The sequence below is a fragment of the Erinaceus europaeus genome, chromosome 19, assembly GCF_950295315.1.
Source record: "Erinaceus europaeus chromosome 19, mEriEur2.1, whole genome shotgun sequence".
Taxonomy (NCBI): Eukaryota; Metazoa; Chordata; class Mammalia; order Eulipotyphla; family Erinaceidae; genus Erinaceus; species Erinaceus europaeus.
Window position 1 is genome coordinate 12,491,513 of NC_080180.1, and position 72,089 is coordinate 12,563,601.

The 72,089-nt window shown below is 38.3% G+C and overlaps 1 protein-coding gene across 1 annotated transcript; it reads left to right on the plus strand.

Moving 5' to 3' along the window:
* Positions 1-2,391: 2,391 nt before the first annotated feature.
* Positions 2,392-37,866, plus strand: RGS13 (regulator of G protein signaling 13). Its single transcript, XM_007539747.2, has 5 exons — positions 2,392-2,551; positions 11,952-12,021; positions 16,303-16,364; positions 32,938-33,104; positions 34,802-37,866. Exons 2-5 carry the CDS (start codon positions 11,957-11,959, stop codon positions 34,985-34,987), a joined length of 480 nt encoding a protein of 159 aa, XP_007539809.1. The 5' UTR covers positions 2,392-2,551; positions 11,952-11,956; the 3' UTR covers positions 34,988-37,866.
* Positions 37,867-72,089: the final 34,223 nt, after the last annotated feature.

Consider the following 72,089-nt stretch of genomic DNA (forward strand, 5'->3'; position numbering starts at 1 on the left):
TGCAGATACCGAGCCCCAGAGATAACCCCAGTGGGAAAATTTTTTTTCACTGCATTCTGCATTTATCAGTCCTTATCTGGAATACTGAATGCAGTTCAGATTCTAAGTACTTAAAAATTTCAGATTTTAGCTATAAAGCTAAAACAATTATTTCTTTAAAATTCTTCTGTTAAAAAACTAAGAAGTCTTTTACTTTTGAATATATTCATATCATCAAATATTATCTTTGACAGCTCTTCCCAATATTCCTTTCTTTTTGTTTTAAGGAGTTACTGTTTTTGTATAGAACATGAGCACCATAGCAAGTATTTTCATAACCTGGACTATGTGAGCTTGACCTGGTGCACCATGGCCAGACCCCGTCATAATTTCTAATCTACTAAATTTTCAGTTTAGATGAAACAAAATGAAACAATTCTAAATTAGTTTATTCAAGTATCAGATTACACTGCTCAAAATAGCTGCTGGATATAATTTAAATTTTGTTTAGAAAAGAAATGCATTTATTCAGGTAAGTAGAAAATAGAACTATAGACTCATGCTTCTATTTAAGCTGAAAATGTAGTAATTACTTCAGAGTCTCAACTGGGTGAGTATATTTACAGACATATTAGGTAGTCTATTTTATGACAATGAAAACATTGCCACAAAGTGATGTCCATTGAGTACATTTAGATACAGAATTAACTACATGGGAATTCACCAGGATTTTATTTTGCTTCTAATAGTATATTAAAAATTGCTAATGAGTACTGACCACCACAGGATATAAACAGGTTGCATTATAAGTAGCAGGTTTGATTCTTGGACTGCCAAAAACAATAACCAATTTCTAATATTCCATCATTCTGTGCATACAAAGAATATCATTTGAGATTTTAATAATACAAAAATATTGAATTTTTTCATTGTTTACAACTGAACTTGTGTTACATTGTTTGAACAAACAAGAATTAAAATTAAACTTGCCCAAGAGAAAATATTGCAGTTAATTAAAAAGAAACTACTCTTCAAAGAAAAGGGTCTTCCTAACTGCACCAAGGAAAGAAAGCACAATGTTCCTAGCATCTGTCCTGACCTGACATCTCGGAATGAGCCTGATTCAGTGGTGTTCCAAGGACTACACTGTTCTGACCTCATTAACTGTACTTGACCTACCCTTTCCAGAGGAACTAAAATTGCTTAGAAAACGCACAAGCAACTACTCATCAAACTGGAATTCTTCCAAGACTGTCTTCCACCTGCCCATTCGTAGTCCCTTATAACAGCCAAATTGTCCTCCACAGCAAGATACTCAGGTTTATGCTAAACAGGCTTAAAGCCGACATTTTTGTAATGACACTACTCTCTGAATTTCGTTGCCTTCTCCTTGCTCCCAAACCCTAAAAATTAAAGACGTAGCAATTCCTAAATCACAGACACAAGTCTTGTCAGATTCCCAAATGTGTGTGGTTGGGAAGCATCGGACAACCGGAAACCAATGAACACAAGTGCTATCAGCGAACAGGACAGACCTCACCCATTACTTCCTATACACTGCAGTATCTGCTCAGCTCTTGACATTCTGAAGTCTGTCTGCATTTGTAGCCCCAAGCTTTTGCCTTAGATTTGACAGATTTAATTGCTCTGGGCTTGAACGTCAAAATCATAAAATGTAAGGTACTCTTCTGCAGCATTAAGCTCTCACATACTGCAAGAAACCACACGTGGATCCTCTTTTCCACTGTTTCATTCTAGCGCTCCTCAATCCCTGCCTCTGCTTTATTAACACACACACACACACACACACACACACACACACACACACTTGGATTAGACATAGGACAAAGGCAGTAACTATCTCACCAGTACTATGCATTCATGAGTCCTCATCTGGGAAATTGCTCAGTTCCTATTTGTCAGGTATATTAGCACACTGGAAATTGACATGAAGCCCAGACACTGCCCTGTGAGGACCAGTTGAAAGAACTAAAAAATTTTAAATAGAAAAGAGACCTCTTTACACCCACTAATTGTTACAAATTCTTAGCAATTTGACTACTGGAAACAGACTAAATTTAGTAATCTCAGTATTTTGAGAAAAGGTGCTTGCAGAAGTAGTCGAATGACTGCTCTTTATCTTATCCACTTAAAGTAGAATTTTACTTTCAACTATGCGATTTCTAAGACTAGAGGAATGTATTATTACAGAAAAACAGTTTGAATTTTATATTAAAGGTTTCATCGAGCTACAACTTCCGGTCATCTGATCATTCCAGATGAGCTGATAATGTCTGATTAAACCTCTTTATCAGTAATGCACTGGAGTCATACCAAACTGCTTTCCATATTCAACAAAACCTCTCTTTGCATAGATACATGTGCAAAAAAACCAGAACAGTCATACAGAAACAGAACCCCCTAGAAGGTGATTACAGAGATAGTAGATTTCTTTCATGCCAGGAAAAGTAAAATGCTGGAAGTCTAATGGAATTTCAGAGCCTAATTTCAAAAGGATCATACAAAGAGGAAATAATATTTAGGATGGTGAACTGCTCAGTGGAGTATATCTGTAAGTATGAAATTCTATACAATCACTGAAAATATAATGTTGATTTGGTAGAAAATGATTAGTAAATATTTCAGCAGACAGAAGTATTAGCAGGCTTATTCTAAGGAAAATAATCATGCTAATAAACATGTATGTTTGCCTGTGGTCTAGGTTTTCTATATTTAAAAAGAACCTGATCACCCATCTATTAATAAAGCTTCTCAACACGGCAGTGAAGGAAATATCAATTTTATAGTGGAGTATTGGCTTTTATTTCATATGTTGTCTATGTATATATTTGCACATATGTTTGGTGAAGATATAAAATCAGATATTACAGAATGGTTTGTTTTTTGCCTCCAGGGTTATTGCTGGGGCTTGATACCTGCACTATGAATCCACTGCTCCTGGAGCCCATTTTTCCCATTTTGTTGCTGTTGTTATTGTTGTCAATGCTACTGTTGTTGCTGGATAGGACAGAGAAAAATCAAGAGAGGGGAAGACAGCGAGGGGGAGAGAAAGATAGACACCTGCAGACCTGCTTCACCACCTGTGAAGTGACCCCCCTGCAGGTAGGGAGCCAGGGGCTCCAAGCAGGATCCTTATGCCAGTCCTTCATGCCAGTGCACTTGCCGCTGCGCTACCACCCAGCCCCCAGTATTTGCTTTTTTAAAAAAGCAGAGACTTAATACATTGAAGCAGTTTCACTAAAACGTAAATTGCTCCAGGTCTTACTAAATGTTGCATGATAAGCTACATCATAAAATAAATAAATTTAAATGTGAATTCTTGTTTATGGAGAGAAATAATTTACCGGTTGTCTATCAGAAGGATCTATCAGTAAAATATGTAAAGAGAGTAAATTTAGTTTATTTTCAAATCACTGTGAAAAAATTATATTTGAATTCTGGAGGAAACATGAATCTAGGTCTAGCATTCATAACTCATGTGCTTATAACCTCTTGAAGAAGTACATTCTTAATTAGAATTAATGAATGAAGCATATTCTCTCTTTAATATACTAAGGAGAAAACTGAATTAAAAACCATTATGGAAACCTGAAATTTTTCTAAATACACTATACTTAAATTGTAAAAGTACACAATAGTTTTACCAGGAGGGTATTTCAACTAAAAAACACAGGCAGACAAATAACTAGTGTCGTATAACAGACACAAAATAGCAAAAAAAAAAAAAAAAAAAAAAAGGCAATGGAAGTTAAAAACAAATCATGAGGATTTTTTCATTATCAGTTTATGAAACTGACAAAATCCTACATAAGGAGTTAATACACCAAATATTGAGATAACCATAATTCTACACTCATGAAGGGAATAAAATATTTACTTAAAATGCTAGGTCACCCATTTACAAAAACCTTTGCCAAATATTCGTTATCTAAGGAGCACACACTAATATTTTGGGTTTATTTTGTTGTTATGTTATCTTTAGGTCAATAAAATTTCCCATAGATCACACTACCAACCTGAAATAAAGTGATTAAGTTGAACTGGTTAATTTATCCAAAATAATAATTCTATATTATATCAGTTTAGGCCATTCCATTCACAGAGATTCCCTTTCTTGCCAAAATAAAACTGAAGTTCAAGTTTATTTGTTGTTCAAATAAAATTTAAATGAAATATTCAAGACTAAGTTTTTAAAGTAAATGGCCATGTGTTCTAATTTGTAGGGTGTAATTTAACTGAGGATGTTCTTAATTGGACTTAACTATAAATCACATAAATTTCAGTTTATTAGTAATACATCTTAATTAAATTCTAATCTTATATAAGTATATAATTTAAATGCTTTTTAAAATCACAAGTCTTTAAAGTTCTCAATTATAAATGGGAAAATGTTTCACTCTGCTACTTTAATCTGATATTATTAACTATTGATTCAAATATATCATTAAATATTATTGAATACATTGTTTCAGATATTTCCTTCTTTTTCTTCTTTTTTTTATTTGCCACCAGGATTACTGCTGGGACTCAGTGACAGCTCTATGAATCCACCATTTGCAGTGGCCACTACCACCCCCCCCTTTTTTTTTTCTTTTTTCTACTTTACTGGCTAGGACAGAATGAAATTGAGAGGGAAGGGGAGGTAGAGAGGAGAAAAAGATAGACACCTGCAGACCTTCTTCATGTCTTGTGAAGTGTCCCCTGCAGATGGGGAGCCGGGGCTTGAGCCCAGATCCTTGCACATGGTTATAAGTGCACTTAATTGGATATGCTACTACCTGGCCCCAGGTTATTTCTTTTAAAACACTAGTCATTTTGAAAATTCTTCGTCCTCAGCCTGTAAGTAATATTCTCTTTATTTTGCCAAATAAAATTTCAAAGGTTACCTTTTCTCATCTTAAAAGTATGAAGTGGTAGCGCAGCGGCTTAAGCGCACATGGCATAAGAATCCCAGTTTGAGCCCCCCATCTCCACACCTGCAGGGGGGTTGCTTCACAAAGTTAAGCAGGTCTGCAGGTGTCTACCTTTCTCCCCCCTTCTCTGTCTTCCCTTCCTCTCTCAATTTCTCTCTCTCCTATCCAACAGCAATAACAATACAACAACAATAACAAGGGCAACAAAAGGGAATAAATGGCTTCCAGTTGCAGTGGATTCGTAGTGCCAGCACGGAGCCCCAGTGATAACCCTGGAGGCAAAAAAAAAAAAAAAATTATGAGTTTTAATTTTCATTCCTTCATCCATTTCTATCTTCTGAAATTAATTTGAAATATTTTTTCTTCTTTCACCATATTCAGTCCCTCCTTTCCTTCATGTTTAAGCTGTATGTATCACTTGAGTTCTAGCAATATTCTTTGTAGGAGGTAGTAAATGCAGGTGATAGATTTGTTCTGTTACAAAAGTGCAGTTAAATATTTGAGGCTTTGTCACTTAGTTTCAATGTGAAATGTATTATGAAAACATGGAGGGTGTTCTGTGATAGCCTAGTGAAGGAGTCTGCACAGCAATATTGAGTTTGATGGCAATCCAAAGACGGAAGTGGATGGAGATTTGCAAGTTGACACTCAGTCACAGACATTTCAGAAGATAGGCAAAAGTGTTGGCTGGTAACTAGGAACAAAATTTCATGAACCTAGCAAGTCCCATTCCTTAAGACACTAGAAAAACCAGAGACGCCATGAAATCAAGCCTGTTTTGCAATTTATTCTGCTCATAACGCATCTTGTACATAGCTCTATCACGATGTATTATCTAATTCTTTATGCTTATATAGTACTATATTCTACTGGTAGTTCGTCATTTAATGAATATGGAGAGAGTAGAAATTTAAAAAATATATAGACTGTTTATTCAAGATTATATGATCGCATATGCATCGTTTATGAACAAATGACATCTGGGCACAGGCCAGGCAGTGGTGTATCCAGCGGAGTCCTCATGTAACCATGTGTAACAGCCTGAGTTTGAGCCCCACGTTCCTAACTGCAGGGGGAAGCTTCACAAGTGGTGAAGCAGAGCTACAAGTTTCTTTCTTTCTCCTTCTGTACCTCCACATTCCCTCTCAATTTCTCTCTGCACTATCAAATAATCATTTTTTTAAAGGAGGTAAGTCAGGCAGCCAGGTGGTGGCACAGCTGGTTAAGTGCACATGTTACAGTGTGCAAAGACCCAGGTTCAAGCCCCCGGTCCCCATCTGCAGGAGGAAAGCTTCACAAGTGGTGATGCTGGGCTGATGGTGTCTCTCTGTCTCTCTATTTCCCCTCCCCTCTCAATTTCTCTCTGTCTCTATCCAATAATAAATAAATATAATAAAAACATTTTTAAAAAATAAGTCAGAAGTATAAATGCCATTTATTGTTTTACATATTCTAATATATTTATGTATTCAAATCCATTCCTTTTTCAATGGCACCTAACTATTAAGCCAATTGGGCCAGAAAACCTTCCTCTTGAAATCAATCACAAAGGATTCCTTTTATTGTGTCTGTTCCGTACAGAGCCATTGCTGGAATTTTTAAATCACAAGAATGAAGCCCCATCTGTGGACCCTTAGCATAGCAAGGGAGTGTGGGTGACATCAGTCTCCTCTCCTTATCAGACATCTCTGTGGAATGGACAGTTTTCATAATTGTACATTAAGGAGATGCCGTGGCTAAGTTCTCCGCTTGCCCATTTCCCTTCTACCATTCAATCATGCCCCAGCTTTGACTGGACATATTCTTTCTGGTAGCTCCATTCCTTCAATAGAACACACTGACCTAAGTATGTCTTTTAAACCCTTTAGCAAAACCAGTTAATTGTAAAAACAAAATCTCAGATTTTTTTAAATATACTTTTTATATATTTTAATGAGAGAGATAGAAAGAGAGAGAGATACCAGAGCACTGCACAGCTCTGGCTTATGGTGGTGCTGAGGAATGACCCTGGGACCTCAGAACCTCAGGCATGAAAACCTTTCTGCATAACCATCATGCTGTCTCTCCAGCCCTCCCAGTTTCTAAATATGAGCAATAGGAATAAAAAATAAATAATAAAAAAGCAGAAGAATGGATCACCATTAAAGGCAAGAGGACTTCTGGAGAGCAGGCTGGCATGCAGAAGAATGAATAAGGTTGACTAGGAAAACCCACTTTCGTAAAGTGCAAGGACCAGCATAAGGATCTCGGTTCGAGCCCCCAGCTTTCCACCTGCAAGGGAGTCACTTCACAAGCAGTGAAGCAGGTCAGCAGGTGTCTATCTTTCTCTCCCCCTCTCTGTCTTCCCCTCCTCTCTCCATTTCTCTCTGTCCTATCCAACAATGATGACATCAATAACAACAACAATAAAACAAGGGCAACAAAAGGGAATAAATAAATAAAAATACGTTTAAAATTTTTTTTTAATCTTTCTCATATTAAAAAAAAAAGAAGAAGAAAACCCACTTTAGGGGCCAAGTGTTGGCGCACCAGCTTGAGCACAAGTTACAATGCTCAAGGACCTGGGTTCGAGCCCTAGGTCCACACCTGCAGGGGGAAAGCTTCACAATTGTTGAAGCATTGCTGCAGGTGTCTCTCTGTCTCTCTCCCTCTCTATCTCCCACTTCCCTCTTGATTTCTGGCTGTCTCTATCCAATAAATAAAGATGATGAAAAAAATTTGAAAGAAGGAAAATCCACTCAGTATGAGCCGAAATTTAAAGAGGAAGGAATGTAGGCTGACAGAGTCCGTGTTTCCTGCATATAAAATCGAGCTTACAAAAGATTTCCTGAGTGACCAAGTGCAAGAAAGAAGATCAGATTTACCGGAAGAGAGAGTTACTGCATACATGCATTTGTCTAATCTTTACAGTTCCGTTTTAGAGAAAAGGAAATTGAAAGTCTAATTAAGATGCCCAAGATCACATAACTATGAAAAGCCTGAACTCTAATACAACTCTGTGTAGCTCCAGTGTTCATAAGCATTTTAATATCTACTTTGTAACCTCTCAGGGGAGTTGGAAACTCCCTAAACCTTAGCGCATCTATAAATTGCCTTTCACTGTTTCTGATCTCAGTGAATGTTGTACACTAAGACTATTGTGCTTTTGCCAAACAATTCCACTAAATTAATAAAATAAAGTATGATATCATGGCAGTAGACACAATTTCAGATATAAAAATCAACATTGCAGGCAACATTCATACAGTTCAAGTGAAAGAGACAATAAAACGGGATTAAAGTGAAAGACACGAGATAAGCAGAGAACCATTTAGTAATCTGTACCTAGAGGTAATCACAGAGAAAAATTCTTAAAATCTGAAATGCACCCATGCAGTTCAGGAGTCCATTATACACAAGATCAGTTACGGGCAGCCGATTAATGCGACTGCTTTATTCTCAATTGAGTGCTCTAGGATTTCCACTCAAGACCCTGGTCCCCATCTGTAAGTTAGCAGTGGAACAGCTCGTAGGTAACTCTCTTCCTCTCTTGCTCTACTTCTTTCTATCTCTATTATAATTTAAGATTAAATAAATAAATAAATATTATTTTAAAAAGAAAGACAAAGGAAGGGGAGAGGAAATGAGGGAAAGGAAAGGAAAGGAGGAAGGAGAAAGTGAAAATAGTGTCCCTGTTACCTGAAACTTGTCTGAATTTCTTTTGTTGTTGTCTGTTCTATTTACTTTTGGTTTCTTTCTTATGTTGTCATAAGGGTTATTGCTAAATCTTGGTACCTACATGACAACTCCACCATTCCCAGTGCCCCCCCCCATCTTTTGTCAAAGAGAAAATGGACGGGGAGAGAGGGAGAGAGAAAGAGAGACACGTGGAGCACTGCTCCACCACTTGTGAAGTTTTCCCCATGCAGGACTGAATTCTTGAACACAGGTCTTCGCACATGGTAATATGTTCTCTGTACTGGGTGCACTAGCTGGCCCCATTTGTCCAGGCTTCTTTTTTCAGTTATTTTCTTCCCTCTGTGTTTCTACCCTCTAGACATACTCACCAAGTTACTAATGCTCTTCCTCTTTACAAATAAGACAGACAGTTTTCAATCCTTGACTTTTAATCTATCCCCAGCTGTTTTGTTGTGTTTTTCTGCTAGGGTTTCACTGGGGCTGTGTGCCTGCCTGCTCTTCTGTCGGTTTCTGTGCTATCATATCATTTTGATTTTCCTCCCCTTGGTTCCTCTTTTTAAGTCTCTTAAATTATTTTTTTCAGTCATCCATGTTGACTATATGAACTTGAATTTTGTCCTCTCTTCTTGTGCATTTTATTAAAACTAGTCCAAACTGACTTCCACTATTATTCTTTCCTTCTATATTTAATACATAAGGAACTTCTGATGGCCCATTTTGCAAAATATCTAAAGTAGATTCCCTTCTCTCTATTTCCACAATTACTTTACTAATCTTAAGTCTGTAGTATCCCTGGTCTGCTCACCTCTGAACCAATATTTCTAACTTTACCTTTGCTATACCATGATATACCCAATCAAAAAACTCATTTCAATATATGGGCCCTGGATAAGATTGCAGTGATAAACAGTCAAATGTATGTATATATTTTCTTCACGTTTGGGTGCTATTTTATGCCTTACTCCAGGTTTCTAGCCCTATTTTTACTTTGACACCATCTTCCCATACAATATTTTACTTCACCTGCATGTTAGCTATCAAACTCCAGCAAAAATTACTAAAGTCATGGGCCCTATTATCATCTGCTCTATTCCTACCTTTTGGCTCCTGTTTATTAGCCAGTTTGTCCTCCTTTAAATCTTACTGCCTTTCAGTCACCAAGAAGAGAAAAAGAGGAATGATATTCAAAAAGTAATAGGTGTGACTTAGAAAGAAAGAGAAAGCAGGACCATAGAAAAGATGGGCAAATATATAACTATACATAGATTTTTATAGAAATAGTAGTCAACCCATACCCATGACTTAGGGAGAACTACTGCAGTTTCCAGTGGAGGGAATGGGGACACAGAACTCTGGTGGTAGAAAATGGTGTGGAATTATACCCCTGTTATCTCATAATTTTGTAAAGCAATATTAAATCACTAATACAGTTTAAAAAATAGGACTGTAATGAACATTAAAAAACAAAAAAAACCATTTCAAATATTAAAAAAACCTATTCTGCATTTTAGAACTCTCAGTGATGTGCCACCTCCTAGTTAAGAATTTGATGCTATGTGAGATCTAACGTACTCAGCATCTGCTTCTCCTTCAACTGCATCTCCAGTTGCTGTCTTCCTACAATGGATGTTTTTGCACATGATTACTAGTTCAATTTTAGCTCTCTGACCTTTTCTCTGAGCGTTCTCCCTGCTGTACCCTAGATTCATGTGGTGACTACTTTTCTCTGATTTCCTCACTAGGACATGGCCCATTCATTGCCTGCTGACTGACCTCTGTCCACGCCGCCCTTCCCCTTCACTCTGCACATCCCTGCACATCCTGTGGGTTTCAGCTCTGCTATGACTTGGCTGGATGCTCAAGTCAGATTAGGTTCTCCCCCTGTGTGAACTTACAGGACCCTCAACTTCCTATAACAAAATCTCCAACAGTTAGTTTTATTTATTTACCTCTTAATTTATAATTTTCTTAAAGATTTATTTTTTTAAGAGAGAGAGAGATCAGAGTACTACTCATCTCTGGCATATAGTGGTGTCAGGGACTGAATAGGAGTCTTTGGGGCCCCAAGCATATAAATCCTGTGCTCTTAACACTGGCAATCTCCCAGGCCCCTGATGAATTTTTACTGCTTGTTAGTGAGGATGGGAAGAGGAAAGACAGAGTTTGTGGAGATCAGTGGCACACAGGATTTGATACATAACAAGTGGTTTGAAAAAGAAAAAAAAATGATGTAAAAAAAACCCTCACCTTTGGGGCCAGGTGATGGCACACTTGGTAGAGTGCACATGTTACAGTGCACAAGGACCCAGGTTCAAGTCCCTGCAGGGGGAAAGTTTTGCGAGTAGCAAAGCAGTGCTGCAGGTGTCTCTCTGTCTCTCTCCCTCTCTATCTCCCCTTCCTCTCAAAATCTGGATGTCTCTTCCCAATAAATATTAATAAAGATCTTTTTTTAAACTCACCTTTTTAGCCTCAGTAATTTATTATATATAAATGCATAGACTTGTTCAGCAATCTATTTCCAGCACTCATTGTAAAGAGTGCTTACAATGCTGAAAAAAAAAAAAAAAACTTGTGAGTTGTCTTCTCAAAATCCTGAACTGAAAGCCTCCCTTGACACATCCTGCTATGTGGACACTGCCTGAGAAAAGCCTGACTGAGGTTCACAATCAAAGTCATGCTGCCTCTGCCAGGAGTAGGAAAAAGCACTCGAGCTCCACCCTCTCTCAGGTTTTACTCTTTAAAAACTTAATTTTTATTTTGCTACTGATATTACTTTATTCAGCTGAGTACAAAGAGACACGTTTCCATTAAATATATTGACCTTGGGTCCATACTCCCAGAGGGATAAGAGGAAAGCTATCAGAGGAGGGGATGGGATATGGAGATCTGGTGGTGGGAATTGTGTGGAGTTGTACCCCTCTTATCCTATGGTTTTGTCAATGTTTCCTTTTTATAAATAATATATATTGAGGGACCTTTCCAAAAATAAGAATTACCCAAAAAGGAAAGTGTGGAAGTTGGAGAATTCACTGTCAGAAGAACTTACATGGAAAGATCTTTTTGCACAAAGCTGTATTTCTTTCAACAACATTATTTGATTACTCGGTGCTTAGGCCATCGGGTTCTAAAGTCATAATCCTAAGCACCTACATTCCTATCAGATATTTATGAGATGACTCATTCCAGCCTTTTCTCTCCTTCTTACTCCCACCAGTGCTTGCATCCCATTAACACCAAGGAGTCATCCTTATTTTCCTCACGATTTATAACTTGGAATGTGCTCTAAAAATTGACTTTAATTTGTACTCATCTTCACTGACTAAATTATTCTAAGCACATATTGTATTTTTTTTTTTTTAGAAAAAATGAGCAGGCAGAATTGCTGGCTATGTAAAGTATGCCGAAATAAATTGAAGCGACCCCCTTCAAAGTAAGTAGTATTTAAATTCTATGCCCGTTATGAAGCCTACTGATCACATGGTAAATACCTCGATGTTTATTCAACTGCTACCTTAGTGTATTTTGTTCAGAAAGTGAAATTTGCACTTACATTCATGCATGAGTAATCCTACCAGAAGAAGAGCAATCCTGTATTACACGTGAGTTCTGCTTTCAGTATTCATGGTTTACACATGAGAATTCAGCAAGTTAAATGTTTTTAGAGTCTGTTATAGTCTTAGATTTTGAAAAGTTTTAGACTTTTTATATTAAAATGAGATATTTTCCTTTTTTCTGAACTACTCTCACGGTTCAAATCCTCCATCTACAAAACATAAAACTTCTTCACCCTTTGTTGGAGGAGGTGAGATTGGAGGGATAACCAAATACTTGTCAACTTTCCTATCTTCTTTCCATTTTGTCATAGCTAGAAGGATGTAATTGGGATGGGAACAATGACGGTATTAACATAGAAAATATGAAGCTTACCAGACTATTTGGTTGCACTTGCTCGCTTCAAATTATTCTCAGGGAGCAAGAGTCCTGTTTGGTTGAACAGGCTACCTGTGCTAGTTTGTGTGGAGTCCTCAGCTCTGGCTTCATCTCCCTACTATTGTCAGAGTTCCTGATAGATATCCTCTTCTGAAATACTGCCATGTCCCAAAGGTGCCTACAACTTACTGTGTTTAAGAAAAGAGCCAGACTGGCAGTGACATGTTACCATGCCCAAAGGACCTGAGCTCAAGACTCTGGTCCCCACCTGCAGGGGGAAGTTTCACTAGCGCCGAAGCAATGCTGCAGATATATTTCTTTCTAGGGCCCAGGGGTGGTGCACCTGGTTGAGTGAACATGTTACAATGCACAAGGTTTCAAACCCCTGATCCCCATCCAAGGCGGAGGAAGCTTCGTGAGTCGTGAGCAATGTGGTCATATTCTCATATTCTCATATTCTCATATTCTCTCTCTCTCTCTCTCTCTTTTTCCCCTCCTCCTCCTCCTTCACTTCCTCTTCCCTCTCTCTTCTTTCCCTCTCTGTCTCTATCTAATAAATAATTAAATGAGAGAGAGAGAGAGAGAGAGGAAGAAAGTCTACTTGATGAATGGATAGGACGGTAAACACCCAAAGTGCACCATTTTGCATGACTAGATGAGGTCGTTGGGCTCTAGAAGGAAAGGAAACAGATTAATTCAGAAACAACTTCCCTCTCTTCTACTGATACTATCAGAGACTGTCACTACCAGGACTGACATTTCCTTCTTCCTATGTGATAGACTAGTCACCAGGGAAGGAGGAAGTCAAGAAAAGAGGATTCACAGTCATTCACTCCAAACTGCTAGAGATTACTCACTTTATAAAGCATTTATATTCACAGTCTAATTTAATTTTGTTTACTTTGTGAGCTAGTCATTATTATCCTTTTTTATAGACATTAAAATGAGACCTAGAGATAAAAAAAAAAAGACTAAGGTTATAAATTACAGTGACAGAACTAGAATCCAAGGTTATGAGGTTCCAAACATTTCATTCCTCCTTCCACAGTCACATGGCATTTTAGGAAGTGTCCTTAGCTGTCTGCTATCCACTGCCTGCATACTCAGAATTTAAAAAAGGAGGCACAAAACTGAAGGTTTCCTGGGAAATCCAGCAGGTGAAGGACAAATGTATTTAGAGAGGTTCTGATAAAGATCCCCGAATAGTGAAGGAGCAGCATGAAACTTCTGAAATACTTGAAAGCTACAGCAAGCAGCACTTACGTAAGCCAGAAGCAAATTTTATTTCATAATCCTTCCCTCACTTGTAATGACTCCAATCATGGTCTAGCTTCAGAAATCTCATGAATCTTAGAGGCAAAGGAATTCTCTTTGCCATACTGATCCAGACAGCAGTGGTATCTTCACCCATATTATAGATTTGTTTCTCTACAGATCATGGAAATGAGTAGGAAAAAAGCATACACTACACCTTTCTGACCACTTTCCATTTCACTGGACTAAAAAAAGTTATTTTAGATTACTGTTATCAAAGTTCTAATAAGAGACTCGAACCATTTCATGGAAATGGTGTCTGAAAGCTATCTTAACAGCAGTACACGACTAAGCTTCAGTCCTCATCCAAACAAGCCATCTGGAAAAAGCCATCTGAATTTGTAGAAAACAGAAGCTATTTGATATTCTTAGGGCTTCCAATATTTTCCATGGTCTAGATTATTTTCTCGCATCTTTAGTCTTACTTCATTGTATTAAGTACCTGCTAATACCCATGGCCATTGCTGCTATTACACTAATTATTGGACCACCATAACAGAGGTTTCCAGTGGGCAGAGGTATTTTGTGTTATCAGTAGCTAACTTTTATACATATAGTTATAAAAACATGAAAATTAAGAAATTATTATAAACTTAGTGTAGATGAACATATAGAGTATTTTAACGGGATGGACATCAAATAATTTATCTGTAAGACCACACAGTAACTTTACAATTCACTTCTTTTTTTTAATTTGGTGTTATTTTGTCTTTTATTTATTTTTTTATTCTTTCTTTATTTGATAGAGACAGCCATAAATTGAGAGGAAGAGAGAGACAGAGATGGAGAGACAGAGAGACACCTGCAGCACTGCTTCACCACTTATGAAGCTTTCCCCCTGCAGGTGGGGCCTAGGGGCTCGAACTCGGGTCCTTGCACACTGTAACCTGTGCACTCAACCAGGTGCACCACCACCTGGCCCCCCAATTCACTTCTTAAAGCTCCCAAAATGAATAGACATGAGGTCTCAAAACCTAAATATTTCACCAAAAAAATTCCAAAAGGTAAACGTATTTCTTATGTAATTTAGGTAAAAGGCAATTTGTCATTTTATTTACATCAACAGAAATTAAACTCCCCAAGCATATGAATAAAATGATAACCTAAACAGACTGAGAAACTATGTCTGACAGATACTGGGGTTGCTAACATTACTAACATGTATGAATGCAAACAAACAGGTTTTATAGACAGACTCAAAGATTCAAATAGGCAAACTGGCAAACACACTGCTATTGGATGAAGCACACAATGGCTAATACGTTTAAAAACAATTTGGCAAATTTGTACCAAAAACTTCTCAAGTGTCCCTCTTTTGGTTTACTTTGAGTCTGCTTCTGGTAATCTCCTGAGGAATCCCCCAACTATGTGGGCACAACTAACTTTAATCCCAGTTGTACTACATTTTTTTTTATTTTTAAAGAAACTTTATTTTTTATTTGTTTTTCCCTTTTGTTGCCCTCGTTGTTTATAATAGTTGTTGTTGTTATTATTGTTGTTGTTGTTACTGCTGTCATTGTTGTTGGATAGGGCAGAGAGAAATGGAGAGAGGAAGGGACGACAGAGAGAGGGAGAGAAAGACAGACACCTGCTGACCTGCTTCACTACCTAGGAAACGAACCCCCTGCAGGTGGGGAGCCAGAGGCTCGAACTAGGATTCTTACACTGGCCCTTGCACTTCGTACCATATGTGCTTAACCCACTGCACCACCACCCAGCTCCCCCACTACATTTGGTTTTAATGGTAAAAAATGTGAAATAACGGAGAGTCTCACTTAGAATAGTTATGTAAATTGTAGTCTACAGTCTCTAGTTTATACTGATAACACTAACATTAAGACAATAGCAAAGGCATATAAAAATCTGCTATGTGGGGGCCAGGCAGTGGTCCATCTGGTTAAGTGCACGTGTTACAATGTGCAAGCATCTGGGCTCAAGCTCCTGGTCGCCATCTGCAGGGTTGAAGTGTCAAGAGTGGTGAAGCAGTGCTGCAGGTGACTCTCTTTTTCTCCCTGTCTACCTCTCCTTCCCCTCTCTATCCTATCAAATAATAAATAAATCTTTTAAAAATCATATATGCATGTGTTACACACATAATTTATGTGCATATACAGCAGAGTATGACTATTTTTGTTTAAAATCACACAAACATGCCCACACCAAAAAGACTAACAAAAAATAGTAGCAGTAGTAATTTTAGAGGGAGGAAATAATAAGACTATAATTATATTTTCAGCATGAATCTAATTCTATTTTGAGTTTTATTATATTTAAATAATTCTAATAATTTAGAAAGTAAAGATGAAATGTAAAAGATCACAGGAAGACAAACTTCCATCCAAAGTCACACACAAATAGAGTTGAATTATTGTCTGACACTATTTTCAAGACAGTCCACCTCTATTTTAGTTCAGAAAGACCTTGAGAGTATTTTAGGTCAATGAGTCCTGTTTGTTTCTTTTCAAAGCCTTACTTTGGAGGAAGTGTTACAGTGGGCCCAGTCTTTTGAAAAGCTGATGGCTACAAAATGTGAGTATTATGTGTGCATCTATTTCTTCCCTGAAAATAACCACTAGATCACAAATGTGTGCTACTCAGCAACTGTCACATTAAAAAAAAAAAAAGCAAACTGAAAATAGTTTACATTGCTAGACATCATTAGTTATTTTGGTGTTGATTAAGCAAGGTTAGTCACTGTGAAAATCTGTTTTCACAACTACATGTATAACTTTTCTGGGTACATATGGTGAAGTAGTAACAATATTGATATACATACATACTGCCTTACCAAAACCTTCTCGTATTATGGAATTTTTGTCTTTTTATTTCTTATAAGATACTCTTCTTAATGTCTTAAAAAGTAATAATAAGTTTGACTCTTGCTATTCTAAAACTTTCCCTCAACTAGAGTCTAACTCTAGTTGTACCAGATTTAAAGAAAACTTTATTTAAGTTTCTATGTAGTTGTATTTAACTGCTAAGATTCAGGTGGTATAAGTGAAAGGTAACAGCAGTGGATATGAGCGGAAGAAAGTCATAGAGTCAATGGCACAACTCTGAAGGTGTATGTGTGTGCCTTCTTATGAGCGATAGGACTCTGGGAGGCTGTAAACAACAACAAATACCAGAAGGCAGGTAGAGAGGAAAAATGGAGTGGGGATCTAGTATATGAGTGAGTTTGGTACTTTTCAAATTGAATTTGTTCTCTCCAGTGTGTTTTTAAAAATTTGCCACTAAGAATCTGCTCTTTTTTTTAAATTTAATTTTCTGTCCGCTTCTCTGTGGATATTGAATCTGTTTACACCTGAGTGTGGACCGAAATCATGCTGGTTGATATTTCCATTAGTGGGATACTCTGGGGATCCTCTGGATAGAGTGCTTCCTGTTCTTTTCTGGCAGCTGCCATGTTTCTGGGACACGACGTGTGCTCCCTGGCCCAAGGAGAATCAGGAATTTGATTCAGAGTCTGCTGTTGGTAAGCAGACAGCTGTATGGAGGGAAAGGGTCAGATGTATGAACCTCTTGGTCAGTCCTAGTGAAGGCATTAATCAGAGCTTCTGGCAACGACTACACAGTCCCTCCCTGCCCACCTGGTGCTAAACCTACACCACAGAACTTTTCAGTGGTCATTTGAAAACATCATCTCCTCTGCCTTTCACTTTTCAAGTATTCTTCACATCTTGTTTGCCAGTGTGATTGTGCATGTTTTAAAAATATTTTGGGGTGGATTATAGGACACTGGAGTAGAAAGGAGAAAGAAAAGAACATGATCAGTGGGACGTAGTGATGGATTTTCTGGTAGTAACTTGGATCTCATTCCCAAACCACTGTAATTCATGTATTGCAATATTGCCAAGGGAATCTGCCTACTGACATTGTATAGTCTACATTTTTTACATCGGAATAACATCACCTGCCTTTCAGTGTTAGTGTGCAGGCTAATTATAGTATACCTAGCAAATTCTTAGCAAAATTAGACACACAGTTAGTTTTTATTGGTAGTAAAGTGCATGTCTCTAAAAATAAATTTCCCCATTTATCAAAATGTGCAAAACCTGGAACTTGGAATTCAGGGTTCTCTACTCCCTAACCCACTGCACTTTCAGCCCAACTCTGCCCTTCTTTCAACATGTCCTTTGTCCTGTATGTTTGCTGCTCTATTTCTTACAGCTCCAATCGTCCTGTTACAGGCTTCTGCGCAAAGTGCTCTCTCTACTAAGACCATAATTGAAATAAAAATTCAACTTCCACCTTTTCCATAAAACCTCTCAGAAATATGTGCTCCTTTCTTCTTTGTATCTGTATTATAAATGGTTTTGCTTCAAATTATAGCTAGCATGTGCAGTTGATTGCTTTTCCCCCATCTGTTCTCTCACTAAACTGTAAATTCTCCCAAAACACAGAAAATTTCTTATTCACCTTCCATTCTCCCAGAAACTAAAGACATGGTTTGTATCTAATGGGAATGCAATAAATGGTCAGTGAATAAATGCAAGATAGTTGTTTGTAAAGAAAAATGAAACACCAAAACACACCAAATTATGTAAGAGGTTCTGTGTCAGTTCTGAAAGCCTCATAAACAACGTGAATAAATTAATTACTTGGCAATATCTCAGGTGGGTGTCAAACTAGGACCAGCAATTTAGAGAACTACTCTCATGAGGAGAAAAAAAAGTTTTTAGAGGCAGCAAGGGCAGGAAAAGAAGGCACTACTCTTTATAAAAACCAGCATAAGCAGGGTAAGAATCTTGCCAGAAATGGAATTATTCATGTAAAAATTCAACAACCTCATGATAAAAAGGTGATAAAATAAATCACTCTATGAGCAGTCAGGAAGATAATAAAACTAAGGGCAGAGACATTAAATATGCCAGAGGAAAAGTGTGCTTGCATTAGTCACAGTCATTAGTAAGAAGCAACCACTTGCTAAGATACTCATATCCCTCCTTACCCAGATGAAAGACTTCTCCTAAGAACATGCAATTCAAGGGCTCATGAAGGAAGGAAATGTATTAGACTAGTCCCAGTAGATGAGCTGAAGTGGCTCAGGAGACATTCACTGGGGTGCCAGTAAGTCACTGGCAACACCGTACATTTATTTCAACCTCTAGTGGGCGAAGAGGAGTTTTTAAAAACCAATAATTTAAGAATACTACCATGTTTGGGGAGTCGGGCGGTGGCATAGTGGGTTAAGCGCACGTGGTGCAAAGTGCAAGGACTGGAGTAAGGATCCTGGTTCGAGCCCCAGGCTCCCCACCTGCAGGAGAATCGCTTCACAGGCAGTGAAGCAGGTCTGCAGGTGTCTATCTTTCTCTCCCCCTCTCTGTTTTCCCCCCTCTCTCCATTTCTCTCTGTCCTATCTAACAATGATGACATCAATAACAATACTAACTACAACAACAATGAAAAACAACAAGGGCAACAAAAGTGAAAAAAAATTAAAAAGAGAATACTACCATGTTCAAATTAAAACATTACTCAGAAATCAAGATTAGGAGTTGGTGATGCAGCTCAGTGGTAGAGCACAATCAGATTGTTGTGAAATGGTAAGGAGGTATGAATGACAATATTTTAATGATGGGAAAGTATTTCATCACCAAATACAGTAAAGATAAGTGAGTACAGTTTTCAGTGAAGAAATGTTAAGTGCATAGGACTTCTTAGAAATCAGTCTAATTTTTTAAGTCCATAATGAATTAAGCAGAGAGATCTGACAAAAATGTCCAGCTCTGCATGTGTTCTAACTTTGCCAACATTTCAGTTTTTAGAAGAGAATTGAAGTACATTCAAACTGACCTAAAAGTAGTAGTAAGTCTATAAATGGGTCAGGGAAATTCCGTCTGAGCTATTAGTCATCTTTCCATAAAAAAAAAATCTAAGAATTATGAAAGATTTTGCCTTGAGTGAGGTTGATCCAAAAATAAATCACTATACCCCAAAATATCATCAAAGTGTTAAGTACCACTGAGATGAAAAGCAAAAAGAAGCTCTGCTGGCCATTTCTGATGGCTAATCCCAGTAGGAATCTATTTCTGATGAATAGACCTAGAAGAACTAGAAAAGGTATAAAAATACACATTTGAAATGACAAAGAGCGCAACAGCTACCTAAAAGCAAGGGCTCTTCAAACTGGAAAAGTAAAATACTGAAAAAGAATCAGATAAAATTTTGGTTAATCTTATTTATATTTTGATTGAAATGTCAGAAAATAATTCTAGGGAAAAAATGCAGTCAGTCTATACAGTTATTACTTTGCCAAATGTCAAAAGATGAAGATGAACAGCAGAGGTTGCCTACTGATATGTGAGTGAAGTGAATCATATTTATGAATAAATAAATAATTTATATAACATTTTGTAGTTGTAGTAAATATGTAGTTATATATTTGCTATATATACCTACCTAGGAGGCTCATTAACTATATATTTAAAATAGTAAATTACACTAAAATAGCTAATGAATTATTTATATCAGTAAGTAAAATTCCATCTCATGGCCTTGAATGAGTCTTTGGGTCCTTCCCTGGATGGATCAGGCATTTCCAGCAGTGGACAGGGGTCAAAGAGCACTGTGCTCAGCTCTTTTCTCCCTCTAGAAGGGGGTCATAGACAAGTAGGCAAACAGCTTAATGAATAAACTGATTCCAACAAGTGGGAAGTACTTGGAAGAAAGTAAAAGATGACAGATAGCAAAAGGCAATCCAATTGAATTAATGGAGGAGAAATGTTAGAAGTAGTTAAGTGTGAATCAAGAGACAGTGACAAAAGTAGTCAGCCACACTGGCTCATGAGTACAGCATGGTCCAAGGAGGGGGAAACCATTTTATTAAAAACCTGAGCTAGAAGAAAGGGTGGTGTAATAAAAAAATGTTCAATATGAGAAAAGTACAGGGTCTTAGAAGCCACCCCCACAACTTTAAACTGAAGAGAAGCAATATTTAATGCTAAAAGGTCCCACTGGTTCTCCTAAAAGAAAAATAAGTGGAATCAGTCTCAAAGCTCAAGTAGTAAACTAGGTAAAACTGGAACTCAGTGAGAAAGACAGAACCAGGAGTAATTAACAAATAGTTGCCAACCAAAGTCACTGGGCTGTAAGATGGGGAAGGAGAGTGCAAAGGAGGACAGCAGAAATCAGTTATGGAGTTAAGGTGCACTCTAGTCTTTTCAAACCTAGAGAAGAAAAGAAGTCCAGCAGAGAGAAGGAAAAAGAGCCTCGGGTAAGTGAAAGATGACCAGAACATTATTTCACCATGGAAGGCAAAGAAGAGAGTGTTTCGGGAAGGGAGCTGTGAATAGTGTCAAACAGTGTTGACAGGTCCAGCAAGAGGAGTAAAAAAAATAACTACCATAGAGCAGGGCAGATATAATGGTTATGCAAAGAGACTCTCAAGTCAGAGGCTGCAGAGTCCTAGGTTCAATTCCCACACCACCATAAGCCAGAGCTAAGCAGCAGTGCTCTGGTATAAAAAAAGGAAAAAAAGGAAGGAAGGAAGGAAGGAAGGAAGGAAGGAAGGAAGGAAGGAAGGAAGGAAGGAAGGAGGGAGGGAGGGAGGGAGGGAGGGAGGGAGGGAGGGAGGGAGGGAGACCACTGAACATGGCAATATGAAAGTCAATGGTACATTGACAAGAGCAGTCTCAGGAGTGGTAGAGTAGGAACAAGCAAAGCAAATAGAGCGAGGAATCACCGACCTGGGAAGATCATCACATAAGAGTAGATATTTGAAAGGGTTATGCAGCCAACATTCAGAGTATAGCATCAATAGTTATTGACTGAATAAAAGTGTTACACATACTTGCAAATGATGGTGACTACTAGAGAAGATGAAATTAACATCCTAAGAAGAAAATGAGGATGATTTTAACAAGAGAGACATTCAAAGCAACAGAAAAAGAAAAAAATATGAGAGAGTCAAAAATGCATTGGTTAATCAGCACCTTCTCATAAGAAAACCTAATAATTACAAGTAGAAATGGAGGCATGTTGGTTGAATTTATGGAGGCAAAAATGAAGTAATCACAACTTGATGGAATCTATCGTAAACAAAGATCTAGGCAAGATCACCACTGGACAGTAGGAAAGATGTGATGATACTATAAAAAAAAGCCAGAAGACATTATTAAATAGTTTATGGAGAATAAGAGAGCCATCACATTAGGTGAGAGAGACAGGATGACTGAAATACTGAGTGCTTATTCAGAATCAGCAGGCCAGGGAGGCGGCACAGCTGTTGAAGAAGAGTATAAGGCTTACAAACCCAACCTTCTGAACTTGATCCCCAGCACCAAGTACTAGAGTGCTCTTCGGTTTCTCTCTTTCTAGCCCTGATTAATAAATATTTTTTAATAATAAGGTCTGCAGTGAGAATGTCAAGTGAGCAGCAACTGCACACTCGTTTTTTCTCTACAGAGTAGGACACATCCACAAGTTACTCCGGATGGACACATATGCTGAACCACACAGAGTTTTCATCCATCTTTAAATGATCATCAAAATCAACTTTGAATCTACTTCATTCTTTCCTTCCTTTCTAAATCATCACAAACTCTGACACCCAGCCCCAAAGCACTGGGTGTAAGCTGCTTCAGAGCAGGGAAGCCCTCCCTGTGCTGATGGATCACTTAGGCCTTGTATTATGGATTTCATTCCTCATCAAGGCACAAAATATGGTTATAACTTATGAGTGATGCTGCTTTTTCCTTTGCACACACACCTTGGTCCCAAGCCATTTCTCACTGTGGAGTGGCAGCTTCCTATGCAGGTTCCTCTCTCACTCTTTGCTGCCCACTGCAGTTGCCATGGTTACTTTCCTCATCCTCAGATGACCAGCTTTGCTACACTTTGGCTTTCTGCACTAAGGTTTCTTTCTCTTGTTTTTTATGCACTTCTTCACTGTAGGGCAAGAAAAAGCCAAGACTATAAAGTCTGGCCTTTTACAGACATTTTGTGTTGGTACATTTCAGTTTGCACATTTTTGTCTCACAGACAACCAAAAGGAATCACATACCAGGCACAACTCTGGGTTTGGGTCCTTCCTGGTTGCTGACTAATTTGAGCCTGCTTCTTTACTCTTTGAAATATAAAGTCACTTTAAGATGGAGAAGCTTGCCAGAGATCCAAAAGCCTACTTGACAAACATTTGTAAATTTTTTATCTGCTGTATCTGAAGTCCTAATTTTCAAAAAGGTTTGCAGGTAAGTGAAAGTAATCTAGACAAACTAATAGTAAGATAGTTTTCTTGGAAGGACACCTGTTTTGTTATGCATAAAAACCAGGTTCTTGGGGGCCAGATGATAGCGCAGCGGGTTATGTGCACGTGGCATGAAGCACAAGGACCAGCGTGGGGATCCTGGTTCAAGCCACCAGCTTCCCACCTGCGGGGGGTGAGGGGATCACTTCACAAGCAGGTCTTCAGGTGTCTAGCTTTCTCTCCCCCTCTCTGTCTTCCCCTCCTCTCTCGATTTCTCTCTGTGCTATCCAATAGCAACATCTGTTGGGAAATTGTGGCAACAATAACAACAACAAGAGCAACAAAATGGGAAAAATGGCCTCCAGGAACAGTGGATTGGTAGTGCAGGCAATGACCCCAGCAATTACCCTGGAGGCGAAAACAAACAAACAAACAAACAAAACTGGTTCTAGCCCCCCAGTGCACTAACCCTCTAACACTGGAGGAGTCAGTTGTTAATCAGGAAGCACTTATGAAACCTGGTTGGTGGCACTGGGAGGAAAGGCAGAGAAATTTTTGCCAAAACTGAGAAACATAATCAAAGCCTTAACCAGGATATAAAGGCCATGGCATAGATGGAACTGCATATGCAGGAATGACAAGATTTGAACAAAGGTCGTGTCCATAAGTGACACAGGAACGTTGTGAAGAGGGGGAGAGTAAGTATCCTATCCTATTGGATCTGCAGCTGCTGCCAAAAGATATGACCTGTTCCATTAGAATAAGAGAAAGAGAGTGAAAGGTTGTAAATATGGTCATGACCAAGTTTTTTGTCTTAGATACTTTTTTTCTAATAGAAGTATATAAAAGATAGGCATCTGGGTCAGATAGATAAGCAGAGGCTTTTCTCAGCTTAGATTATAAATATTTCCCTAAAATAAAAATAATAGCATGTAAAAGGAGAACAGAAGATAAGGCAATAAATATTACAGATAGTACCTTCAATATAGAGAAATACAGTCAAGAAAAGACTAATGGTGAAAAGGAAAATAAAGATTTAAAAATTCATATAAGTAAAATGATTAGTAAGAAAGAAATTTAAGCATTGATGTTCTAAAATGGAAAATAAATATATACAAGGTATTCATTTCATTCCATCAGAATGGAAAAAGAGTAAATTCACTCATTTCTGTTGGTAATAAAAATAATGGAATATCTATGAAAGCAATTTTAGAATAGGTATCAGGAGCCTCCCCCCCCAAACAAAAAGTTCTATCACCAATCTACAAACTCCACTCTTTTAAATTAATCCTTCTTCTTCTTCTAGCGTTTGCCCTTCTTCCGTAGCCAGTCAACAGCGTCAGGTTGAGCCTGATGTAAAGTTTCAAGACCTCCTTTGAATCTGGAGAGGTGGCAGTCGTTGACTATGTGGGTCATAGTCTGTCTGGAGCCGCAGGGGCAGTTCGGGTCGTCTCTGGCTCCCCAGCGATGGAACATAGCGGCGCACCGGCCATGGCCTGTGCGCCGCTATGTTAATTAATCCTAAGATAAATTACTAAAGATGTAAAGATTTAAAAACCAAAATGTAATGATTATTATAAAATATCAATATTTTGTATCACTAGGAGAGGAAAGAAACAAAATGTTCATTAACAGATTTCTGGGGCATAGCCATGGCAATCTAATCATGGAAAGTTGACTCTTCCCCAGAAAACAAATATTACAACAAAACAACTCAAGGAATTTCATCTTAGAGAAGCCAGGATTTGGGGTAAAGAAACATCACTGTCTGAAGACTGGTGATTGCACATGAACAGCAGGAGCAGGAGGGAAGATAGAAGGATTCCAGTAGAAACAGAGGCATTGTATGCCAGCTGGATGTCTTATTTGCATTCGCTTCAAATCTTGTGACAGATTTAAAGAGGCCACAGAACCACTCAGTCACAAAGGGACTTTATAAAAGGAGCTCAGGACTGCTGTTTAGAGTCACAGAAGGTACAGGACCCTGAACCATTTGGCAGTAGGGATGTCCTGGCTGCATAGAGACCCTGGTGACTGATGTCAGACTGCCCTGCAGTCAGGAAAGAAACTTTGACCTCATAGCAGAGTTGCAGGAAACAGTCTCATAGAGGAGAATGGGATATGAGGCCATCCTATCAGCCCCCCACCACCAACCGCCACCACCAACACCCACACAATTAGGACTCTTGTTTATAGTGCATTAGGAGACATAATTCTACATCACTTTTCCAAAACTCCTCCTCTCCACCTATAACTCATGAAGAAGAAGCTAGCACCCCCTGTATATCAACAACAGAAACCAAAACAGATTGGTAAAACCACAGAATATACAGTACTTGGAAATCAAGGTGTCCATGCACTTCATCATACATATCTTGCAGAAAAAGAATTTAAGAATTACATTGTGAGGAAATGTCAAGAAATATAAAACTTCCCATTTAATATGGAGAAAAGAATTAAGAAAGAAATTTATGGTATCAAAGTCTCACTGAATAGGAAAATGGAAAACATGAAAACAGTTACAGGATATGCAGGACATTTTCAACGTGTTCCAGTCAAATAGCAAGTATACTGACCCATGTAGAAAAGAGAACGACAGAAATATAAAACAAAATTATCACAATCTGTAACTTCAAAGTAGAAGAAGAAGAAAGTGTATGCAGGGGGTGCAGGTGGTGGTGCACGAGGTAAAGCGCACATAGTATGAAGCACAAGAACCTGCACAAGGCTCCTGGTTCAAGCCCCGGCTCCCTATCTTCGGGGGTGGGGGTCATGTCACAGGCGGTGAAGCAGGTCTGCAGGTGTCTATATTTCTCTAACCCTCTCTGTTTACCCCTCCTCTATCCGTTTCTCTCTGTCCTATCCAGTGGAAAAAAATGGCCTCCAGGAACAGTGGACTTGTAGTGCAGGCACAGAGCCCCAGCAATAACCTTGGAGGCAAAAAAAAAAAAAAAAAAAGTTTAGACAAAATGAGGCAAATCTTTGAGAGATTGAAGACTTCATTAGGAAAAACAAACATCAGAATTATAGGGAAAGAAGGGCGTAGAAACCATATTCAAAGAAATAATAGCTGAAAATTTCCAAATTAGAGATTTGGTCAGGGTGTACATCTTCAGAGAGCAGAAAGAACTCACTGATTCATAAACCCAAATAGATCTACACCAAGACAGACACATCATTGTGAAATTATCAAAAGCCATGTATAAAGAAAAACTTGACAGGCTGCCAGGGAGAAGGAGAAAGTGGCCTACAGAGGCATTGCGGTAACATTTGCATCAGACTTTTCTGCAGGAACCATGATGGCCAGAAGGGAGTGGAAGAACAGATTCAACATTTTAAAGGACAACAGTCAGCCACACATACTTTACCCTGTAAAACTATCATTCATATATGAAGGAGCAATCAAAATAATGCCAGACATACAAAAACTAAAGGACTTTGCCATTACCATACTTTCCTTTCAAGAGTTACTGAAAGAAGTGCCATAGAAAAAGGAAAAAGGAACATTTAATTCTCAACAAGGTGGCACACAGTAAAGCAAACCCAGAAATATAAGCCACAGAAATATAAGATGGGGGGGTTGGGCGGTAGCACAGCGGGTTATGCACACATGGCGCAAAGCGCAAGGACCAGCGTAAGGATCCCAGTTCAAGTCCCTGGCTCCCCACTTGTAGGCGAGTCGCTTCACAGGCGGTGAAGCAGGTCTGCAGGTGTCTGTCTTTCTCTCCCCCTCTCTGTCTTCCCCTCCTCTCTCCATTTCTCTCTGTCCTATCCGACAACGAATTACATCATCTACAACAATAATAATAATCACAACAAGGCTACAACAATAAGGGCAACAAAAGGGGAGGAAAATGGCCTCCAGGAGCAGTGGATTTATGGTGCAGGCACTGAGCCCAGGCAATAACCCTGGAGTCAAAAAAAAAAAAAAAAAAGAAATATAAGATAAATTTAAAGTATGAAATGGAATGAATAAGTGGGTAGTGTTCAAGTAAAGAATGGTGAGACCAGAACAGTTTAAGAAAAACTTTCTTTGATGTTTATATATATATATATATTTATATATGTTTTATATAATGCTTTTATGCACAACACATTTACATATATACAGTGTGTCTTATTAAATGGTATTTCTCTCTAGTGATTTTTAATCTCTTTTACATCATTTTTGTTGTCATTTTGCTCATCTTTCTTCCCATATTTAAACTTTATTTATTATTGGATAGAGAGAGAAATTGAGAGGGGTGGAGGAGATAGAGAGGGAGAGACACAGAGAGATACCTGCAGTTCTACTTCACCACTCATGAAGTTTTCCCTCTGCAGGTGGGGACCAGGGGCTTGAACCCAGGTCCTTGAGCATTATAGTGTGTGTGCTTAGCCAGGTGCTCCATCTCCCAGCCCCCATATATAATATTTTGAGGTTCTTTGGTGTTTTTGTTCAAGGACTCTTGTTACTATAATTTCTGTATGTTACCAAATGACCTATATTCCTCTAAAAGACAACTATTGGATGGTTTCACTCATATATGCAATATAAAAAATGAAAACTCATGAACTTTTTAAAAAGAAATAAATATAGTCAAACCATCACTAAAATGTTGTGAAAACTATGGTGGTTATCTTTGAGGGAAGGAAGTAAATGGGGAGGGATGTAAAATTGTGAAGGTGAATGTGATATGGAACTGTACCCCTGTAATCTTACGATCTTGTAAGCCATTATTAAACTACTAATAGTAGCCTATCTGAAAATATTAAAGCTTTTATGTAACCCCTAAAAGTAAAATGAAGTATCCAGGAGGTAGCAGAGCATATAGAGCATTGGGTTCTCAAGCACAGGGTCCTGAGTTTGATACCTGGTGTTAAATAGCACAGTGATGATCTAATTCTCCATCATTTTCTCTCTCTCTCTCTCTCTCTCTCTCTCACACACACACACACACACACACTTTCCCCACAAATAATAAATAAATAAATAAAATTTTAAATAAAATGTAAAAGGAGAAATATTTTCTACATGATACTAAGTATAAAAGAGTCATATAAAGTTGTTTTTACATAATGCCAATAATGAAACTAGAATATGTCTGTGCAGGTGAATGAATACAACTACATAGCTACTTTAAATGTGAACAAAGTACTGAAATAATAAAAGGAAATACAACAAGTTATAAAAAAAGTGATTCAAGGGATGCCAGGCAGTGGTGCACCTGGTTAAACATACACATTACAGTGCACAAGGATTCAGGTTCAAGACCCTGGTCCCCACCAGCAGGTGGAAGAAGCAGGGCCGCAGGTGTCTCCCTGCCTCTTTCCCTCTCCACCTCTCCCTCCCTTCTCAGGTTACCTCGGTCTCTACCCAATAATAAATAAATAAATATATTTAAATATATATATGGGGGCAGCGGCACAGCACAACAACTGACAGAAGGATCCTGGCTCGATCCCCCCAGCTGCCCACTTGCACTTTGCAAGCAGTTAAGCAGGTCTGTATGTGTCTCTTTCTCTCCCTCTCTCTGTATTCCCCTCCTCTTTCAAATTCTCTTTCCTACCCAGCAACAACAGCAACAGCAACAATAGTGGGGAGAAGATGGCCACCAGGAGCAGTGTATTCGTAGTGCAGGTACTGAGCCCCAGCAAAAACCCTGGAGGCAGTAAATAAATAAACAAACAAATATTTATCTTTATCAAAAGAATTTTGTATTTAAAAATAACCAGTAGAGGGTAATATGGAGGACTTCAACTGGTATGATAGTAGATTAATTTTGACTGTGATGTGTGATGTGCGAAGTTGTATGCACATGTGCACTATACATGCAGATAGAAATCATACTCATTTTGACTGTGATGTGTGATGTGCTAAGCTGTATGCACATGTGCACTATACATGCAGATAGAAATCATACTCATTTTGACTGTGATGTGTGATGTGCTAAGCTGTATGCACATGAGCACTATACATGCAGATAGAAATCATACTCATTTTGACTGTGATGTGTGATATGCTAAGCTGTATGCACATGAGCACTATACATGCAGATAGAAATCATACTCATTTTGACTGTGATGTGTGATGTGCTAAGCTGTATGCACATGTGCACTATACATGCAGATAGAAATCATACTCATTTTGACTGTGATGTGTGATGTGCTAAGCTGTATGCACATGAGCACTATACATGCAGATAGAACTCATACTCATTTTGACTGTGATGTGTGATGTGCTAAGCTGTATGCACATGAGCACTATACATGCAGATAGAAATCATACTCATTTTGACTGTGATGTGTGATGTGCTAAGCTGTATGCACATGTGCACTATACATGCAGATAGAAATCATACTCATTTTGACTGTGATGTGTGATGTGCTAAGCTGTATGCACATGAGCACTATACATGCAGATAGAAATCATACTCATTAGCAAAGTAAAATCAAAAGAAGGAAAAGGGGAAAATGAACATCTAGGGCTAGGAGAGAAAAAATGATGTCAGAAATAAACTAGCCATAGTATTTTAAACTATGTCTATAATAATTAAAACCAAAAAAAAAAAAAAGGTTACAAGTGGAAAAACAGAAATTATTAATATAGAAGTCAAGCTAGATAATTTTTATTCATAAAAAGGAAACACTGACAAAAGAGAAATTTAATGAAAGAAAGATTCATTTTAAAACTTCACGCTGGGACTGAGTTAAGGAATGCCATATCCTCAGCAGTATAGGTTGAAACTAGCATGAGCTTAAAATTGCTCTGGGGCCATTTCCGATGGCAGCTGGTAACAACTCGCCTCTAGGCTGTAGTATCTACAGGGAGCCAAGCCACCTTGGAGAAAACAAGCTTGGACAGCCGCACCACTCTCCTGACTCAGTCAAGAAAAATCACGCTTGCTTTCTGCATCAAGACACTGGCATGTGTCACCTCGTGTGTCATAGAAATTCCAATTTCAGTGACTAGTTTAAAAAAGAACACAAGAACACACTGGAATTGCCCCAGGGCACCACTCTTATTCTTCAAGGAAACAGCAAGCACTATGTGGGAAATACACCTATTTTTTCCATCTTTTCAATTGAATGAGCAATCCCATGGTTTATTTTATTCACTATGATCAAGCAGCATCGTGACCTCTTGAGCATAAAGCTCAGGAATAAGTATCATTTGAAACTTCAAATTGTGTTCCACTGCCTGATTTAGAAAAGGATTTATCATTCCCTGATTATCTGAGTTAACAGAAAATCTAAGATGAACAATTCAGTTCTGACTTTAACTTACAAAATGAGCCACATGTACACAGATTCTAAATAGCCTACAAACTACATGAACATAGTTACTTATCTATACAACAGAACCATATCAGAAAAATCAGATAGGTCTTCATAGTCCAGGTCATTTTCCCTAGGCCATGATACTGTAACAAATAGCATCAAAATCCTAGTATTCTACAATAAGAAAGACTCACTTCTTGTTATGTAACTGGGGTTCGTTCCAGTTCTGTCCCATGTCTTCATTCTGGTCTTCAGGCTGACGAAAGAGCTCATTGTCAGAATGTGTCCATCTCACTCTTGAGGGGGGAAGGCAAGACTGAAGCACCCAGTGGTCTTCACACCCTCAGCTTAGACCTGTACTCCATCAATGGAAACTAGCCACAGTAAGGAGGTACTTGCATGTGATGCCAGGGTTGGAAACCAGGGCCTGGTACACAAGGCCTGGTACACAAATTCTACTAGGTGAGGTATCGCCTACCTTGCTAAGTGACTTTTCTTTTGACTCATTTTGTTTTGGGTTCTCCTACTCATCTAGCTATTTCTCTAAGTGAAGCAATTGTTAAGTCTATATTCTCTGACTCTAGACCACTGTGGCCATAATGAGTCAAAGAACATCTTAAAGTTGCTTTATGTAAAAAGGAATGCCTTGTTTGAAACCTAGCTAAAATAAATACCCAAAACATTTCTGGTGTGACACTTTCATAGTTGCTCTACCCCCATCTCCCTGTTAGACATCTCAGTAAAAGTCTCCTTTCAGAATATGGTTGCAAGGTGTCCTTCTGTATCATGTTCCATTTGGATGGTTTTGCATCCAATGCCATGAAGAAACATACTCAAAAGATAATAATAAGTCTTGGTGTAGTGTTACATAATCCTAAAGGTTATGTCCCTTTTTAATTAATTAATTAATTATTGCTCCAGGGTGTCACTACTCCTGGAGGCCATTTTTTCCATTTTGTTGTTGATGCTGCTGCTGTTGTTTTTGTTGTTGCTGTTGTTGTTGTTGGATAGGACAGAGAGAAATCAAAAGAGTAGGGGAGGCCAGAGAGGAGGAGAGAAAGACAGACACCTACAGACCTGCTTCGCACTTGTGAAGTAACTTCCCTGCAGGTGGGGATCCAGGGGCTCGAACTAGGATCCTTATGCCCATCCTTATACTTTACTCAGTGTGCCTACCACCAGCCCCCTTTTTAACTTTTATTATTTGTTTATTTATTTATTGGATAGAGACAGAGATAAATAAAGAGAAAGGTGAGATAGAGACACGCCTGCAGCACTGCTCCACTACTTGTGAAGTTTTCCCCCTGCAGAAGGGGAACAAGGGTTTGAACCCAGGTCCTTGAGCATTGTAACATGTGCTTTCAACCAGGTGTACCACCACCTAACCCCAAGGGGCACATTCCCTGCATATCTTCAGCTTTCCCCATTTTCAGCGCCTCCTTTGCATTTATTCTCAAATATAAAATAGCTTAATTGTTTTTATCTATATTTTTGTATCACTAATGATGGAGCCAGAAGGCAAAGAGTCATGGAACCTTGTTTGCAAGTGCTAGAATACCTAATCTAATCTCTTGTGTAAAGATTTTCGAAAACATGAATTTGCTCACCATTGTTAATGTTAATCAGATTAATTAACACAATTTAGTGTAAAATTCATTAATACTGACCAAGATATTGTTAATTGGAGCCTATACCGACAGTCCCTAAATGATCATATAATCAATGGGCCACACATTTCTATTATTAAAGTTACATTGTTAGTTTCATTGTTTAGCAATTCATATCTCAGATATTCCAAGAGAAGTTTAATATTTATCTCAGAGTGCTCATCTTGAATCCTGAGAAGAGTAAGTGCTCCCAAAGATTATTAATGTGATAGATTTGTAAGAGATCAACTAACCTCCAAATATTAGCACATACAAAATAGTTCCTCAGTCAGGAAAGCTCATTCCACATGTCTCTGCTTAGCTACCCACTTCAGAAAAGCAGTTTAGGAGCAGAGCTGAAGAGGGCCAGCTCTGCTATCAAGTGTCACTGCATGCTGTGCTACATACACCCAGTGTCTTCTTCTGGATACTGAGAATTTCCAGTACCTCATCTGAATTCCACTCTCTCTTGGACCTGCACTTCTAGTTTAAACTACAAGACAAGAATAAAAAGTTGGATTTTTCATCTCTCCAAGTTCACTTGCTGACGGGAAATGACACACTGTATACATCTTGATCAATCTGTTTCTTCTACACAGCATGGGAATGTTTCCTCCAAGCATGGCCTGGCTGTTTAAACCCTAAACTTATCTTACTCTTGGCTTAAAGTCTTAGATTTTTCATGGCAGTTTCAAGATTAAAGTTCTGTCCAAAATTAAAATCATGTCATATTTTAGGGTCCTTGTGGTTTTTTTTCTATATTAGACCAGTCCAACATGGTGGGAATTTTTCTCAGAGTAACTCAGAATAAAGGAATCAAGGAAAGATCACACTCACTGGAATTGTCAAAGTATGTTTCACATGTGTATGTACATATATTGTCATATATACTTATTAAATAATTTTGAATCTGTGATTAAGCTTTTAATTTTAGTTGCATTAAATATTGTTTAGACATTCTTATAATTTTTGATCCGTGAAAATAAATTTATGTCTCTGTTTCTTCTAGATGGTCCAATTATTTATTCAGCATACTTAAAAATGGAGCACAGTGATGAAAACATTAAATTCTGGATGGCATGTGAAAATTATAAGAAAATTGCCTCACAGTGGAGCCGAATTTCTAGGGCAAAGAAGCTTTATAAGATTTATATCCAACCACAGTCCCCTAGAGAGGTAACCATTACCTGACAATGAGGGCAAGAGGAACTCAGTTCATTCCTGGGAGGGTACCACTGGTAGTCAGTTACACAGCTGTGCCAGGTACTTACATCTAGTATCTCTTATAATTCTATAGTCAGTATTACTAATTTTATTGTCAGGTTAAAAAATTCCTAAGACTATGGGAAGTAGGGTTGGGAAATAGTGCGCCCTGTAGAACGTTCATTTTTACCATGTACAAGGACCTGGTTTCAACCCCCAGTTCCAACTTGCAGAGGGGAAGTTTCACAAGTGGTAAGCATTGGTAGATGTCTCTCTTTCTCTCCTCCCTTCTTCCCCCCCTTCCCTCTCAATTTCTTTCTGTCTTGGTCATTAAAAAAGGGGGGGGGCTGTCAGTCATCAGAAAGGGTGGATTTAATGTGCTGGCACCAAACTGCAGTGACAACCCTGGAGGCAATTAAAAAAATAAAAAGACTACGGGAAGTTGAATTAGTTTGTGCAACGTCACACAGCAGTTATGTGGCAAATTAAGGACTTAGATTATGATTTTATGGGTCCAAAACCTTTACTTTTCAAACTCTCTATATTGCCACAAGAGTCTGTTTGGTTTGTTGATCTCATTGTTTTCTTAGCAGAGCACTGCTCAGCTCTGACTGATGGTGGTGTGAAGGATTGAATCTGGAACCTCAGAGCCTCAGCATGAGAGCCTGTTTGCACAACCAGTATGCTATCTCCCATCCTATGACTTTTGTTAAAGACATACTCATAAAAGAACTATCTTTGCTAGAAGGAATTACACTGCCAGAGATCATACATAGGCCTGCTGACATCCTCAGAGATACTGGATGAAGTCTATGTACCACACCATTCACATTCTATTACTGACACTTATTTACAACCACCTAAAGAAAAGTCATGAGTGAAAATGACAGTGCTATTTCTCACTGGAGAATGAAGGGTGAGGGGACCAGGCAGTGATGTTACCATGAACAAGGACCTGGGTTTAAGCCTCTGGTCCCCACCTACTAGGAAGAAACTTTGCAAGTGGTGAAGCAGTGATGCAGGTATTTCTCTGTCTCTCTCCTCCATTTCCCCACTCCATTCTCAATTTTTTCTCTCTCTCAAATAAATAGATAAAACATTTAAAAGGATGAATACAAGAGAGATGGTGGGGGAGGATGAGAGAGAGAGAGAGAGAGAGAAAGAATGAAAGATAAGATTCTTGTGCGGGGACAAAAGTAAAAAATCCCAATCATTCAGGAGAGTCCTCTATCATTGGCTTGTTTCTCAAAACTCTTGTATGGAAAACACTTGCGTTTATTGAAATAACCACTTCTCTCTTCTGTTTCTCCACACTTCTCTTCAGTTTCTTCCCACTTCAGGGGATGTTCATTTAAGTCAACTTTCATGACTCTTAAGGAGATAAATCTTAAAATAGCACCAACTTCCCTTTTTCATAAAGGAGGCCTTCATCTCATAAACTTCCGAATTTGTAGACTCCACTAACTAACCACTTGTAAGCAACAGTGTCTGTGATTTCCTTGGTTTTGAACTTAGTGGTTTTATTATTTTAAGCTGAGATGTGGAGGTGGATGTTTACTTTTTACCCATGAAATTGCAAAAACTGAATTACCCTATCCACAGATAATAAAACAATAAACATTTTCCTTCAGTGACACCTACTTATGCTCTGCATATAATTTCACTTTCAGATTAACATCGACAGCTCAACAAGAGAAACCATCATCAGGAATATTCAAGAACCTACTCAAGCATGTTTTGAAGAGGCACAACGAATAGTATATATGCACATGGAAAGAGATTCCTATCCCAGGTTTCTGAAGTCAGAAATGTATCAAACACTTTTGAAGACTATTCAGTCCAACAACAACTCCTGACTACCACTCAGAGTTCACATTGAAGATCGAGTGTTCAAAGTACTGGCTTTGATACTTTAATTAGAAAAAAAAAATCTTACTAAGTAAAAAAAAAATAGTGTAGGAATAAAATAGAAGAAATCAACAATAAACTGTTTTCTAGTTACCAAAAAGAAATAGATCCCAGGGCGAGGATAGATAGCATAATGGTTATGCAAAGAGATTTTCATGCCTGAGGCTCTTAAGTCCCAGATTCCATCTCCCACACCACCATAACCCAGAGCTGAGCAATTCTCTGGTAAAAAAAAAAAAAAAAATCCTCATGGGGTGAAATCTAGAGATCTTACTATATGAGTTACACAATTTATTAACTATTCATGAGTTCAGTTGCAACAAAAGCAAAAGGAAAGTTTTCTCACATAATATCAATATTATAAATCTTAATTACTATAATCAACTAACTGGTGGGTTTTGTTAATAAGACTTTGCTGTCATAATGCACAGATAAAGCTATATGAATTGTGTACCTAGAATGATATAGAGGGCTCTCTTTTTCCTTTATTATTTATTTAATACTGATTTACAAAATTACAGGATAACAGGGGTACAGCACACCATTCTCACCACCAGAGTTCTTGTACCCCCATTCCCTCCATTGTAAGCTACAACAGTTGTCCTAAGGTTGCAGATATGGGTTTAACTATTATTTCTATAACTGTCTATATTTGTATATATTTGCCCCCAACCCCCTTTTTTTTTCCAATGGTCCCATCTTTTCGTCCTTTCCAAATCACACTATATCCACCTGCTCCTCCCTTTTTCCTCTTCTCCTTCCAGGTCCTGACGGAGTTGGAGGTCAGAGCCCTCTGGTCATCTTCCCCCTATCACTTCTCCCCCGCTGGGAGTATGGATAGAGAGCCTTAATAGCTTTAATTAGTAGACAATCTTGGTACTCATAATTCAATCAACTGTATTATATCATGAGCAGTATCAAGATTTGTTCTTAAATATTTGATCTGTAAAATCTCCCTATCATTCTATTCATAGCGGAACTCTATTCCACAGGTAAAAAAACACCCAGAAGGTCCTAAACCTATTAAAGATGTTCCTGTATTCTTATTCTTTTATTACTTCCAAAGGTAGAAATGTGGTTGCTATATTCCAAGGGAAATTTATTCTCACAATGTGAACTCATCACGGTCACTTTTAAATTAACATAAATACAAAAATAAACTAAAGATATAAGTACAGTTTTCTCAAAGACATAATTTTTCCTATAAAATATTATTTTAGTTGTCCCATCAAAGTAACTTACTAGAAATTAACAGAAGGGGCCAGAAAAATAATTCACTTGGGAGGTGTGTGGCGGTGCACCTGATTAAGCACACATTACCATGCAAAAGGACCTGGGTTCAAGTTCCTGTCCCCACCTGCAGGGGAGAATTGTCCCAAGTGGTAAAGTAGTGTTGCAGGTGTCTCTCTTTCTCTCTCCCTGTCTCTCTCCTTTTCTCCTCTCAGTTTCTCTCTATCATATGAAATAAAAGTAATAATCTAAATAATATTTACAACACAGTTCACTTGATTAGTGTGCTGCTCTGCCGTATATACATTCCCAGGTACAAGTCTGGCCCCCACTACATCAAAGGACACTTCAGTGATTGGGGGGGGAGGTGTTTTCTTTTTCTCTCTCCTGCCTTTCTGTCTCTATAAAAATTAGGGGGAAATTTGCCAACAGATTCCAGAAGAAGGAATTCATTAATCATTGATCATTAATAGATAATAGATATGTTAAATAAATAGAAAAAATATTTTATTAAATCTGTTTCAGGACACCTCGGGTCCATATCACTCAGTTTGTAGTAAATCGTCCAAATATATTACTGGCATGATTTAAAATGGAACTAAAATAATCAACATGCTTTATTATTTATTTTTCCTTGAACTGGTAAATTACTGCAGTGTAATAAAAGATAAGACTAGAATTTCCTATTTTTCTTATTCACTGATTTTTAATCTCCTATATATCATTTGTTCACTCAGCTCTCATACCTTTCACTTTATGTTGTGAAGACAAGGTACCCTCTGGTGCCATGAAATAAAAGACTTTGAGGTACAAAGCAAATGGATTGGGTGTGTGTTCGCTCACCTTACTTGACGGCACTGTAACTAGGTGCCAGCAAATCTATTTCTTCATCTATAAAATAAAGAGGAAGCACGAGCTGACAAAGTGCATTATGTACAGTGGATGTCTGAATACACTCAATTGTTTATATTCAAATGGTTTCAGAACATTTTGCTTTAATAATATTCTAAATCATGTTTATTTCTTTAAGAATATTTCCAAATTAATCAGTATTTTGTTTTTTCCTCCAGGGTTATTGCTGGGCTCGGTGCCTGCACCATGAATCCACCGCTCCTGGAGGCCATTTTTCCCCCTTTTGTTGCCCTAGTTGTTGCAGCCTCATTGCGGTTATTATTGCCATTGTTGACATTCCTTTGTTGTTGGATAGGACAGAGAGAAATGGAGAGAGGAGGGGAAGACAAAGAGAGAGGGAAGAGAAAGATAGACACCTGCAGACCTGCTTCACCGCCCGTGAATCGACTCCCCTGCAGGTGGGGAGCCGGGGGCTCGAACCGGATGCCAGACCCTGCGCTTTGCGCCACGTGCGCTTAACCCACTGCGCCACTGGTGGCCTGACTCCCCAGTATTTTATTTTTTAAAACAATTTAAATTTTGATATTGATACAGTAACTACAAGTATGTCACTGTTGATGTTTTGTATGATATTTGATTTATCCTTAGGATTTAGTAAATTTAAATCCTAATAATGTCAGAGTTCTGATATCAGAATCTAACTGATATTTTCTGCTTTTATAGACTTTCTTGTAAATGTGTATGGTAAGCCTTCATATTCTTTTCATAAAAATAAAGTCTTATCTTTTCCAAAAGAAAAGAGTGGTAAAGTTTATTGTTGTTGTTGGTTTTACCTCCAGGGTTATTGCTGCAACACGGTGCCTAATCTGCAACCACCACTCCTGGCAGCCATCTTTTTTCCATTGTTGTGGTTGCTGTAATTATTGTTGTTGGATAGGACAGAGAAAAATTGAGAAAGGAGGAGAGGACAGAGAGGGAGAAAGAAAGACACCTACAGACCTGCTTCACTGCTTGTGAAGTGTCCCCCCTGCAGGTGGGGAGTTGGGGGCTCGATCCAAGATCCTTGCATGGGTACTTGTGCTTTGCACTATGCGCACTTATCCCAGTGCAAAACCAAGCAGCCCCCTGTAATAGCAATTTGTACACCTCACATTCATCTCTTTCCAGAGATGAACATTTTCCTATTTATAATTTATCAGTCACACCATCATTTTTTCAGCAGCAAAGAGCTTTTCAACTTTTAGCCAATTTTGGAAGAATAATACAGAAAAGAAATTCATAATGCTTTCTTCAAAGACATAAGAAGGTGTGATTTGAAGAAAATCACAAGATCTCAATGCCTAAAATATCTTTCCCATATCTAGGACCTGAAGTCCTGTAATCAAGGATGAAAAATGGCATCTAAATTTAAGCTGTAAGTGAGGAGTAAACTTCTAGTGCGGATACTTTTACCTGTTGCCTAGCAAAAAGCCAGTCTTGGAAAAATAGAATTCAGATGCATAGAGTAACAGAAAAATGAACTGAGAGAATAAAGATATTAAGTAAGCAGAGGTCACTCAAAATAATAATTTAAAAAATGAAGGGGGGAACTTGGAGGTCAAGTGGAAAAGGAATACTTATTAAAATCCCCCTGTATTTATAAAATTCCACTAAAACCAACCACCGAAGTGTACTGAAAACTCAGAGGGTGGAGTCTAGATTAAAAAGCAGATCTTCTAGGATTGGTATATAGCACAGTATACAAGAGACTTTGTTTCAACTTCTGGAATTATCTCCAGTTAGAGTCGATCAATACTCTGGTCAAAAGCAATAACAAAGCAGGTATTATAAGCTGCCATTACACATCTAAGTAGAAAAAAACAAATAGTATTTCTTTTAATAAAGATTGAATATTAAATTCCATAAATAGTATTTATGGAAATACAATGAAAATCTATTGAATCTATTGAAATCTATTGAAGCTGGATACTGTGGGGAACCAGGTGGCGGTACACCTGACTGAATGTGCGTGCTACAGTGCACAAGGATCCAGGTTCAAGTACCTGGTCCCCACGTATTGCAAGAGTCTCTCTTTTCTCTCTCTCTCTACACCACTCCCTTCCTCCTCAATTTCTCCCTGTCTTTTGTCAACAAATAATTAGGTGGGTTTTCTGCCTCAGGGGAGAGTTGATTAATTTCATAATTAACATACAAAATAACGATAGCTAACACTGATGTGTATAAATGAAATACCAATAGTAGCAGACACTTTTTAAAATATTTATTTATTTTCCCTTTTGTTGCCCTTGTTTATTTTTTTAATATTTATTTTATTTATTTATTCCCTTTTGTTGCCCTTGTTGTTTTATTGTTGTAGTTATTATTGTTGTTGTCGTTGTTGGATAGGACAGAGAGAAATGGAGAGAGGAGGGGAAGACAGAGAGGAGAGAAAGATAGACACCTGCAGACCTGCTTCACCGCCTGTGAAGCGACTCCCCTGCAGGTGGGGAGCCGGGGTTCGAACCGGGATCCTTATGCTGGTCCTTGTGCTTTGCGCCACCTGCGCTTAACCCGCTGCGCTACAGCCCGACTCCCTGCCCTTGTTGTTTTACTGTTGTAGTTATTATTGTTGTTGTTGTAACTGGATAGGACAGAGAGAAATGGAGAGAGGAGGGGAAGACAGAGAGGGGGAGAGAAAGATAGACACCTGCAGACCTGCTCTACCGCCTGTGAAGCGACTCCCCTGCAGGTGGGGAGCCGGGGACTCAAACCAGGATTCTTACGCAGGTCCTTGTGCTTTGCGCCACTTGCACTTAACCCACTGCACTACCGCCTGACTCCCTGACAGACACTTCTATCTAGTGGAATTGAGAAAGAGCAAAAATGGTGAAGTCTAAGACTAGCTTTGATGAATAATTAATACATCAGTTATAGAAAGGCAACGTGAAGTGGAACAATCGTTGAAAAGTCTCCTGGCAATTAAGAGGACATTGAAGATGACAGAAGCTCTGGAATCAGACCTATTAAAGTTCAAACCCTGGCTCTAACACTTAGAATCTTTAAGAATCTCAGCAACAGGGCCAGTGGCTCACCCAGGGGAGCACACATATCACTATGAGTGTAAACCCAGGTTCAAGTCCCAGGTCCCCAATAGCAGGAGGGGAGCTTCAAGAGTGGAGGAACAATTCTCTCCCTCTCTCTTTCTCTCCCTCTCTCAATCTTTCTCTTTTTATCGCTTCCTCTCTCTCTTTCCCTCTCTCTCTCTCTCTCTCTCTAAGATTTATCTTGAGGTGACACACTTTTGCTGGTCTTTCCTTGCTTTTGTTTTTAATCTTTATTTATTTAGTCGAGAGGCAAGGGAATGATAGAGAAGGGAGAGAGATGCCTGCAACACTGCTTCACCACTCGCAAAGCTTTCCCCTTGCAGGCAAGGACCCGGGGCTCGAACTTGGGTCCTTACACATTGCAACATGTGTGCCCACCCAGTCCCTCTCTGTCTCTCTCTTTCCTTCTCTATTTGTCATTGTACAGAAACCAAAGTCCAACAATAACCTTATGGGTGGCAGGGGGTGGGGGTGGGCTCAGCAATTGCTTAATCTCTATGAAACACTGTTTCTTTATATGTAAAATGATAAATATCAACATTAATAACATCTACTTCATAGGTTTTTGTATATTTAAGTGCATGGAGAGTACTGATACTGTGCTCAAACTAATTTAACCATACTAATAGTTACCATCAAAGTTCCAGTAAGAAACGATGAAAGTCCAAGCAGGGAAAATGAGGAAAGGAAAGAAATTTCTGAAGGGGAAGATGGTAGTGTACCAGAAAATTAAGGTGATGTCAAGACTAATCCAAAGTTTCGAAACTAAACATCAAAGTAAGTGTAGATGCTACTGCCAAGAAAAACGGCTCAGGTACCAGGAAGACAGAGCAGGGCTAGCAAGAGATCCCAGGTCTGATCTCTGCCACAGTCAAAATTGAGCAGTGCTCTGATAAAAAAATAATAAACAGAAGAGCATTTCAAGATGCTAAGCAGGGCTGAGAGACACACTGAGTACCTGCAGATTCCCACATGAGATTCTAGAGAAAGGTAAGAACAGAAAATAAATCTGACTCACTGAGCTGAAGAGCTTTCACAGGAAAATTGCAGAGCAGATTAGAAACCCAAAGGGCCCAATCAAGCCTTACAAAACAAAATACCACGTTAATGACTCAAATTCTCACCAAAAGCCCATAACTTATATCGTAGTAATAACGATAAGTATCACTTCTCAAGTTTTCCTACGAGGTGGATATGGCACTAAGAGTTTGAATATTTAGCAAGTGAAATGACTTGCTCACTTAAAATAACAACAAATAGTTACGGAATATCCACTGGTTATACGTCAACATGATTCTCAGGAACTCACCAGCCAAGTAGACAGGGCTTCCCTCACAGAGTTTACATTGTTCACATTGTTATACAATAGGGATCAAGGCCTGGATAGTGGCCACCTGGTTGGGCACACACATTACAATGTGCAAGGAGCTGGGTTCAAGCCTTTAGACTCACCTGCAGGAACAAAGCTTCCTAAGTTGTGGGGCAGTGTTGCAGATGTCTCTCTCCCTTTCTCCCACTTCCCTCTCAACTTTTCTCTGTCTCTATCCCAATTTTTTAAATATCTTCAAAAAATGATAAATTAAAATAGTGATTTAATAAGGAAAATCACACTAGATCATGGCATGCTACGATAAAAGAAAATAAGCTAATATGATGAAGAGGCAGCAGAGTAGGTAGGTATAGACACTGGGAGGAGTAGGCAGGGGACCCTATGGACTTCATTCATCTGCTCTTCCCTCCTGAAGGCCCCAATCCACGGAAAGAAGCCCAGGTTTTGAGAAGTCCGATAACTACCTGTCAATGCCTCTAAGCTAGAGCCATAATATTTCTAACTGTAATTATTTAGCAGTTATAAAACTCAATAGAAAGTAAATTTGGGATGGTGAAGATACAGCACAGTGGCTGTGCAAAGAGACTCTCATCCTAAGGCTCCAAAGTCCCAGGATCAATCCCCCACACCACCAAAATCCAAAGCCAAGCAGTGCTTTGGTAAAATAAATAAATAAATAATAAAACATGCAAACATCTGAAAATAATGGAAGTCCATTATCTATATAGACCATCTTAATATAGAAAATTACTATGATTGTTTCTCTAGTTACCGTTGCTAATAAATGCATTGAAATAGAAGTGGGAAGTGATGGAACAGCAGTCTCAGATATCAAGTGTCAGAGGGATGAAAGAAAAATGAAGAACTAAGCACCACACAGTGACATTCTGTGAGAGTAAGTAATCAGCCCTTATAATGGTAAACACCCTTCCTTGGGAGCTTCCATGCTTAATAAGGAAAGGAAACTTTCCAACACACCACAGAATATGCCCTATCTGTAAACACACCAAGTTTGAAAGTTATACTTTAAAAGGAAAGGTATACAGAGAGGTGGTAAAATCCACTTAGTAATTTGACTTCTTGACAGGATTACAGCTCATTTTGCTACTTCTAATTAATAATGCATCTCTCCATATTATTAGACACCCAGATGCATTTCTCTAACAGCACTGGTAACTAAATTCTTTCTCACAGGTCTCTGTGAGTGAGAAGGATAGTAAAAGACAGCTCGCAGTAAATATAGTCTATTCTTGTGCTATAAATCTGCCTGATAGCACCTCAGTCCCTTGATGATTCATGCGAATGCTCCAGCCCAAGCAATGAAATCTAGAATTGTGTGCCAGCTTAGCTGTTACCTCCCCACTTGGCAGTTTGTTTTTACAGTTGTCACAGATAAATGTTATTATTAGCTTAAAGATATGTTGACAAGTGCCACCGATGCTTATTTTTTTAGATAAGAAAAAAAAGAGATTCTGAAGTTCTGTTTTTTTATATTTATTTATTTTCCCTTTTGTTGCCCTTGTTGTTTTATTGTTGTAGTTATTATTATTGTTGTTGATGTTCGCTGTTGGATAGGACAGAGAGAAATGGAGAGAGAAGGGGAAGGCAGAGAGGGGGAGAGAAAGATAGACACTTGCAGACCTGCTTCACTGCTTGTGAAGTGACTCCCCTGCAGGTGGGGAGCCAGGGGCTTCAACCAGGATCCTCAGTTGGTCCTTGCGTTTTTCACCAAGTGCGCTTAACCCGATGTGCTACTGCCCAACTCCCTGAAGTTCTGTTTTTAAGGAAAAAAAAAATTGGAAGCTATGTGGTGTCAGGAACTGTGTTAGCCATTTCACAGTTTTTAATCTTATTTATGTGTCATGATAAATGTATAAAGAAGTTATTATTAATGAGGTTTTAACATTGTAAAAACTTGAGCTTTGACAGATTAGAAAATAAATCCAAGTTTATTCAAAGAACAAAGAAACCAAGCCAGGATTAGAACTAAGACGTTTCTAACTCTGAAGTCCACACTAGTCCATTAAATCACAGAATATTCTGTTTATTAAAAGCCCAGATTGCAACTATTTCTCAATCATGTGTTTACAGGTTAGCTTCTGACACTGAGGACACTCAGTGTGACTGCATATTGACTTTTTTTTTTTTTTTTGCCTCCAGGGTTATCACTGGGGCTGGGTGCCTACAAGGCAAATCCACTGCAACTGAAGGCCATCTTTTTTTCATTTTTCATTGTTCTTGTTGCTGCTGCTGCTGTTGTTGTTAGAACAGAGAGAAATCAAGGGAGGAGGGAAAGATGGAGATGGGGAGACCTGCTTCACCGCTTGTGAAGCGGCTCCCCTGCAGGTGGGGAGCCAGAGGCTCGAAATGATCCTTGAGCTTAGTGCCATGTGCACTTAACCCACTGCGCTACTGCCTGCCCCCCCCCCACTGACATTCTTAATAGTAGAGAGCTACTGTCACTGACCAAGTAATGCCAGTCATTACCCTAAAAGTATACAAACAGTGAAATTTCTGCTATATTTACAATAGATGTACATTAAAAGAAGGGAATCAAAAAGACATAATTCAAGCAAAGATTTTCAATGTCTTCAGGAATTCTCTCTCTTCCCTAAGATAATGAAATCTATCAGAAAGAACTGGGGCAGTGGCTCAGCAGCACAGCTTAGGCCAAGTATGGGTGCACCCAGGGTTACTCCTCAGTATGACACTGGAGAGTGAGTCTCTGGAGTTATACTTGTGTGCGTATATGTATGTGTATAGACATGCATAAATAATCCTACACATAATAAAGAAGTTGATGAGATAAACTAAGGAATATTCTGAACTGAGCAATCTTTTATGGACAACAGGAAGATGTTCAGAAATCGTGAAGCTCCCATAGCTTATGAAATTTTCCAGAGGCATCTCTGACCCATCAAAGCACCATTGGTCAACTGACATCCCCCCAATGCTCCCCAAGCCTAGGTCTCTTACCTGAACAACACAGTGACATCACATATCAGAACTACCAGCTATGATGGCCTTCTGACCAACTACCCAATCATTCTGTCACAATATGCTACATATTAATATCACCCACCCCCAATAACCCTGAAAAGAATGATTTTAATCCCATTGTTCAGATAAAGAAACTGTAACTCACTTGAAGTTACTGTAACTAGCCTAACAAATCATGGAGCCAGGAAGTAATTCAAGTCTAGGTTTTTCTCATTCCAAGATATTCTTTCAGTTTTCAATTTTTCAAGAAACTCCAATATACAGTTCCAGGGTTCTCTTACCCTTTGTATGTCTATCCCTAAATTACTGTCTCTTTAGAGTTCTTCTCTGCTTTTTATAATTCCTCTCTGTATTCTTTACCAAAGTGAATAGCATCCCATATCAACTAATATAACCGATGTTCACCCACCCATCTTTCTTTTTTAATATTTATTTATTTATTCCCTTTCATTGCCCTTGTTGTTTTATTGTTGTAGTTATTATTGTTGTCGTCTTTGGTGGATAGGACAGAGAGAAACAGAGAGAGGAGGGGAAGACAGAGAGGGGGAGAGAAAGATAGACACCTGCAGACCTGCCTGTGAAGAGACTCCCCTGAAGGTGGGGAGCCAGAGGTTCAAACTGAGATCCTTAAGGCCGGTCCTTTTGCTTTGCGCCACCTGCACTTAACTCATTGCGCTACAGCACGACTCCCCCCATCTTTCATTAAACTTTCAATTAACTTTTGAGTGTCCAGAACTACAACAGAGTTGACAAATGGTTTAACACACACTTAACATATAAATGCTTACACCCAATTACCTTAGCAGAACTCCAGGAGTTATCCATGATTACTTCACCTTCTCCCATACCTAAGAGCCATTAGGAACCAAGTTTTGTCCATTCTATTTTAATCATCTAATGCAGTTGTTCTCATTTTTCCATATTAATGGCTACTGTCTCTATCCTTGCTCCACGATCTTGCTTGAATTACTATAGTTTTATTCTGAAAGATGCAAATACCCTTCTCTTTGAAGTGGCTCCAATACATAATACTGCTGACCAAATAGAATTCAGTTTTTCAGTAACTCATTGTCATTTCCATTATACTTATCTCTTTAAGGTTCTAACTCTAACTTAAAATATCATTTTCTGTCTCAAATGTGCTCTCTCTTACACACACACACACACACACACACACACACAAAATACATTTCCAGCTAGCAAAATTCATTCATACACCCCTCAAGTCCGTATGTCTTCTCTCTACTCTGTGTGATTTTTCATACAAGTTATCTTTTTTCCACATATCATCTACCCATTAAATTCCTAGTTACAGTTAGGCATTTAAAGGCTAATAAGTTGTTATGTCTTGAAGGTGATATTTTTTAAAGATGTGTTCCCTGACACCAAATTTCTATTATAAAACATTTATCTAATTTTATGTGTTTAAAATACAAAAATATAGATTGTTTGCATTAAGTGTCATCAACTATTTTATCTTCTGGACTGTCGTTTTCCAAGATTCCAGGTTCAATCTCCAGCACCAACAAAAGCTAGAGCTGGGAGTCGGGCAGTAGCACAGTGGGTTAATCGCAGGTGGCACAAAGCACAAGGACTGGCCTAAGGATCCCAGTTCGAGCCCGTCTCCCCATCTGCATAGAAGTTGCTTCACAAGTGTTGAAGCAGGTCTGCAGGTGTCTATCTTTCTCTCCCCCTTTCTATCTTCCCTTCCTCTCCCCATTTCTCTCTGTCGTATCCAACAATGACAACATCAATAACAACAACAATAACTACAGCAATAAAAAGGGCAATAAAAGGGAATAAATAAATATTTTTTAAAAGCTAGAGCAGTATGTTTCCTTCTATATCTTATTAAAAATAAAATATTTTAGAAGAAAATTATAATAAAAAAAACAGAGAACCTTAATGTTGCTTCATGGTTTTTTTTTAAAAAAAAAAAAGTTTGGGAGTCAGGCAGTAGCGCAGCGGGTTAAGCGCACGTGGCACAAAGCACAAGGACCAGTGTAAGGATCCTGGCCCCCGGCTCCGGCTCCCCACCTGCAGGGGAGTCGCTTCACAGGCAGTGAAGCAGGTGTATAGGTGTCTTTCTCTCCCCCCCGTCTTCCCCTCCTCTCTCCATTTCTCTCTGTCCTATCCAACGACAGCAACAACAACAATAATAATCACAACAATGATGGAACAACAAGGACAACAAAAGGGGTAAAATGGTCTCCAAGAGCAGTGGATTCATGGTGCAGGCACTGAGCCACGGAAATAACCCTGGGGGCAAAAAAAATTTTTGTAAAGACAGGAATTCATATATATGTGGTTTCATTGCTCCTGAGCTTCTTTTTCATTGAGAGACAGATAGATAAATAGGTAGGTAGGTAGGTAGGTAGGTAGATAGATAGATAGATAGATAGATAGATAGATAGATAGATAGATAGATAGATGTGCACTGTAACAAGGAAGTTTCCCCCAGTATCTTGGCATGCTTATATGATGTCAGGGCTTGAACCTGGGCTGCAGGTATGGCAAGATATGTGCCCTACCTAGGGAGATATTTCTCAGACCTAAAGCTTTAATGAATATACACTTTCAAGGAAAAAAATCTATATCATGTTAACAGAAAACCTAGAGAATCACAATTCTACCATAAGTAATGAACATATTAGACTAAAATTTCCAAATACTTCATAAGTATTAAATATAAATTTCTAAATACCAGAAGTAGGGATAATCCTGAAAAACAATTACGTAGTTTTAAGAAGTACAACATGGAATTAAAGTATTATCATTTGTAAATCACTGTGACAAACAACAAATAAAAAAAACTCTTATCTGGAATTGTTGGAATCACCTACATGTGAATTCGCCTGCCTAAAATTTTTGCCTCTTCTCTCTTTGCTTTAAAAAAGGCTGCTCCTTTTTCAACATATTGTTCAAATGTTCTCACACTTTCAGAGTCTTCCAGGGCCACCCTGGATTAGGGGACCTTTTTTTTTTTTAATCTCCGAATGCCCACAATAACCGTGATCAATGGGTTTCGTGGGCCATAGAAATTAGATTCTTCCTGAACTCTATTTCCCCGACACACACACACACACACACACACACACACACACACACCTATGAGTAGCTTCTATTTCAGTAACTCAAGCTATTTAATATTTTGAACGATTTTGAGAATTTTCTTCTTCTAATTCAAATGAAATACAAGTGACCCTCAGCATTCTCTAGACTTTACTGCCACCCAGCAGCTCTTCTCCCTGCCCTCTGCTCCAGGCCCTGGGGTACTATTCCCCACTCTTCTATGAATTCAGCATTTTCTTCCCCACCTCCCCACCCCCCCACCCCCGCTATTCTTCCCCCACCACCCCACCCCTGTCTACCCCTGGGCATCTGTACTTGCTAGTCCATGAAATGCATTCAGTTCTGTTTCCTATTCAAATGCCTTAGGCAGTCATTGTCTCACTGCCTGTGTAAGCAGATACTCCATTGCTGTTATAATGGAAATTGATTTTTCTTTTACCATTCTAGGTCTTTGGCTGTGGTACCCCCTTTTAATAAAGAAGAGACTAGCAGAAGATAAACAAATTTAATTTTATAATGAGAGTTTCAAGTAATAAGACTAAAAAAAGTAACCAAAGGAGGCAGGGTATTCACTTTTACAAGGAAACAATAAATTTGTAGAGACTTGATAAGACTAAGAAATCTAAGCTCTAGGAGTTGGGCGGTAGTGCAGCGGGTTAAGCGCACATGATGAGAAGTGCAAGGACCCATGGCTAATGATCCTGGTTCAAGCCCTGGGTTCCCCACCTAGAGGGGAGTCACTTCACAAGTGGCGAGGCAGGTCTGCAGGTGTCTGTCTTTCTCTCCCCCTCTCTGTTTTCCCCTCCTCTCTCCATTTCTCTCTGTCCTATCCAACAACAACGGCATCAACAACAATAATAACTACAATAATAAAACAAGGACAACAAAAAGGAATAAATATTTTTTAAAAAAATTTTAAATCTAAGCTTGTGTACTGTTAGTAAAAAGAGTAGCAAGGTTTGTTTATTTGTTTCATTGTGTTTTGGGCCCTAGATTCCCAATCTGGGGGAATAAAGCTTTCCTCCTAATATTGGAACCTATAACATAACAGATTTATTTTCTATCTTCAGTGGAACAAAGGATGACCGATGTGTTCTTATACCAGCTGTTTCTTAAATAATTTGAACTCAAAGTAATATATATATATATAAGTTTGCCCTTAACTCCATCAGTGTCATCTTTTCTATCCCCTGAATCTATTTTTCATAATGACATTAATCATTATTGTATTTTTATTTATTTTCAGGAAACTACTAATAGATAGAAGATCCCTAAGAACAAAAACTGTGTTGCCAAATTCTATAATATGACCTAGAAAATCTTACAAAATATGGTCTTACTTCCAAAGCTCAGACAAGCCTATAAAAATAAATATTTTGTTTAGACAGTCTGGATCTTTTGTCTGTAGCCTAGTATTTTTTAAACTGTATTGAACTTAGAGAAATTCAGAGAGTCTCTATTTTCTTGTCACTAGAAAAGAATGAGAGTATTAAGAATAGAGTGAGATAGGACTTGTGAAGAGAAAGGTTAGAGATTAAAAGTGGTTTTAACGAAAATTTTCACCCACACACATTAAAATGTATGTTCATTCACATTTATTGGTTTTATGTTTGTTTAAGATTTACTTTATTCTTAATTGCCAAATGTTGAAAGTAGCTAAGATGTCCTCCTTCAGTAACTGAGTGGATAAATAAACTGAAACATCAGACCATGAAATATTCCTCAATGCCAAAAAGTTATCCACTCAAGTTAAAAACAGGCATAAAGAAAACAAATTCATAATCCTAAATGGAAGAAGTCAGGGCTGGGGTAACAGCATAATAATTATGCAAAAGACTGTCATGCCTAATGCACTAAGGTCCCAGGTTCAATTCCTGGTCACACAGTAGGCCAGAAATGAGCAGTGTTCCAGTTAAGAAAAAAAAATTATAAATAGCAAAATCACTAAGTAAAGCTCAGTAAAAGGAGTCAATCTTATAATACTACCTGCTCTGTGATACCAACTACATGACATTCTGGAAAATACAAAACTAAGGGGGCAGTAAAAAAAAAAAAAAAACAGTGGTTGCCAAATGTCGTAATCAAGGAGGTGAGTCAGTGGAACACAGAGGATTTTTAGAGCAGTGAAAATACTTTCTATGCTATTACTATGGTGGGTAAATGATTTATCTAAGGTCACACTATATATAATAGCAGGAATAACTTACAATGTAAACTATAAACTTTGGATAATAGGTCCATGTAGGTTCAGACATAGTAACAAAGACACTCCAGTAATGGGGGAGGCAGATGATGAGGGAGGCTGTGTATGTGTGAGAATCTCTATAACTTTCTCCATTTGAACTTAACACCGTACACCATACACAATCATAGGAAGATGAGAAATCGTACCCATGTATTAACAACTATACTATATGCCATTAATCCTAATAAAATTGTGTGTGTTACTCTAATAATGTATACAAAGTACATAGTAAAATAACCAGCATATTATAATATTTCAATAAATACTTATGGGCACAGTATTTTTTTTCTATTTTCTGTAAATGGGAAAAAACAGCTACCCAGAAAGTTTCAATGTTATAATTTGAGAGGTATGAAACATAGTAATTGTTAGTCTGAAAATTGAAAGGCAAATATAATATTTACTATTTAAATTGTCTGAAAATAATCTACATCTGGATTTGTGTAGAAAGAACAAAATAAGGTTGAGGAGACAGCATAATGTTTATGCAAAAGATTCTCGTGCCTGAGGCTTCTCCAAGGTCCCACGTTCAAATCTCAGCACCACCATAAGCCAGAGCTGAACAATTCTCTGGTCTTTATCTCTGTGTCTAATTCTCTGAATCTTTCTCTCATTAAAATAAAATTAAAAAGAGGAAAAACATGGGAGTCGGGCGGTAGCACCACGGGTTAAGCACAGGTGGCGCAAAGCAAGGACCAGCGGAACGAAGCAGGTCTGCAGGTGTCTATCTTTCTCTCCCTCTCTCTGTCTTGCCCTCCTCTCTCCATTTCTCTCTGTCCTATCCAACAACAATGACATCAAGAATAACTACAACAATAAACAAAACAACAAGGGCAACAAAAGGGAATAAATAAATAAATGTTTTTTAAAAAAAGAGGAAAAACAGACTCTCCCTAGGGATAATAAATAAGCTTACATTCAAGAAATCTCAACCATAGAAATGAATAAACACAATTTACAAAAGAAAATTTTAAATAAACTCATAAAGTCCCAGAATATTATAGTCTTCATTTCATTATGAACTAAGTCTATTATCTCATGTCTCTACACATGGTGAAAATGTCTAAGGAACCAATTTTCAGGAATTTTTTTCAGTAAATATGTTTATATGGATAATATCTATTTCAGTACCTAACATTTTCCTGGAAACCCTGATTATTTAGAAAGAAATTAGCAAATGCCAATAACTCAGGTTATCTAATGTTTGAAGAGCCTTTGAACATTTTCTGCTTATAATTCCAACTAGATCGTCAAGTAGCACACAGAGATCCATTATCAAATCTCTGTCAGTTGAAAGGATAGATAATATACTGAGACACGTTAATTATTTGCTTTCTGCAGTTGTGAATGATTATTTTTGACTAGTACATCTTGCTAATGTGATTGAGTACAATAAACATTGGAACCGGAATTTTTCCAGGACAAGGGCATTATGGACTCTAGTGACTTGATTCATTTGAAGCTACTCTACAACTTGGCATTATTGGTAAACCCAAATTAATCTCTTTATCAACTGAATTTAAGGTCGAGCAAGTCTCTACATTTGCAAAGTTCTTGTACCTTAGACAAGTTGACACATCTATCTCTTTCTCTCTTTCTGTCTTAAAAAAGAAGGAAGGAAGGAAGGAAGGAAGGAAGGAAGGAAGGAAGGAAGGAAGGAAGGAAGGAAGGAAGAAGGCTTTTTGGACTGGCAAATAGTTCTCCTAGACTGTGTGCTGCTTTACTGTATAAAACCTGAGCACAACACTTAGGGTGGAGAGAACTTAGGTGCTATGGCTTCTCTCTCTCTCTCTCTCTCTCTCTCTTTATGTTTTTCTGTCTATTAAAAAAAATATTTTAGAAACCGTTTTAAAAACACAGTTTAAAGCAACCAGACTGTCTTTTGTAAGTACAGAAGCAGTTGTACCTGATTCAGTACTAGATTTGAAGTCTTTTATTTGGATATATATTTAAACTGCCACTGAAATATTGTTTCTCAACTTTTTCCTTACCTCCCTGAAGACCTTTTCAAACTTATTTTTCCTGATGATTCTCCCCCTTCCATTCCTTGAATGTCGTGCTTTTTTCTCCTCCAGGAAACAATTCTCATCTCTTGAATGGAATATCAACCTTATTAAGTGTGTGTATATTAGAATCTTGATGTTAGTTCTTCAGAAATTTCTGAAATGCATCCTTTCATTTGGTCACATAAATTCCTCTCTATTTCATGTTACTCACATAAAATTGTAAAAAAATAAATAAATTAAAAAAAAAAACAACCACAACTCAAGTCTTAGTTCACATCCTAAACTAAGCAGTCATGGCACAAACACATTTTATCTCCTTTCTCAAACTCCCAAACAACAAGCACATCAAGGCAATCTAGAAGGAAAACTCTGACACCATCTTCCCAGACAATACTCTTAACCCACCTGCATGTTAGCTATCTGGCCCAGGCAAAAATTAGTAAAGCCCTGGGCCCTTTGGAATATACCTAAAATAGTCTTCCTAACTTCTTCCAACATGAAGACCCCCAAATTTCATCTGCCATACTCTTACTTTTAGCTTCCTGATTATTAAAGAATTTATTTAGCTTTATATCTTAATGCTTTTTGGCCACCAAGTTGCAGATGCTACCATGATGCCAATATGACTACCCTAGACAGATGACCTCACCAATGGGTCCTCAAACCCCATCTCCCCAGAGTACCACCCCACTAGTCAAAGATAGAAACAGGCAGGGGGTATAGACCGATCTGTCAAAGCCCATCTCCAGCAGAGAAGCAATTACAGAAGCCAGACCTTCCATCTTCTGCTCCCCATAAAGATCTCTGGTCCATACTCCCAGAGGAATAAAGAATAGGGAAACTTCCAGTGGAGGGGAGGGTGTATGGAACTCTGATCATGAGAACTGTATGAAATTGTTATCTATTATCCCACAATCTTATCAATCATTATTAAATCACTAATAAAAAATATCATCAGAGTCCAAACTATCTGTAGAAAAGCAAAACTCATCAGCAGTTGCAATTGAAATTGACTGAAATACTAAGAGTAAAATAAATAACCTCAAGACAACCAAATAACAAATAAATAACCTCAAGACAACCATTTAAACAGTAAATTTAGACCATTTCAATTCATGAAATTCTTGTTTTGAACCTGTCTATTCTGGCTTAGTGTTGATGGATTCTTTGGACAGATCCTCCCTGAGTCAACAAGTCCCATGACATTCTGCTCCTTCAAATATGACAGTCCCACTAGTATAGCTCTGTACACCCCATCACTAAACAAGTACATGCAGTAAAATTCAAGGCTACCTTAGACTCCACTAAAATCCTAAGGGTATTTCCTCCTGAACTTGAGACTAGACCCGATAGATAAATTTGGATACAACAAATGACACTCAATGTTTTAACAGCTGAGAGAATGCCAAACTCATCAGATAAAGAAGAGACTACAATATCTGGAAAAGGGCAAGATACTGGCTTAACCACTACCAGGCCACCCCATAATGTGGGGGCCAAGTTAGGGTATCGTAGGATTCCCTTGTAGAAATGGTAGGCCTAAACCTCTAACAGACCCCTCTCTCCACCATCACTGATCACTTTCATCAGGAATGTCACCATAATCCTTTTTAAGGGGCTCTCCAGGATCTTGCTCTCACTATAATGTAGCAATGGTAGGGACTGCTCCACCTTCCAAAGGGAGGTTGGGTCAGCTTACTCTGCCACTCAAGGAAGACTTATCCTGAAATAAATGCAGCCTAGAATGTTCCCACCTGTGACCATGGACTGCAAGCTCAGCCTGACAGGAACTCGGAGATTACACAGGGTCCTGCACAAAATGGGCCCTGGGTCAGATTAATGTGGTAAACAGTACAATTCTATACACCTCGCTGAATTTGGTTCCACCTTAAAAAATACACATTTTGGAAAGCATAATCTCCCTAAACTCAGTGAACAAACTGCATTCAGTTGGTTCTAGATTTTTTGGCCAATTGCTGGCTGATACTGTGATCCTAAGTAAGTCACTTAAACTGTTGGTACTTAAATTTCCTCACCTATAAAATAGCAACAATAATGTATGTAGCTGCTATCTATCTTGGAAAGGGATCAGCCAAGTAACAAAAGATGTAACTACAAATCTTCAGCAATGATCATTACTCATTCCATCAACATGTCTCTAAATTTGTCCCTTTTCAATGACTGGTAAACTCAACAGAAGTTTGTCTTTCACTTACTCACTCACTCATCATTCTAACAGGCTTCACAATGGATTTTTTTCTACCAACTTCCCCTCTACTTCATCTTAGACAGTAGCAAGCAAAACAAGATACTGGCTTATACACATTCCTGCCTGCCTCGGTTTCAGGATTTGCTGTGACTTGACCATAGTAAAATAACCTAAATACAGTGTTCATACACAATTAGTGGATTCCTTCTGGTAGTTTTCAATAGCAACCGATAGTTAAAGGAAGACAGTCTATAGATCTTCTGTCCCACAGCCTGGACTACATCAACATGAGTTGGCTATGCAAACATAGCAGTCATCTGACATGGAAACAGCCATGCCACCTGTTCTGGAGACTCAATGCAGCCCCATCTGTCCAGTGTTTCTGATGTTCCAGCAGGACTCTAAAGGGCAAATTCATCTGAGACAGATTCTATTCTCCAAGTCTGTGGAAATAGTACTTTTGTGAACTACTATATATATATATTTAAGGTATAAAGTGTACTCATTAGACAGATACACAGAATGATCACCACCACGGTTTTAACTAACACGTTCATCATAATGAACTCATGTAATGTGATGAGAACTTTTAATAGTTATGGTCTTAGCAACTTTCATGTATATAATACCATATTATTAACTATAGTCATCTGGTTGTATATTAATCCCTAGGACTCACTAGAAGGTTGCTCTCATTTTCCCCAATCTCTACAGCATTCTAATGTCAATATTCAACTCCCTGTCTGGCCAGAATCAGTCAGCAAATCCTCTATTGAACAACTAAACATAGGCAGGCTCAGAATCTTAGAGTATCGTTCTAAAACATATGGTCTGTTGGACTCAGTAGATTCCCATTTGGCATATGTACCAGCTGACATGTATTCATCAGCCATCTTTTCATGGACTAAAAAATAATATCTAACATGGACTATACTGAGTAATAAAACAACTGATGTAAAATGAAATAAAGACCATTAATCTTTGCGCAGTTTGGACCTCTGTTTCGAGTTGTTGACATACTAACAAACCATGCCTGGAGTACCTGTTACAGGTTAAATATGCATGAATTGATGTCATTTGTATGCTAATAGTCCCAGCAGGAGTTTGGGACTATTAGCATACAAATGACCTCACCCTGAGGAGGTGCTTCAGAGAAGGGAATGTATACAAGCAAGGGACTTTGAGCAGGCCGCTATCTTTGGCTGCTGCTTCTTCTGGTCAGAAGCATCTCGCCTAGCGCCATAGCTATTTCTCCTGGGAACTGAACATGTGTGACTCTGCTAGCCTAGCCGGTAAACTTTTAAGACCCCCCCACACACACACAGCCATGAGCAATCTATACCTCAGCTAATAATTGTTTATCTTATGGGACTAAACTTTTGATAACCATACTCAGATTTTATGGACCTAGCATACTCTTAACCCTTGATGATAAGTGCTTATTTTGCCTTTTACCTGTTTCACCCTAATAAACCTTGTATTGTTTAATCCAGTTCCCAGCTCCCCGTTGTGAATTCTTTTATGCACAGCAGCAGCCCCCAACCAGCCCCTTTTTAAGTTAAATTACAACAAATTGTTAACTAGTTGACCTGAGGGTATATGTTAAATGAACCAACATGTTCTATGTATTTAACAGGAAAATGCAGAATAGAATATCAAACTTTATTTAAAACATCTAACTACCTTGCCCTGTTCTCCAATACAAACATTCATCCAGATGAGGGTTTCTCCAGAACTACTGATATTTCGAAAGATAATTAATTCTCCATGCTAGGAAAATGACCTGTACATTCTAAGATGTTTACCACAACTCAGGTGTTCACCCACATGTTCTAGTAGCACTTTCACTGCTAAGTAAAAGTGGTTGAATATTATTCTAAGTGAGTCTTGCTACTTAAAACCACCCTCACCTCTCAAGCTACTATTTTTTTTTTCCTTTTGCTTATGGTGCCTCCCTATCTTAGGAGTTACCTTCTCCACTAGCCTACTTAAATGTGACCCATCTTGTAAGACAGGCACCTCTTAAACTATATGAAGCTTCACAAGTGACTTTTCTAGTCTGGTTCAATGAAGTTTCCAGGTCCCCAGAGTCACCATTACCATGGTTATCTCAGACACACCTATTTTTTTTTCTATTTTTTAAATATATGTAAGTTTTATTTTCTTTATTTATTAAGTAGAGAGATCCAGAAGTGGAAAGGGTAGGTGGAGACAGAGAGACACCCACAGCACTGCTTCACCAATGGTAAAGCTTTCCTCCTGCAGGTAGGGACTGAGGAGCTTGAACCCGGGTCTTTGCACTGTAACAGTGCCCTCAGCCAGGTACACCACCAGCTGGACCCTCTACTTTTCTTACTCATGTTAACTGTATGGCCCTTAGGAATTCCACCACAGCCTCATCCACCCTTTTTTTTTTCTTTTTCCTTTCTTTTTGCTTTCTTTCTTTCTATTTTTTAACTCCAAGGTTACCACTGGGGCTCAGTACCTGCACTACAAATCCACTGCTCCTGGAGGCCATTTTCTCCCTTTCTGTTGCCCTTGTTGTTTATCCTTATTATTATTGTTGTTGTTGTTGTTGGATAGGACAGAGAGAAATAGAGAGACGAGGGGAAGACAGAGAGAGAGAGAGAAAGACAGACACCTGCAGACTTGCTTTACCGCTTGTGAAGCGACCTCCCTGCAAGTGAGGAATTTGGGGCTCGAACCAGGACCCTTGCACCGGTCCTTGAGTTTCACGCCATGTGCACTAACCAGCTGTGCTACTTCCTGGCCCCTCCTCCCATTCTTTTTAACTGGACTACTGCTCAGCTTTGGTGAGTGGTGTTGGAGACTGAACCTGGGAAGGAGTTTACATGGAATCCTACACCTAAATATTATACACAAATCGTTATTCTAATGATATTTTCCACTTATATGTCCATCTGCACCTGTCGCTTCCCTCTTTTCCTCCATTCCCCCTTTCCTCTATTCTCTAGGGAAGGTTTATACTCTGAATAAAAAAAGAAAAAAAAGGAGGCCGGGTAGTAGGACAGTGGGTTAAGTGCCCATGGTGCAAAGTGCAAGGACTGGCAAAAGGATCCCAGTTTGAGCCCCCAGCTCCCCACCTGCAAGGGGTTTGGTGTCTATCTTTCTTTCCCCCTGTCTGTTTCTAAAAATAAGGGCTATCATATTGAATATAGAACATCAAAAGGTGTACAGGTGTCTATCTTTCTTTCCCCCTGTCTGTTTCTAAAAATAAGGGGTATCATATTGAATATAGAACATCAAAACTAAAAAGTAGCATTGACTAAATACAAAGTTAGGTGAGCAGGACTGCTCTTAGCAAGGCTTAAACACAGTAAGAAGTATAACAAATTCTTAATGATTTAATAAGAACAGGGCAAAGAATACAGTAATCTTTCTGTGCATAAAGATATGCTATATTTAGATACAACTGTATAAATATAGAGTAAATCATTTGAAAGTAGCTTAAACCTGAATCTAGTTTGCAATATAAGAAAGATACTATAGTTTTTCCTAAAGCACAGATGGAAGAGAAAAAAAACCTGTCAAAATATATTTATCTTTATATTTGCTTTATAGCAGAAGTTTTTAAGTTTACATTCCCAAGCTGAAAGAAATTTCCTAAATATACTGGGTGCTAATGTTCTTTGCAAACAAAGTTTTTGGAAACATACACAAATGTAAGCGTAAACTATGCCCATTGAATACTTTTTTTTCCTTTTCCAACTGAAATTCTTCTATCTCTATGTCTCCTCTTTCTGGTCTTTGAAAGCAAATATTTCATAATGTTATAGCACAGCCAGACATGCACACTTAGAAATATCTCTTTTTAGTAAATAGGGCATTGGCTAGTTCTCACAACCACTATTAGAGGTTAACTGTAGACATCTCAAACACCAGAATAGTGTCTAACCTCTTAAGAAAAAAGTACAGGACCCAGGCCCAGCCATATCTGTCTTCAAATCTTTAAACCTGTGCTATGCCTCAGTTTCCTCACTCTTAGCACAGGAATCCTGACCAGGTAAGGTCTACATGGTTCAGCTCTCTGTTCTAATATCAGAGGGTTCTTTTGAAGAATTTTATAAGGTAACCAAAACTGAGAATACAACTACTTAGTAATCCCTAGTATGAAGAAGATACGTGTAGAAATGTTATTGTATGTAAGAACACATTAAACAAATGAACAGTATCCATAATATGCTTAACATTTATGATAAGCATTTAATACGTATAAATGAGGATTTGACTAAAATTGCATATCCTTCTAACAGTAGAACTGGTAAATTACTTTAGCTGTATGGCTAATCCTCCCCCTGATACTCCTGATTCATCTTTGGTTAGCATCTTCTTCTTTCATGAATACTTCACCACTTTTGTGCCATACTAGTTTAGTCTATAGTGAAATGCTGGCCTCTGACATATTAGGATGTTTACTTTCAGTTTCTAGTGTTTCACAGACTGAAAGTGCAAATACAAGATCTAGCATCATTTTCTAATAGCAGTTACTCATAATGTCTGCTCAAGATGTGTCCGTCACCATGCTAAATACGTCATACTTACTATCTCATATCATATTTAATGAACTTTGCCAACTAGATCTTTTGAAAAAAACAGAGATTTATGGGAATTGTGGAGATTTCAAAGTCACACAGTTGGAGAACAGTGGATTGGAATTCAAATGCAGGAACAATTCCAAGCTACACACTTAAGCATCAAGCAGTACAGCTGAGGTCAGCATGTTTCTCTCCTGATAAAGCTTTGTAAAATGTCAACTGCTTACTTGACATGGTAACCAAGACCTCCTCCATGTACATGACATTCTGAGCTCTGAGTGAGCCAACTACCCTGTGCCAAAAAAAAAAAAAAAAAAAAAAAAAGAGTATCTCAGTAAGATCTCTATGAAAAGAAAAAGGGCTAGTGCTATTTTCTGTGGACAAAAGTGGACTTTCCAGAGTCATGACTGACTTGGAGACGAATCGTGCAACACACTTGTCATTTACTATTTTATAATCCAACATTGTTTTCTTAAACTGTAATAAAGCAATTATGTTTTCTTTATAAAATTAACCATCCATTGTGCATATATTTATTTTCCTTTTTATCAGTATTATTTATAATCTTTATTTTTTTATTAAGGGCCTAATGGTTTATAGTATAGTCTTTTTTTTTCTCACCACTCTCATCACCAAAGGTCTGTGTTCCCTATCCCCACCACAATAGATAACCACTACAGTTCTCCCACAGTCTTAGGTATAAATGAATTTTTTCTCTTTTTTTCTCACATTCACATGTTCAGTCCTCTATAATCTACATATGAGTGAAACCAGTCTGTAGTTGTCTTTACTTACTTCACTGAGTATAATCTTCACAATTACATCCCAAAGGACACATTATCGTCTTTTTTTATTATTGCTAAGTAGAACTCCAATAACTATATGTCCCCCAAATTTTTTATTTAGTCATCTGTCAAAGGGCATTTTGGTTGTTTCCAAGTTTTTGCTTTTGTGAATAAAGCTGCTATACACATGAGGGTAGATAGATCCCTTTGAATCAGTGTTATTACATATTATGGGTAAATGCCTAGTAGTAGAATTGCTGAATCATAAGGTATTTTCACTTGTATTTGTTTAAGGATTCTCCTTGCAGTTCTCCATAATGGCTTCACCAATTGGCACCCCCACCAGCAGTGTAGTAGAGTTCCTCTCTCTCCACATCCTCTTCACCCTTATCTTCTCTCATTTTACTGATGAGAATGTGCATGTATTTTGCGCATAGATATTTGCGCATCTATTTCTTACAATTCAGCAATAATATTCTATACTACAAGTTCAGGGACTATACTGAGGTAATTCTGTCGAAATGCAGATCACATTTTAATCAACTCTATCAAATCATATTTACACCATTACATATCTAAATTCTAAAAGTATGCTTAATTTCATATTAAGTCCAATTTTTTCTAGATTTATGGATATAAAAAATCTTTAAAATGTTTTAGATTAGGGTGGGGGTAGATAGTATAATGGTTATCCAAAGAGATTCTCATGCCTGAGGTTCTGAAGCCCCAGGTTCAACCCCACACACCACCATACGCTAGAGCCAAGCAGTGCTCTGGTAAAAAAATAATACTATATATAAAGCCAAACAAATTCTTGACTAACCATGAACCTAAAGACAAGAATATTGCAGATGAAGATTTGGGGTCTCCGTTTTGGAAATAGCTAGTAGGCCTATTTTAGGTATATTCCAAGGGGCTCATGACTTTACTAGCTTTTGCCTGAGCCTGACATCTGATATGCAGGTGGATCTAAGTTATTGTCTGGAGAGATGATGTCATGGCTGGAAAAGGGCTAGAAAGCTGGATTAGGGAAGAGAGTAGCTCCCAAAAACTGGAAAAGTGTATAAATATTGTTGACTGTAACCCCCATCTATTTGATCTGAGGCCTATATTTAGCTTAGGAGCCTATGTAACCTCTGCATCCTTATAGGTCTGAGCTCACATTCTGTGGTCATGAGTAAGAATGTTCCAAGGTGCACCAATTTCAGGACCCATCTTCCTCAGGTGGTAGGTAAAGTATGTTATCCAACCTCCCTTCAGAGGATTGAAAATTCTCTACCATTGTTGATTCACATAGAAGGCAAGGTCCTATGGGGACCCACAAAGGGGTCCATTGTGTTGTTCCTGATGGAGATGATGAGTGACAATGGAGAGAGGGATCCATTCAAGGTTTAGGCCCCTCATGTCTATGTGGGAAGCCCCAGATGATGGGGTGGCCTGATAGTGACTAAAGAATCATTATTAAAGTATGCCAGTGTTCTGCCCTTATTCAACTTTTATAGTCCTTACTTTGATAGGGTTAGCTCTTTTTTTAGCCACCAGGTTCCAGACGCTACCATGATGACAACCAGACTTCCCTGGGCAGACAACCCCACCAATATGTCCTGGAGCCATGCTTCCCCATAGCTCTGCCCAAATAGAGAGAGAGACATGTGAGAGTATGGATCAACCTGTCAACGCCCATGTTCAGCAGGGAAGCAATTACAGAAGCCAGACCTTCCACCTTCTCCACCCCATAGTGACCCTGAGTCCATACTCCCAGAGGGTTAAAGAATAGGAAAGCTATCAGAGGAGGAGATGGGATATGGAGTTCTGGTGGTGGGAATTGTGTGGAACTGTACCCTTTTTGTCATTGTTTCCGTTTTATAAATAAAAGTTAAAATAATAAAATTAAATAATTAAAAACTTTATTTAAAGTGTTTCAAGTGAGAAATACTATAAGTAACATACTGAAAAGTGCCCTATCATGTGCAAAGATGAAATCTGCAATCTCTGTTTTGTTCAGTTTCCTAAGAAAAAATGAGGAAGATTTTGCTAATGTGCCTCCATTTATTACCTGGTTTCCACTGAAAACGATGGCAGGCACTTGGACAAGTATACTTCTGCAACATCATGAAGCTGAACTAAATTCACAAATTGAATTTTCTTGGCATGATACCAAAATCAGCTAAACTACATGGTCTTCAGAGCAAGAGAAGTTGACTCCATGGGCATGTCTAGATGAATTACTATGTAATTACTGCAGGGGGGGCAGGGGCTTAACTTAATATAGTTTTGATTTTATACTGAGATATTCATTTTGCAGTGAAGATTTTCCTTCCAGATACTTATTAAAGCATGTTCCCTTAAACATCTACAAAGCAGTATGTGAAAAGTCACATATCAAGGATCTATCATACAACTTTCCATAGTCACATGACTATGTCTTAGCCAAAGTCCACATATTTTGGCTGGGGATGAATACACCTACTATTTACAGTTAAATACCTCCTCTACCTGGTGCATGCCTGTCCTGGAAGGCATTTTAGAACATGAAGTACTAATATTTGTTTTAAAAATAGAGTGAGTGACAGTCTTCTAAAGTCCTTGCCAAGAGGAAAAGAATACTAAATATAGATCAAGAAATTTCATTTCATATGGGAAATTAAGTCATTCCTACAAAAACACCTGAAGTTACAATAACTTTCCACTGTAAACTGATTGTTATATTTTCAAATTTCTATACTTCCAGTGCATTATTTCATAGTTTATTTTTATGACTATTGTAACTTTTTCTAAATATTTTCCAAGCCCTTAAAATATTATCCTATGTAGACATATAAATCAGTAGTTAATTAATATGAGAGGGGGAAAATCAATTGTATGTCTCAAAGTTTCTCAAAACACAAACTGAATCCTTTTAATATATAGGCTGTGTATTTGATATGCGGACCCTTCAAAAGCCTAGATCAAGTAGATTAGAAGCATCCAATAGCACAGCTATATACAAGATACTGGACACTGTACAGCAAACCATAACAAAAGGACTTTTCAAAGTTAACCCAATTAACAAATAATGTGATGATAACATTAACTATCAACTGTCTTTTTGAACCCTAAGACAGCAGGAACCTCACATCTCCACTATAGAGCCCCTACTTCCCCCAGTCCTGGAACCCTTGGATAGGGCCCACTTTCCCGTATGCATCTCCTAATCCAAACCAAATAATATTGCATCCGCTGATCACAACCTAACCAACGCAACGATTGCCACCTCAACATGCTTCACCTCAGACTGTGTCCAGAGACTTCACGTGTGGAATGACAACCCTTCAGCTTCATTACTCAGGTGAGACCTTTCCTTTTATAGTACACTCTAATTTCATCTCAGGTAGTTCACTTTCTAACAAAGTCCCATAACCTAGATATTATACACCAGATTCTGTGAGAGAGAGCTTATGTGCACACGTATCCATAAACTACTGCAAAATATATACCTGAAAGCAGAAGTACACTAGAGTTTGCAGTGAGTACCTCCCTAACACTTCCTCTCCACTATTGCAAGCTTGGGATCCATGATTGCTCAACAAATTGTTTGGCTTCATATGTTAACTCTCTTTTCAATCACCAGGTTCCAGATGCCACCAGGATGCTGGCCAGGCTTCCCTGGATTGAAGACCCCACCAATGTGTCCTGGAGCTCAGCTTCCCAGAGACACACCTTACTAGGGAAAGAGAGAGGCAGACTGGGAGTATGGACCAACCAGTCAACGCCCATGTTCAGCGGGGAAGCAATTACAGAAGCCAGACCTTCTACCTTCTGCAACCCTCAACGACCCTGGGTCCATGCTCCCAGAGGGCAGAGAATGGGAAAGCTATCAGGGGAGGGGGTGGGTTATGGAGATTGGGTGGTGGGAATTGTGTGGGGTTGTACCCCTCCTACCTTATGTTTTTGTTCATTAATCCTTTCTTAAATAAAAAATTTTAAAAAATATTATCCTGTAGGTAAACTGATTAAGCTTAGAAAAGTTGATTCACGTGTTAAAAGAAGTCATCAGAGACTAAGTCACAAAACAGAAGAAAAATAGAAAGAGAGTATTCTAATGAAGAAAATAGTTTCACAGGAGCTGGGCAGTGGCACAGTAGGTTAAGCGCACATGGCTCAAAGCGCAAGGGCCAGAGTAAAGATCCCCATTTGAGATCCCCAGTCCCCACCTGCAGGGGAGTCACTTCGCAATAGGTGAAACAGGTCTGCAGGTGTCTTTCCTCCTGTCTTCCCCATCCCTCTCTATTTCTCTCTGTTCCATACAACATCAACAACAGCTATGACAACAATAACAACTACAACAAGGGCAATAAAATGGGGAAAATGGCCTCCAGGAGCACTGGATTTGTAGTGCAGGCACCGAGTCCCCGCGATAACCCTGGAGGCAAACATATATATATTCACGTGGGTTTCTAAGCAATAAAAAAATTAAGCATGTCATATATTCTAATACTAGATGTTCCCCCTGTAACATTACATCATCTTTCTCATGAATGTATTTTCAATGTGTTCTGGATCATGTAAAGACAGTACTTGCAACTCTAGCTCTTTAGAAGCATTTTTATTTAATGGAAAATGAATTCTTGTCATCAAACTTTCTACAACTTGTTTGTTTTTATATTATCAGCCCCAATAAACGTTGGTAACAAGTTGAATCTTAGAGTAATTTTTGCTCAAAGAATATCTTTTCATAATGTAGGTGCCACTTAACTACCTGTTTTGTTCTTTAATTCGTTCTCAGATTTCTTAACCACAAAAAAAAATCTGTTCATCATTAAACATCTCAACTTCTTTCAATACCTTCATATTTCAAGCAAAGAAGATGTAATTGTGGATACCACTGAACAGCTTTTAAAGATGCTTCATATAAGAGAGTCAGTAATAAAGATTATGAACTATATCCCAGAGGCGTGAGACAATTACATTCTAATACATGATCTATGATTTTTTTTAAAAGCTTGAATTCTTATACTTTTAACAAAGAAAAAAAAACAATCTGTTTAAAGAAAGCAAAAGTTCTACTGAGTTGAATTCACATTTTATGAGGTGGTATTCTTTAAAATATCGTATTAAATGGCATTCCTTATAAAAAATATACATGGTCATTATGAGTAACAAAACAATGTAGAAAAAAAAAATCTAGTTCCCTTTAAAGTCCCATAGAGTTTAAATATGTAGATAGCATTCTCTGAGTCTTGACTAGACTGTGGGAGTTTTTCTACGGACAGACTCAGAAGAAAAAGTGAAGAAGTGCACAGATGGCAAATACAGATGTTTGAAAGTGGGATTCTGGCACTGGGAAAATAGTATAATGACTATGCAAAAGCACTTGCATGCCTGAGGTTCTGAAGTCCCAAGTTCAATCCCCAGCACAACTATAAGTCAAAGCTGAGCAGTGTTCTGGTCTCTCTCTGTATCTTTCCCTTGTATTTTTTCTCTCATTAAAATACAATAAATGAAATGTTTTAAAAATTAAAAAAGGAAGGTGCCAGGTGGTGGTGCACCTGGTTGAGTACACACATTACAGTGTGCAAGGACCTGGGTTTGAGCCACCTGCAGAGGGAAAGCTTCACAAGTGGTGAAGCAGGGCTGCTGGTGTCTGTCTCTCTCCCTCTCTAATAACCCCTTCCCTCTCACTTTCTGGCTGTCTCTATCCAAGTTAATAAAATTTTTTAAAAATTTAAAAATCAAATCATTTTGGGGCCAGAAAGATAGCTCAACCAGTTAGAGTACCATCCTGCATGTGTATGGCCCAATGTCCACAGGTTCAATTCCCAACACCTCCTTATGCTTAGCTGAGCAGTGCTCTAGTCTCTCTCCATCTCCTTCTATTCTCTTCATAAATAAATATTTTTTAAAATAACATGATAGCCCACATTTAAAATTAAACAGTGTAAATTTACTGTGCTTCATAAGACAGACATTATTACACTCATATTTTTAAGCCCATTAAAAGTATATGATAGACTTTTAAGTCCATTAAAAAATAATAAACATTTTACTTGCTAACTTATTTTCAGGCATCATTCAGTCTGTCAGCTGAAGTTAAACCAGTGAGTAAACAGAGTCTACCTGTAAAAAAAGTAAAGCAACCAAGTTGCTAAAGAAAACTATTTTAAAGTTTATAGCATGGAAAATTGTCTTGACTTTTTTTTTTTTTTTTTTTACTTTCAAGAACCAGGTACTTTGGAAGAGGATTTTGGCTTTTTGTTTGTTGTTTGTTTGGCTGTTTTTTGATTGGCTGTTTTGGAGTCATGTTTGTTTACTCTAGTTTTCAGAAGATTCTAGAAGCACTCTAAATGAGCAGGACATAAAGTTTGTGTCATAAATAGAAATAAAAAGAGTGATGAAGTAAAAGCTGGTAGCAGTATAAATACAGAAAAAGAAAATTGATCAGCTGGGAAAAGAATCAGAGGAAATGTGTCTCTGTCCTTAAATACTTCCTAGTCTTTGAGATGGGGATTACAATCTTTTGTAATCCAATCTTTGAAGCGATAATTCATGACTTATATATTATATATATATATTATATACATGAAAGTTGCTAAGACCATAACTATTAAAAGTTCTCATCATGTGCCGTGTTCATCATAAGCCACAAGTTCTAGCCCACACTCATAGGGATGGAATTATATTTAGGCTGAGCATCAAGAAGTCACACTTATTGGGAGTCATTTTAGAAGTTTCCCACCACAGGTGGTGTACTTGGTCATCTGCTTTGTGGGGAAAGACTAAGGCAGAAAACTAGTTTATGTGAATAGTGTGCTGCTTTGCCATAAGAATGACCAAGGTCGAAACCTGGGTCCCGCTGCACTGAAGTTGCCCCAGAGGTCCCAGGGTCCCAGGTTCAATTTCTGGCACCACCATAAGCTTGACCTGAGTAGTGTCCTGGTCTAGGTCTTTGTCTGTCTGTCTCTCTCTCTCTCCATTACTCTCTCTCTCCATTACTCTCTCTCTCTCTCTCTCTCTCTCTCTCTCTCTCTGTATCCATCTGTTTCTCATGAAATATAAATCTTTTAAGAAAAAATAAGACACATTATTTAGGTTAGGTTATCTGTTGTTAATTCACAAAGTGGTGGTCAAATCTGCATGATTTAGTCACAAACTCAACAATACCTAGGTACAGAACTCTGGAAAAAAAAAAAAAAAGCACATCTTTTTAGCTTTTGCCAAGACAAAGAAAAATAGCATCTTATTCGTAAAAATGGTTCTCCCTTTTTGAATGAATTGAGAGTAAATAAAAAGATGTCATCTGCCAAAGCTGCACATGAAGACTATTGTTAGTCTCAAACAATTTCTGAAAGGGGCTTCGATCAGGCATAAGCGTGTGCTTGTGTTCTTCAATGAGTCATGTTCCTTTTCATGAAAGTGTGAAAACTGAGTATGATTTGATGCTTTAACTTTAGTACCAATATAGTATATCAAGATTTTGGATTTGAAATTTAAAGTCCTCTCTCCCCACTCTCAAAAACAGCCCCTGTCCAAATGTGAGGTGGTCGAGGACTAAGAAGTTTGGTACTAACTCCCCAGTCACTGCAGTATGAGTATATTTTTTGTCTGAAGTACTCAGCTCATTTGAGTATTTTAAGAAAAACCATCCCACAAACCAGTGAATAAATTCTTTGTCAACCATCTGGCAGGCTGTTCAGTGGATAGTATTTTCTCTCCCCACTTTCCCCAAGTGAATGATTTCAATACAATCTACTGTCTTCTGTTTCTGAACAAATTATAATCGGAAGGAAAATTTGTCTACCCACAAAGGTACAAATAGTAGATCATCTTGGCTCTATTGTAAGTGTAAAGCAACAAACTGTGATGGTCTCAACTCCAAGATACACTATTTAATTTTCTCATGCAAGTCTTCTCTTTACCCAGTGTTCTGAATAATAACAGAATTGCTACATCCAGAAATAAACAGATTAACAAATGTTAGATCTGTTTGACTTTGTTATATGAGGAAACAGGAATTACAAGGTTTTCATGTACAAGAGCAGAATTCAATACTGTAATCAAATGTGCCTTAAGAAAATGCTCAGCTGATTAGCACGTAAAGATTTCCAAAATGTTCTTCTGTGTGCTAATGAAGCAGATTTATACTTGCAAGTTTAATTTTCCATTTTGATACAAATTATTGTGTGTCAAGTGATGCATCTTTCTTTTTCCCCAAAAGAATTTAAAAATAAGAACCAAGAAAAAAATTCTAGGCAAACGACTAAAGATGATGCAAACATTTTAACTCCAAAACAATGTCACTGTCGCTGCTGAAATTCAAATAAATTCATAACAAAGTCCACTATTACACAGATATAGATGGATAGTGTGATGAACTGTGTGGCTGACACTATGCCATTACTACATATGAAGAGTCACGTCAGCTCTGGAAAGAAATGTTTCCTGCTACGAAACACAAACCCAGAGTTTATGGATAAAAGGAAAAGAAACAAGTGAATAAAAAAAAGAAGTATATTCTTGCACTCCCTCTGAATAGGGAGTGCAAATGGCTAATTCAAAACATTAGCCAAACTATTTCAATAGGGGTATACCATGGTAACAATTTAGAATCACCTACACAAAGATATAGCAAAGAAAGGATGGGCACTATTTTCTAAGGGATAGATGAAGTTTTCACATGCTGTGTCCACCAGACTCAGGCTGGGATTCAGCCAGGTACAATACGGCAGGGAAGCAGCAGGTCCAAAGGCAGAGAGTGCAGGTACCTGGCTCTAAAAGAAACATGATGCCAGCAGCACATAGTCTTCTAGGAAATGCAACCTATAGCCCATGCAATCGTAAAGGACTTCACATTTCTACTTTTCCCTGAGTCATAACATGTTAAAATATTTCATCTGTTTCTCATATTCCTGAAACTTTCTGAACTCAGGACTTCATGCTTTTAAATCCAAAGCTCTGTACCTTTCTTGTTACAAAGCTCTTGGGTTTTATATGGCTTAACTGTGAAAGAATCTCATCAGAGTTCTCCAAACAGATACTCTTTAAATTAAAAAGCCACATTTTTTTTTATAAAATAGCTACATATAGGCATTCACTATACACAAGTGTAATCACTATGACAATGAAATAAAAAAAAATTAAGACACTAATAATTTCCCAAATAACTGAAGAAGCAGAATTTCCTAGTATATTATGTCTCCTACTCAATAATTCATAAAATGATTCATTCAACAGTTATTAATCCATACACACACCACCTTCACCATATACTCTTTTTTTTTTTTCCTCCTCCAGGGTTATTGCTGGGCTCGGTCATGAATCCACCGCTCCTGGTGGCCATTTTTCCCCCTTTTGTTGCCCTTGTTGTAGCTTCATTTTGGCTATTATTATTGCCCTTGTTGACGCAATTTGTTGTTGGATAGAGAGAAATGGAGAGAGGAGGGGAAGACAGAGAAGGGGAGAGAAAGATAGACACCTGCAGAGCTGCTTCACCGCCTGTGAAGCGACTCCCCTGAAGGTGGAGAGCCGGGGGCTCGAACCGGGATCCTTACGCCGGTCCCTGCGCTTTGCACCACATGCATTCAACCCACTGCGCCACCGCCCGACCCCCCATATACTCTTTTTTAAAGATCACCTTTAAAGAATAAATATCGAGGCATAATAACTGCAATCACCTTGTGAATATAAGGATCTATCTTTAGAGTCTTAAGTACTTAGTCAAGGAACAGTGGTGTGAATCAAAAATTTTATGATCAACACAACGATTGCCACCTCAACATGCTTCACTTCAGACTGTGTCCAGAGACTTCACGTGTGGAATGACAACCCTTCAGCTTCATTACTCGGGTGAGACCTTTCCTTTCATGGTATTCTCTAATTCCATCTCAGGTGGTTCACTTTCTAACAAAGTCCCAAAACCTAGATATACACCAGTTTCTGTGAGAGAGAGCATATGTTCACACGTATCCATAAACTACTGCAAAATATATACCTGAAAGCAGAAGTACACTAGAGTTTGCAGTGAGTATCCCCCTAACACTTCCTCTCCACTATTCCAAGCTTTGGGTCCATGATTGCTCAACAATTTTTTTGGCTTTGTATGTTAACTCTCTTTTCAGTCACCAGGTTCCAGATGTCATCAGGATGCCGGCCAGGCTTCCCTAGACTGAAGACCCCACCAATGTGTCCTGGAGCTCCGCTTTCCCAGAGACCCACCCTACTAGGGAAAGAGAGAGGCAGACTTGGAGTATGGACCAACCAGTCAACGCCCATGTTCAGCGGGGAAGCAATTACAGAATCCAGACCTTCTACCTTCTGCAACCCACAATGACCCTGGGTCCATGCTCCCAGAGGGATAGAGAATGGGAAAGCTATCAGGGGAGGGGTGGGATATGGAGATTGGGTGGTGGGAATTGTGTGGAATTGTACCCCTCCTATCCTATGGTTTTGTTAATTAATCCTTTCTTAAATAAAAAATAAAAAAATAAAAATAATTAATTAAAAAAATAAAATTTATGATCATATTTTTTAAATTATGGCCCTGTAAAAAATCAAAGAAAGCTTGAACAGGAAACATCAAATGATAATGATGTAATTCAGCAAACAACAAAAGGTTGATTTCCCAACATGAAGAACAGGTCATGCAGATTATACTGGAAGATGACAGAGATATAATAACAAACCCCTGGTGATGCCTGAATTATGACAGCTTCCAGTTATGGATGTTTGAGGAAGAGGCGGGATAACTCGTGTGTGTTGGGGTGGGGGAGGCAGAAAGAAAGAGGTAAGACTTCTGAGAGGCCAAACCATCTTTAAACAATTCAAGGAATTTCTTAATCTGGAACAGAAAAGTCCCAGACATTCTGAAAACATGAACTTCTGCTGAAGTCTAATTCCTAGATATGAGCCTGCTTTCAGATTCTGAGGACAATCACACAGCTTATTGGCCCTGCTTGAATTATGAGTTCTTGGACTTCATGTAGCTTTGTATCTCCCAAACTGAACAATCTGTGTCAAAATAATATTGCTTAAGAAGTGACCAAATTCATAACTGTAGAAGAGTTGAACTAGCCCACTGCTGGCCAAAAACATAAAATTTGTGAAACAGAACTTTGAGAGCAAAAACTGTCTCAATTGCTTAATGATTGTGAGACAGAGCAGTCAGTAAAATAGAGCAATAGTGGGGAAGGACGGACACAAATCAGAGAGACAGAGAGCATAATGGTTACTACATTTGAAGTCTAAATGTTGCCAACAACATATACATGTAAACTAAACACACTGTTTAACCTTTTCGCACTTGATATGTAAAATGGAAATGACATCAACATTACTTTGCAGGGTCATCTTGAGCATTAAATATGTAAAATGCAAGCAAAAGTCTGACATATTGTAATCACATTATAAGATATTACTATTGTTCCAACATTTTTTTTGTATTAATTTGCACTGAGCACCCAAAGAGTTGGAGAGAAACAGGTGATAAAAATAATTTGCATCTAGGTTACAGGGAACAGAAACTCAATTCATATAGGATATTGTTTTGTTTCATTTTGTTTTTCTTTTTTGTTTGTCTTATTGCCACTTGGGGTTATTGCTGGGGCTTGGTGACAGCACTATGAGTCCACAACCCCCAGCGACCATAGGACAGAGAGAAATTGAGAGCGAAGGAGAGATAGAGAGGGAGAAACAGGGGGACCAGGCGGTGGCGCGCTGGGTTAAGTGCACATAGTGCGAAGCACAAGGACCCACACAAAGATCCTGGTTCGAGCCCCTGCTCCCCACCTGCAGGAGGGTCACTTCATCAGTGGTGAAGCAGGTGTTTCGGTGTCTAACTTTTTCTCTCCCTCTCTGTCTTCCCCTTCTCTCTCAATTTCTCTCTGTTCTATCCAACAACAAGTGCACCACCACCCGGCCCCCATATTGAATTTTTTTTAATATTTTATTCTGGTGAGATAGACCAGAGCACTGCTCAGCTCTGACTTACTGTGGTGCTGAGGACTGAACCTGGGCATAACCATTATGCTAACTTCCCAATCTGCATATTGGTTATTTTTAATGGAAATTAAATTCAGAGAGCATGTATGTCTATGGGGAGGGACCCCAAGATAGGAAGGTACTGAGTGGTTGAGCCTCAGTTTATGGTGAACTCAAAACAGGTCAACTACCACAAGACTTTGTCTAACTCTCTTCTCCATATCAATATCCTTTCACCTTTTCTCTTTACAGTAACTTTCTCCTCCTACATCCTGCCAGGAAACAAGGCTGACACCATCAACCTTACATCCTACATTCTAGGAACACAGGAACTGCCTTACTTTTCTCAGTTCCAGTTTTTTAAACCCTTCATAAGGAAGGTCCCTACTGTCTGTTCTTGAGAAACTCAGGGTAGTCCCTACAGGATGAAGGGTGGAACAGCTCTCAGTAAGATGAGGGCTACACAGTACTCCTAAGCACACTTCAATATTTTCAGCATCGTTCATGTGAGCTGAGTCAATGTCTGCCCTCTTACTTGCCAGTTTTTCTCAGATTGACTTTTTCTTCTAAAGCTTGGAGAGACTGCCAACCTTCTGATTCCTCCCCACTCTCAGGATAGGACTGTTTGTGTGATACTCTTTTCTGAATGGGTTATGTTTATTGTGTATTGTTTGTTCGATCCACAATAGGTTCTAAATTCAAATGCCTTACTTAGAGGAATCTCATTCTT

Coding starts and splice junctions, on each gene's coding strand:
- RGS13 (XM_007539747.2), top strand. CDS start 11,957: ATGAGCAGGCAGAATTGCTGGCTATGTAAAGTATGCCGAAATAAATTG. Junction 16,365..32,937: donor AAAGCTGATGGCTACAAAAT/GTGAGTATTATG, acceptor TGTTTCTTCTAG/ATGGTCCAATTATTTATTCA. Junction 33,105..34,801: donor AACCACAGTCCCCTAGAGAG/GTAACCATTACC, acceptor TTTCACTTTCAG/ATTAACATCGACAGCTCAAC.